The sequence below is a fragment of the Mauremys reevesii genome, unplaced genomic scaffold (genome assembly GCF_016161935.1).
Source record: "Mauremys reevesii isolate NIE-2019 unplaced genomic scaffold, ASM1616193v1 Contig3, whole genome shotgun sequence".
Classification (NCBI taxonomy): Eukaryota; Metazoa; Chordata; order Testudines; family Geoemydidae; genus Mauremys; species Mauremys reevesii.
Genome location: NW_024100840.1, coordinates 1,615,562 through 1,687,650, shown reverse-complemented (window position 1 = coordinate 1,687,650; position 72,089 = coordinate 1,615,562). Strand labels below are relative to the sequence as shown.

General features: G+C 44.6%; 1 protein-coding gene across 1 annotated transcript; it reads right to left on the bottom strand.

Annotated features, from left to right (window-relative positions):
- Nucleotides 1-20,500: 20,500 nt before the first annotated feature.
- Nucleotides 20,501-57,145, bottom strand: LOC120393765 (stonustoxin subunit alpha-like). The gene is made up of 3 exons (XM_039518262.1): nt 57,039-57,145; nt 46,612-46,736; nt 20,501-22,569 (listed from the first exon to the last, which is right to left on the bottom strand). The coding sequence occupies exons 2-3, from the start codon at nt 46,709-46,711 to the stop codon at nt 20,501-20,503; spliced, it is 2,169 nt and encodes a 722-aa protein (XP_039374196.1). The 5' UTR covers nt 46,712-46,736; nt 57,039-57,145.
- Nucleotides 57,146-72,089: the final 14,944 nt, after the last annotated feature.

Genomic DNA, 72,089 nt, shown 5'->3' with positions numbered 1-72,089 from the left:
GACGAGAACCCCCAATAACCACAGAGTCCAGTAAGATGCAAAGTCACGTCGGCTAGGTTTATTGCGACCTTGAACACAATTACAGTTCCCTGTAGGTTTCTTAGCCTAACTCAGGGCATACTACGAGAAAGTGCCTCTTGGCAATGGACTCAGCTCAGTCAGTGACGGGACTTTCCACTGCCCCCTCGGCTGGACAAAGACACCGCCCCCGGTGTACATTCTTATACACAGGTACAAACAAGTTACACATCACTCCTGACGTATTGAGGGGCCACCCCTCTACGCAGCAAGGTACAACCCCTCTACGTATTAAGGTGCCGCCTTCTACCTTGTACATGTTGGTTCGATCAAAACAACTCTATCCATCATTTTACCCTTTTGCCCCTGTCATTGGGATGGGTCGGCCTGTCTTTTTATTATCTATGGAATGTTTCAGTATAGTGTATTCTAGTGCTGTGTTTATACTTCGGTATGCTAGGTGAATATATGTTTATGCGGCATCAGCCCTTTTCTTGCCAGCTTCTGTGACCCAAGCCGGCCTTCAGCTCACAGCCTTACTTTGCTTTTTAGCTAAGTCTTGTCCATTACTTTAGTTCAGGCCTCAGGCCTCATACTGGGCCTTTATCAGGGCCTGCACTTACTACATTCCACCGCTTTTTGTCTTTTTATGGGGAGGATGTTTACCCATCATCCCGGAAAAGCATAATGTATGGACTAAAGATAACCCAGTGGGCTAAACACTGTTATGTGGTTACCTTATTTTGCCATTCATACACTCATGCCCCATCTGTCTTTATAGTCTGCACATTCCCTCGTACGACTTTTAGACAGATTTTATTATCCAATTATTTTAGTCTCTTATATTGGGCCTGGGAATGTTAGGCCCGGGACCATGGATACATGGGGGTCAGAAGCCTCTCTGGTGTTTTATTGAGGGCCTTGTGAGAACATACAAATATAAATGTAAAATGTAACTATAAAATATGGAATATACATATTGTGTATATAAATATGAATATGTATATTATGTAATATAAACTATACATAATATATACTAATCATTACCCCTATATATAGGTATATAGCTTATAGATGATTGTTATTAATTTGTTAATTAGTGTGCTTTAACTTCTTATTCCATTACATGATTGTTTGGGTGTACCACAACAGTGTTGATTGCCATTTCCATTCCCTTGTTCACTCTACCTTGCAACTTGGCTTTCTTTGTTTGACGGAACATATAGCAGCACATGCCTATTAACACCACATCCGTTAGGGCCTGGATCCCTATTAGGAATATGCTTAGAGTGCGAACTACTGGATGTAAAGTTACATCCTCGGGGATTGCCCACCAGAGTGTTTCCACCACTTGTTGAACCTCATCCACTTCACACATTTGCTGCTGGATTAAGTGGGCTATTGGTATGAGGGTTTCCTTAGTCCTTGTTACTAATTCATGTATATCTAAATGTAAGAATTTTACAGGTGGAAACAAATCCACCAATAAATTTTCCAAATGTTCATGAATAATGACCGTTTCAGTGACAGCCTTACCCTTTTTTGTTGGCCAAAAGGCATGGGCTCCTATCTGAATAGTGCCAGTGACAGGTAAACAGAATCCTGCCTCACTTGCAGGGCAGATATTGCCATTTATAGAAAAATTATTATACCCTGTGGCACAGGCCATGTCCTGAATGCGCACTACTTCATTAACCAATTCCTTTTGTACTTGTCGGGCCCAGCCTTTTTTAGTGGCATTAATGTCAATTTTAGCATAACACTCACACAACCACCATCCATTATGTTTTGTACAACATGCTTGATTGATTTCTGAACCAGTCTCCGTTACTAGACGCACAGTGGGATAGTGTTGCACATATGTTTTGTTTATGTGCAACATCCCCACACTATTAGCATAGTATATGTGCAAGGTCCCCACACTATTAGCATAGTATACTTTAACTGGCTCCTGTACCCATCTAGGCACTGCCATCATGAGGTGAATGCATTTGCGTTCCCCTTGATTTTGTTTTGGAATGCTGTCAAACTTAGCAAAATTTAGAAAGATAGGCATCATATGGTCTATGCCCTGTCGTTGTATTTGGTCCATGATAGTGTCATGGTTTAAGATACATGGCCAATTTTGAAGCTGCAACTGCAGTAAACTTTGCTGTACTATCTCTATTACTCTATTGCCATAGGCTGTGCAAGCCACTGCCAATGAAACGTCATTGTTTTGTATACAGTTAATAAGAGACAAAATAGTGGCATTTAGGTGTTGAAACCCTTGTGCAATTACATGCATATTGTCAATAGTGATTGCATGTTGGTCCATCAATAAGCTACTAACACCTCCCCCAGTTTTTACTGCTTTACCTATTCCATCCACCACAGTACTTATTTTCCAATTAAGATTTTCGATGTCTGCCGAATTCCATAGGGACATACCAAGGCTAGAACCTCCCAGAGCTGTTCCTAATATATCTCTTTTGTTTCTATTTTGTTGTGGGATAATTTGAGAGCCCTTCCAGAGTTGTAACTGCATTTGCATCTCCAAATTAAACCAATTCTTATAATGACTGGGACATTGCTGTGGCATGGTTATTCCTGCAAAATCCAGTTTCAATGGCACGTAAAGCCTCCCTACATTTTCTACCATATATTCCGTAGTGGGGTGTAGAAAAATTCCTGATATAGGCCATGGCTGTGTAGTTAGGCCTCCTTCCTTTGGGGCAGTATCCATGTATGGAGGAATAGAAGGAGATGGTGTGGGGAATGTAGTAGGACAGGTATCCTCACAAACCTGCACATGCATCTTAAAAAACAAAACAAAAAACAAAACAAAACCGCATTTGTTATGTTCCACTAAAAGAGAAGCGAGAGTGTGCTTTATATTTTTACAGGTTAAGATGCCAATTTGGATATGGATCGTGGGAAGCTTCTTGGTAGCAGTCCGGAACTCAAGGGGACTGGGCGATGTCATCAAGATCAACCAAACACATTTGGTGACCAGGACCTTCCGGATAGAGACAGCAGACAACCCAGAGGGATGGGAGCAAACAAGTCAGCAGCACCCTACTGAAACTGTGTTAAAGTTGGTGTGTGAAACCGAAGGAAAACAACAAACAGGAAGCATCCTCAGGGGGTCACCCTTTGCAATTCTAATGGCATGGGGATGGACAGTTAAGAACGGTAGCCAAACACAAGGTGTTCCCATCACACAGCTGGAGGAGGTGACAAGACGAATTGAAAAGGAACTGATTTTAAGTAAAGAGACACAGGGGGAGTATGCATGCTGTTGGAAGGTTGATGTTGTTGTTAACTGTAAACCCATTGATATTATTGCCCTTCCTCACACAGATTCCAACAATGGTCCTTCTGGTATTGCACCACAACACCTGGAACCCAATTCAAATAAGGGAAGCAAGCGGGACACTACAGATATGGAGCGTGCTCTAGTGGCACCAAAGCAAATTATGGAAGACTACCTTACAGTCATGGTGGGGGAATATCTCATGCTAACATGCATTATACAACCACATTTACTTCAAACCAATACAGTGTATTTGGATTGGTTTCAAGCACTAAACCCAGTAATCAGTTACGTCAATGAACAAGTAAAAACATATGGGAATTGGTTGGATAGAGTGGAATTTACAAATATTCAAAATAAATGGAGTGCATCAATCCGCATTCGCAACATACAGCTAAAGGATGCAGGTGCATACACAGGAACTTGGTCTATAACTCCAAGTACCAGTAAATGCATTTACCATGTGCAGGTTTGTGAGGATACCTGTCCTACTACAAAAGGTACTGAACATTCACATACTTGCACATTCCACACAGATAACAAGGAACAGGCTGGCCCATCCCAATGACAGGGCCAAAAGGGTAATATGATGGATAGAGTTGTTTTGTTCAAACCAACATGTACAAGGTGAGAGGCGACACCTTGCTACATAGAAAGATTGCACCTCAATACGTCAGGAGTGATGTGTAACTTGTTTGCACCTGTGTATAAGAATGCATCCCTGGGGCGGTGTCTTTGTCCGGCCGAGGGGGCAGTGGAAAGTCCCGCCACTGACTGAGCCGGGTCCATTGCCAAGAGACACTTTCTCATAGTATGCCCTGAGTTAGGCTAAGAATCCTACAGGGAACTGTAATTGTGTCCGAGGTTGCAATAAACCTAGCTGATGTGGCTTTGCATCTTACTGGACTCTGTGGTTATTGGGGGTTCTCGTCGGGTCTGCTGTGTCAGCTATCTGCAGAGCTGGAACAGCACACAGAGGGAACACACGCACGCAACCGAATGATATCAACACTGGAGAAAGCAGAGCACCACACCGGTAGCATTCTAACAACACTTGCCATCAACAAAGGGGTGAGAAGATTTCAGCCTACATACAGAGGCTGGAGAAACTGCTTCAGAGAGCTTTCAAGAGGGCAGCAGTAACTGCTGAGCAGAAGGAGCAGAGCAGACTGGCTCAAATTGTAAGAGGAACTGAATATCAGAACCATAGTCCAGTTAAGAGAATGATGGGAAAGTCCCCTGAGTTACTCCCAGTTGATCAAAGAGGTCAGAGAGGAGGAAGAAAGGCAGGCTGCCAGTGAGTTTTGAGCCATCTGAGCCAGCCAGCACAACACCCTTGCGAACAGCCAGTGCATTGATGGTGAATGCCAGAGAGGAACTTACGCAACAAGTGCTGGTCCTGACAGAATAGATGGCTGAGCTACACAGTACCATTGACCAAGCTAAGACTTCATAGCATAGGAAGCCTCAGGCTGTGGCAATGGAGAAGCCAGGATTTAGAGCCACCATCCCACTAGGCGAAGGAGGAAAGGACAATTCTTCTGCTACTGGTGTGGCCAGGATGGACACAGTGCTGCCAACTGTCATAATGAAGAAAATCCTTCCTTAGTATATGGAAAGCTGAGGACCAGTTATGAGGAGATGAGGAACTGCCAAAGGAGCTTGGGAATGGGGCCACCCAGGTCCACAGGACTTGAAGACTTCCCTGGAAAAGGCTGCCTAGCTGGGATAACAGCAGGACTGTTAGAGCCTTGAGCAGAAGTGAGGATCAAAGGGACAGAATGTAAAGCCGTGCTTGACACTGGATCTCAGGTGACTATTATTATTTCAGTCCTACCAACGGATGCTCAGACACCTGCCCATACAGTCGCTGACAGGACATGGCCTGTGTAGCCTCAGCATATGTGAATACTCCTACCAAGGGTATGTCATAGTGCACCTGAAATTTTCAGATGATGTTGCCAAAGTAAGTCAAGAGGTGGAAACCACTGCATTGATATGCCCCAACCCTAAAGGAGATTCTGATGTGTCTGTGCTGATAGGGATCAACGCCAGTCACTTCAAGGTACTCGCTGAGTACTGCAGCCAGTCAGCAGGGGACCAATACCAAAGCATCCGGAGGATCCATATGCTTTGTGCTTCAGTCTATAGAAAAACCAAGAACCCTAAAAAGGAGAGGTCTGACCTATCAATGGGAGTGTTGAAGTACAGGGCCACAACTCTGTTAGTAGTCTCTGCAGTGATGGAGAGAGAAGTGCTTGCTATGAGTACCTCTCTAAAAGGCAGTAAAGGGACATTAGCAATGGTAGAGCAGCTGGCTGAGGGAGGGCTCCCTGAAGGAGTGGTTCTCAGTGGAGTCATAACCCTACCTGCTGAAGCCCAGGAAAAGGTGATTATACTGGTGGCTAATGAAACAAGCTGTGAAACATGGACTGAAAGTAGCAGACCTCTTTGAGCCTAAAACCATTGTGAGACTCAGTGTGAAGCTGAGGGTCCACCAATAGACCCGACAAAGTTTGACTTTGGAGATTCCCCATTGTCTGAGGAGCGGAAGGATCATGTAAGGAAGGAACTTTGGGAAATAATCCAGGTATTTTCACTGCATGCATAGGATGTGCAAAGGGAGTGGAACACAACATCACTACAAGACTCCACAACCCTTCAGGGAGAGATCTAGGAAGATTGCTCTCTCAGAAATGGAGGATATGTGGCACCATCATCAGGAGCTTACTGTGATGATCAAATGCCTGAAACCCGTATGCCTCCCCCATTGTGGTATCTGTCAGAAGAGTGGGAAAATCCAGATGTGTTTTGACTACTGCACCCTAAATAGGTGTACTGTAGTTGACCAGCACACTATGCCTCAAGCACAAGAGGCCTTGGACTGTTTGCTGGTGAGTCAGTAGTTCCTAGTGTTGAATCTTCTAAGTGAATACTACCAGATCTTGCTGGGAGCAGAAGATAGGGAGAAGACAGCCTTCATCAGCCCATTAGGTTTCCAAGAGTGTGAATGCATGCCCCAATTAATTTCTAGAGTCCCTGACACGTTTCAATATCTTATGGAGAAAGTTGTTGGAGACATGAACTTACTGCAAGTCTTAGTTTATTTGGATGATCTGATTGTGTTTGGAAGAATCTTGGAGGAACATGAAGACAGACTTCATAAATTGCTAGACCAATTGGAAGCCTATGGACTGAAACTTTCAATTGATAAATGCCAGTTCTGCAGGTCAAATATGTGGATCACATTGTGTCCCAAGCGGGTCTGAGTACTGATCCAGATAAAATAGAAGAACTCACTACCTGACCACACCCATATAATTACAGAGAACTCAAGACCTTTCTAGGTTTTAGTGGCTACTATCACTATTTGTGAAGAAGTATGTTACCATTGCAAAGCCTCTGATTGATCTCACCAGGAGATACCTGTCCAGCAAGAGTAAATCTAGGACCAAAGGTAAGGCCCTCCTGAGCAGAGATACTATGGCCCCTTAGCCCTGGTCTACACTATGGGATTAGGTCGAATTTGCCGCATGAGGCCAATTTAAAAATGACTGCGTCCACACAACCAACCCCATTCTGTCGACCTAAAGGACTCTTAAAATCAACTTCTGTACTTCTCCCTGACAAGGGGAGTAGAGCTAAAATCGACCTTGCTGGGTCAAATTTGGGGTAGTCTGGATGCAAATTGACAGTATTGGCCTCCGGGAGATATCCCAGAGTGCTCCATTGTGACTGCTCTGGACAGCACTTTGAACTCCGATGCACTACCCAGGTACTAACCGGGAACTTTTGAATTTCATTTTCTGTTTGGTCAGCGTGGCAAAATCAGCAGCACAGGTGACCATGCAGTCCCCCCAGAATCACAAAAAAGATCCAGCATGGACTGAAAGGGAGACACTGGATCTGGTTGCTCTATGGGGAGAAGCATCGGTGCAGGCCGAACTCTGACCAAAAAGGAGAAATGCAAATATATTTCCCAAAATCTCACAGGGCAATCTGGACAGCGGCAACCACAGGGACACACAGCAGCGCCGCGTGAAAGTTAAGGAGCTCAGGCAAGCCTACTACAAGACAAAGGAGGCAAACAGATGATCTGGGTCTGTCATAGACAGATAGTTAAGGGTTAAGGTCTCTTTTACCTGTAAAGGGTTAACAAGCTCAGTAATCTGATGAACACCTGACCAGAGGACCAATCAAGGGACAAGATAATTTCAAATCTCTGTGGAGGGAAGTCTTTGTCTGTGTTCTTTGTTGGGTCTTTGTTCTCTCTTTTGGATCTAAGAGGGGCCAGACATATCTTCAAGCTCTCCCAGTTTTCCTGAAGTATTTTCTACTATTCAGTATAGTAAGTATTAGAAAGGTGGATTAGTCTTATAATTAATTTCTGCATTTGCAATTGTGTGTTTGCTGGAGAAATATCTTTATTTCTGTTTGCTGTTACTTTGATTATTCTGAGAAAGGAGGGGGGGAAAGTCTCTCCAGTTTTATAAGTTAGACCCTGTAATTTTTTCCATCCTGGTGTTACAGAGATAGAGTAATTTCTTTCTTTCTTTTAATAAAATCCTTTTCTTTTTAGAAACTGATTGATTTCTTCCCTTGTTTGGATTTTCAGGGGAAGGGGAGGGGGGGAAAGTGAATCCCTCTTTGTTTTGATTCAAGGAGTTTGAATCAAGGTAGCTCTCCCAACGACTAGGGGAGGGGGAATAAGGTGGGGGAGATGGTTTATTTCCCTTTGTGTTGAGATTCAAGAAGTTTGGGTCTGTGTTCCCCAGGGAAAGGTTTGGGGGAACAGAGAGTGTGCTAGACACTGGAATTTCTAGCTGGTGGCAGCAAGAACCAGATCTAAACTAGGATTTAAGTTTAGAGGAGTCCATGCAGGTCCCCATCTTGTGGACGCTAAAGTTCAAAGTGGGGAATAAACCTATGACAGGGTCAGAGCCCCATACATGCTGCTGCTATGATCAGCTGCATGGCATTCTAAGGGGGGACCCTACCACTACCCCACCACGGTCCGTGGACACCTGCAAGGTGGGAGTCTCACGAACAGGGAGGAGGATTTTGCGGATGAGGAAGAGGAGGAGGAGGAGAATACAGAGCAGGCAAGCGGTGAATCCGTTCTCCCTGGCAATCAGGACCTTTTCATCACCATGGAGTCAATACGCTCCCAAGGTGGGATTCCTGACCCTGAAGCCGGGGAAGGCACCTCTGGTGAGTGCACATTTGTAACTACAGTAAAGGGTTTAAAAGCAATAGTGTTTAATATTTGATTTGCCCTGAAGAATTGGGATGCATTCACGGCCAGTACAGCTACTGGAACTGCATCTGGGCTATAAAGGGTCAAAGAGCATTCCGTCTATATCTTTCTCTGTTAGCCTCAGGAGAGTGATATCATTCATGGTCACCTGGTTGAAATAGGGGAATTTTTGTAAGGGAACAGTAAAAGGACCCCGTTCATGCAGGGCTGTTTGTATTTGGCTAAAAGAGATCATCCCAGAGAATAGCCACACGGCGGGGAGGAGGGGTGAAGGGATCATCCCGGAGAATAGCCATACAGAGGGGTAGGGGGAGATGTGTGCAGCACATCCACCCGAAAACCACAGCCCCTCCTTTTAAATGTGAAACCCAACTGGCATTGCTTGCTATGGGAAAGGAGGGCGCTGCAGTTCGAAACCATTCCCACATGTTATGAAGGCATAAGAAGCCAACCTCGCATACCAAAAGGCTTACCATGGCTGCCTGAAAACCGAATTCTGTTGCCCAGCCATGTGTGATGTGTCACCATACCGGCAGGCGCTCAATATAAAAGGCAAAATGCGACCTTGTACCTAAAGCACATGTGCTGTCTGCTGTGAATTGCTTAATTCACTGTGAAAGAGTCTCCCTTTTGTTCTCAGAAATGTATCATCTTAAATTTCACTCTCCCTTTTTATCTCCCCGCAGGTGTAAATGTTTCCATGCTCCCCCTATCATCTCCATCTCTGTGTCCATGTCCTCATCAAAATCCTCCTTGTGCTGGCGTCTCTTAGCCCGGTTCTGCATATAGTCCAAGATAATGTGCAAGGTGTTTACAATGCTCGCAACAGCAGCAGTGACGGTGAGCTGAGCAGGCTCCATGCTTGCCATGGTATGGCATCTGCACAGGTAACTCAGGAAAAAAGGCGTGAAAAGATTGTCTGCCGTTGCTTTCACAGAGGGAAGGGTGACTGATGACATGTACCTGAAACCACTCATGAGAATGTTTTTGCCCCATCAGGCATTGGGCACTTACCCCAGAATTCCAATGGGCAGCAGAGACTGCAGGAACTGTGGGATAGCTACCCACAGTGCACCGCTGTGTAAGTCGATGCTAGCCGCGGTAGTGAGGACGCACTCCGCCGACTTAATGCGCTTAGTGGGGACATACACAATCGACTGTACAAAATCGATTTCTAAAAATCGACTTCTATAAAATTGACCTAATTTTGTAGTATAAACGTATCCTTAGAAACGTTTGGACCCTGATTAATTGCCTAGCTCATGCTCCGGTCCTTGTCTTTGCTGACCCAGGCAGCTGATGCCAGTTTGGAGGGCTTGGGAGCAGACTTATACCAGGAAGTTAAAAGTAAACGTAAACCTGTGGTCCTTGGCAGAAGGAGACTCTGTGATAGCAAGACTCACTACCCCATTCACTAGCAGGAGTTCTTGGCCCTGAAACGAGCTGTCACTGAGAAGTTTCGAGAAGTTTGTATGTGCTCAGTTTCAAATGTGGACAGACAACAATTCATAGATTTACATTATAATAAGTGCTAAGCTGGACGCTACAGGGCACCTTCGCTAGCTATGAGTTCAGCATTCAGTACCGATCAGGGAGAGGTAATGTCTGTGGATGCTGGGGCAATGCATCCACATCTACATCAGAAATTGCTGTGAATCCTACAGGTGGAATGAGAGCTATTTGCACACGGTCATCAATAGTCAGAGGTGCATGAGAGTCTCTATGGTTGTGTCTCTCTGGGGCCGCCCCCTGAAAGTATCCATTAGCTACAGTGAATTATGTTGTGTTGGACTAATCTCTATTGCCTAGGCTCAATGTTGTTCACTGGCAAGAAGCCCAACTGTAAATAAGGGTGTTTGTGAAACACTGCTTGCTGAAAATGAGGATCAAACTCAAGCTGCAATTATTCCATCTACCCCTGAGGTTAAATTATCATTGGGAGAATGGAGCAAACTAAAACTGATTCAGGGAGTGCTGCACCAAATCAGAGCAGGGACTTTACAAAATCAATGAACACAACTAGTACTACCAGAAAAGTGCACAATCATGGCGATGAGGGCTCTGTATGAAGACTTTGGACATTTGGGAATGGAGTTACTAGCATCTGTTAGTTAGGGATAACTCAGTGGTTTGAGAATTGGCTAGTTAAACCCAGGGTTGTAAGTTCAATCCTTGAGGGGGCCACTTAGGGATCTGGGGCAAAAATTGGTCCTGCTAATGAAGGCAGAGGGCTGGACTTGATGACTTTTTGAGGTCCCTTCCAGTTCTAGGAGATTGGTATATCTCCAATTATTACCTTTAAAAAATAGTAATACTTTTACTTCTTTTTTCTGTATATGTGATTTTTATATATATTAACTATTCTTTAGAATCTTTATCTTCATCAAGGAATGTCTGAATTCTAAGGCCTAGAACACTGGTCTGTTGACCAATAAGTAACCTTATTTGGGAATGTATTCATTATGCTGTATTTAATAACGGGGATGCCTTCATGTCTTTAAAACTCCAGATATTCTTGGAAAAAATCTCCTTGGGGAAAACCACTTCCCCTCAGTGGTTTTCCCCTTGGATGAAACCCACAGTCTGGATCAACTACTCCTATGTCTGATTAAGAGTAGCGGGGCTAGGGGGGGAACCCGGTCCCACCCTCTACTCCGGGTTCCAGCCCAGGGCCCTGTGAATTGCAGCAGTCTCTATAGTGCTACTTGTAACCGCTGCTTGACCGCTACAGCTCCCTGGGCTACTTCCCCATAGCCTCCTTCAAACACCTTCTTTATCCTCACCACAGGATGCTCCTGGTGTCTGATGCTGCTTGATTGTATGGTGTTTTCCTCAATCCTCCAGTAGTACCCCCTCTTAGTTCTTAGTTCCTTGTGTCTCTTGCTCCTAGCTCCTCATGTGCACTTCTTTCCTCTGGCTCCTCCTCCCTAGACTGGAGTGAGCTCCCCTTTTTATACCAGGTGCCTTGATTAGCCTGTCCTGATTGGCTGCAGGTGCTCCAATCAATGTAGCTCTCTCCGGTGCCTTCTAGAAAGTTCTTAATTGGCCCCAGGTGCCTTGATTAGCCTGTTCTGATTGGCTGCAGGTGCTCCAATCAATGTAGCTCTCTCCGGTGCCTTCTAGAAAGTTCTTAATTGGCCCCAGGTGCCTTGATTAGCCTGGAGCAACTGCCATTTTGGTTCCCATGGTACTAGGGATTTGCTTAGCCTGGAGCTAACATACCTGCTCCTCAGTACTTTCCTGTAGCCATCCAGCCTTGCTCCATCACAATATATAAATGCTGACATAAGCATAAATGCTGACATGGCAATACTGACATAGACTTGGGAAACTAATAAGAGATTATTGTTTACCAGATGTTTTCAGGTGGGGAAATCAACATGAAAGAATGATTGTGGGATAAGAACGAACCTCTGAAAGATATTAATTTGAAGAATTGTTAGTGCTCTCAGCTGTAAATAAACATGTCTTCACACGAGTCAGATAAAATGAGACTGTATAGAAATTACATCACAACATATGTTTCTGAGAGAATATTCTTGGCAATTTTCCTTTGTCTGAAACCCCATATAATGATAATGATATGAAAACGTAGGTTGGGGTAATGAAAATTGCATGTCTCTTCAAGATGCACGAAAGACACATATCCAGCTCTTAGTCTGCTAACAAAGGGTGGTAATGTGTTTATTTCTGTATTCTGTATAGTGATGTACTAATCTCTGATTAATAATCTTAGATTAAATAATTTTAATTGAGTCTGTTATTTCAACAATCTCAAACTGTTAACTCAGACACTGAATGGGGGAGGCAATATAGTGACAAAGGATGTGTAAAAAGCTGAAGTACTCAATGCTTTTTTTGCCTCAGTTTTCACAGTCAAGGGCAGTTCCCAGACTGCTGCACTGGGCAACACAGTATGGGGAGGAGGTGAGCATCCTTCAGTGGTGAAAGAAAGGTTAAGGACTATTTAGAAAAGCTGGACATGCACAAGTCCATGGGTCCAGATCTAATGCATCCAAGGGTGCTGAGGGAGTTGGCTGATGTGATTGCAGAGCCATTGGTCATTATCTTTGAAAATTAGTGGCAATTGGGGGAGGTCTCAGAAGATTGGAAAAAGGCAAATATTGTGCCCATATTTAAAAAAGGGAAGAAAGAGAATCTGGGGAACTACAGACCGGTCAGCCTCACTTCAGTCCCTGGCAAAATCATGGAGCAGGTCCTCAGGGAATACATTTTGAAGCACTTGGAGGAGAGGAAGGTGACCAGGACCAACCTGACTGTCTTCTATGATGAGATAACTGGTCTGTAGATATAGGGAAAGTGGTGAATGTGATATACCTTGACTTTAGCAAAGCTTTTGATACGGTCTCCCACAGTATTCTTGCCAGCAAGTTAAAAAAAGTATGGATTGGATGCATGGGCTATAAGGTGGATAGAAAGCTGGCTAGATCATTGGGCTCAATGGGTAGCGATCAATGGCTTGATATCCAATTGGCAGCCGGTATAAAGCAGCTGGGGCTGGTTTGGTTCAACATCTTTATTAATGATCTGGATGATGGGATGAATTGCACCCTCAGCAAGTTCGCAGATGACACTAAGCTGGGGGGAGAGGTGTATATGCTGGAGGGTAGGGATAGGGTCCAGAGTGACCTAGACAAATTGGAGGATTGGGCCAAAAGAAATCTAATGAGGTTCAACAAAGAGAAATGCAGAGTCCTGCACTTAGGACAGAAGAATCCCATGCACCGCTACAGGCTGGGGACAGACTGACTAAGCAGCAGTTCTGTAGAAAAGGACCTGGGGATTACAGTGGATGAGAAGCTGGATATGAGTCAGCAGTGTGCCCTTGTTGCCAAGAACGCTAACGGTATATTGGGCTGCATTAGTAGGAGCATTGCCAACAGATCGAGGGATGTGATCATTCCCCTCTAATCATCACTGATGAGATCACACCTGGAGTATTGAGTCCAGTTTTGGTCCCCTTGCTACGGAAGGGATGTGGACAAATTGGAGAGAGTCCAGCGGGTTCCAAAGAGGATGCAGCTCGGCTGCTCTCAGTGGTGGCAGATGACAGAACAAGGAGTAATGGTCTCAAGTTGCAGTGGGGGAGGTTTAGGTTGGATATTAGGAAACACAATTTCACTGGGAGGGTGGTGAAGCACTGGAATGGGTTACCTAGGGAGGTAGTGGAATCTCCTTCCTTAGAGGTTTTTAAGGCCCATCTTGACAAAGCCTTGTTTGGGATGATTTAGTTGGGGATTGGTCCTGCTTTGAGCAGGGGGTTGGACTAGATAACCTCCTGAGGTCTCTTCCAACCCTAATCTTCTAGGATTCCAATGAGCTCTCCCCTGTCATAGACACACCCATGGATGCAGTGTTCTTGTAGCCATGTTGGTCCCAGGATATTAGAGACATAAAGTGGATGAGGAAATGTCTTTTACTGGACCAGCTGTGACACACTGAGTACATATCCCAGACCTGAAGAAGGGCTTTGTGTGGCTCAAAATCTAGTCTCTGTCACCAAGAGAAGTTGGTTCAATAAATGATATCACCTCTCGCACCTTGTTTCACTAATCATAGAATCATATAATCTCAGGGTTGGAAGGGACCTCAGGAGGTATCTAATCCAACCCCCTGCTCAAAGCAGGACCAATTCCCAACTAAATCATCCCAGGCAGGGCTTTGTCAAGCCTGACCTTAAAAACCTCTAAGGAAGGAGATTCCACCACCTCCCTAGGTAACCCATTCCAGTGCTTCACCACCCTCCTAGTGAAAAAGCTTTTCCTAATATCCAACCTAGACCTCCCCCTCTGCAACTTGAGACCATTGCTCCTTGTTCTATCATCTGCTACCACTGAGAACAGTCTAGATCCATCCTCTTTGGAACCCCCTTTCAGGTAGCTGAAAGCAACTATTAAATCCCCCCTCGTTCTTCTCTTCTGCAGACGAAATAACCCCAGTTCCCTCAGCCTCGCCTCATAAGTCATGTGCTCCAGCCCCCTAATCATTTTTATTGCCCTCCACTGGACTCTCTCCAATTTTTCCACATCCTTCTTGTAGTGTGGGGCCCAAAACTGGACACAGTACTCCAGATGAGGCCTCACCAATGCCAAATAGAGGGGAATGATCACATCCCTCGATGTGCTGGCAATGCCCCTACTTATACAGCCCAAAATGCCATTAGCCTTCTTACCAACAAGGGCACACTGTTGACTCACTAATAGACACACCTACTCTGCCTCGGTGTTCAGCAGATGCAGTGACTTTGCCAAAGTGATCAATTTTGGCTGGTATTGGGTTACCATTCACTTTAGCATTGTGTTCAGGGGTAATGCATTAACTACTTAACATGCCCTGATTGAAGGGGTCACCTAAACTGAACCTCACTTGCTAAGCAGGGGTTACAGATGCCAAATCCAGTGAAGCTCGGGGTGGGGAGGTGTTCCTACAGGTAGCGTAGCTGGGGGGGAGCAGGGGGAGCGGACGCTCCCCCACTGAGCACAAGTGGTGCCTTTTTAATTTTTCGGCGCCTTTTTAATTTTTACTCTGAACAGCGGGAGCGGACATAAAAAAATGTGCCACCTGCTGCTCCTGCTTGTACTCATTGGGTGGCACTCTGGGTCTTTGGTGGCACTTCAGCAGTGGGTCCGTCACTGATGCTGGGATTTTGGCGGTGGGTCCTTCAGTGCCTCCGAAGACCCGGAGCGAGTAAAGGACCCGCTGCCGAAGTGCCGCCAAAGACCCAAAGTGCCGCCCGGTGAGTACAAACGCCACAGCAGGTGACGCCTTTTTTTATGTCCCCCGTCCCCCAGTTCAGAGTAAAAATTTAAAAGGTGCGAAAAAATTAAAAGGGTGCCACTTGTTCTCAGTGGGGAGAGCGGCCGCTCCCCCTGCTCCCCTTCCCCTGTTCGCTCCACCTGGCTACACCACTGGTTCCTACCTGACAAGGTGAGTTTTTCCTGAAGAGTCCTAAACACCATTTGACCCTCCCCTGTGCAGTGTTTAAAGGCAGAGCTGATTGGATTCACTTGAGAGTGCTTGTTTGTGTTCAGTGGTTACTGGAGCTGAGATCACTGATAAGCAAGTCTAGGAACTAAGCCTTAAGTCTGGTCTGGGGACAGTGTTGCAGTAAAAGACAATGAAGCAGCCCAGTAGCAGAGAGGTTCCCCACTGCCTGCTAAAATCACTAAGAGCCTGGCTAAGAGGGGGAGTCTCAGAACGTGGCATCACAGAAGTGGCTGTGAGCCACAAGCAGCATCAGTGAACAACAACAGAGATGAGTAGTGCCTGAAATAACAGAAGTATCAACAGTGAGCCAGTTGCAGAGGCAGTGGCAGCAGCGGATGCATTGCTCAACTGCCCCCCCCAACCCCTCATTTCAGGGTGGGAAGGTGGACCCAGGCAAATGCACCTCTGATCTCTGCATATGGGCTGACCAAGGCCAACCAGCTTTGAGTGGGGTGCAGCAGAGGGAAAGGAGAGTGGCATGTAAAAGGGAGAGTTATTTGTTGGACTTTCACACTGCAAGGTGGGAAACTGAGGCAAAGGACACTGCCCAACGTACTGGGGGTGAGTATTCGCTTATGGTTTCGTGCTTTTAAATCATGGTTTTGTTGTTTTCCCAAGTGAATGCTGGGTTCCTTTTTAATTAAAAAATTATTTTGCTATACACCGACTCAGTGCTTGCTAGAGGGGAAGTATTGCCTCTCAGAGGCACCCAGATCTTTAGTTTTCCCAGCTTGCTGGGTTGAGGTTATTCTGGTTCTGTTTTTTTGTTGTCAGGGTTTGAGAGGTTGTGATATGCACCAAGCATGCCTGTTCTCAGCTCCGCTCCCATAGGAGCAGGACTTCTTCACATGCCTGTTCATGGGGTGGGGGGGAGGGAGGATCCTGGATCACATGGGGAAAGGGAGAAGGGCTCAGACCCCCTTAAGAGAGATGGTCTTCCCAGATCCCAGTACACGCATACAGGGGCACAGACCCCCTCAAAGGGACAGACACCCATATTCTGGCACACATGTGGGGAGCAGGGAGAAGGGCTCAGACCCTCACAGAGATTCAAGGTCCCTCCACATTCTGGCTCCTACCTGAAGGGGTGACAGGGTGAAGGGTGCAGATACCCCCGAAAGGGAAGCCCACTCCAGATCCAAGCTTATATCAGGGGAGCAGGAGGAGTCAGAGCCTCAGACGAGTACAGGCTCCCCAGATCTCAACACACAGATGAGGGCAGGGAAATGGGCCCAGACACCACCAGAGGGGCAAGGCCCCTAGATCCAAACTTCCCTGGGGAGGGAAAAGGAGGTCAGAATTTTTGACCACAGCTAGTACTTTTCACAATGACACATTGGATTAGATCAATTCATGGTGCTGCTGGAGAAACACCGGAAGGAGAAGGTGCAAGGACCCAGCTTTCCTGCCTCCTCGACATTTGGGTGATCCCAGGCCACATCTCACAGAACTGTCCATCTCTGAAGAAGGAATGGATTCTATGAGCCCTATTGCCCTTGTGAAGTAGAGCCAGAGTGAGGGGGACCACTGGTCGCAGAAGGAAAATGCTTTGCTGGATCATGGCCTAGTTCCTTCAATAATGGATTCTGTATGTTTAATCTGTCACTATTAAAGGTTTTTTTCACTCCTCCCCTCACTTCTCTCTTGTTCTCCATCCCCACAGGCAATTCTCCCCCTGTCACTCTCCACTCATCCACCATCTCGGTCTCCGTTTCATCACCTTCCTACCCCGCCTCCCCCACAGTGCTGCTATTGCTGTCTCATAAAACATCTCCTGCTCTCTCAGGAGCATTGTTTCAACCTCACTTCAACTCATGCCCTTTCCGAGTGGCTATCTCTGCACAGCTTGTTGCCTTAGATTCGGTTTAGTTGCTTTGGCACCAGTGACAATGGGTGGGATAGAACTGGTTCAGCCAAAGCATTCTTGGAACAGGGCTTGGTTTTGTGTTCTAAACATTTCCTGGAAACATAGAGTTGTGCCAACAAATATCCTGTGCACTTCCCCCATCCCTACTCCACACTCCTGGGACTGCCATCTGACTCAGATCTGAAGCTGAACAATCATCAGTGGGGAAGCTGTGAGGAGAGCATGGGGAGGTGAAAGAAAAATATACGGGAGCCATGGTTGTTAGTGCTCCTCCAGAAACTTTTTGAATTCCACAAGAAGAAATTTGAAACCCATATGCAAAAAATATGAAAACTAACAGCCAAAAAATAATTTTAAGTACATCAGAAGAAGGAAGCCTACCAAACAACCAGTGGGGCCACTGGATGATCGAGGTGCTAAAGGAGCACTCAAGGATGATAAGGCCATTGTGGAGAAACTAAATGAATTCTTTGCATCGGTCTTCACAACTTAGGATGTGAGGGAGATTCCCACACCTGAGCCTTTCTTTTTAGGTGACAGATCTGAGGAACTGTCCCAGATTGAGGTGTCAACAGAGGAAGATTTTGCAGGAGGGGGGAGATAAATTTAATAGTAATAAGTCACCAGGACCAGATAGTATTCATCCACAAGTTCTGAAGGAACTCAAATATGAAATTGCAGAACTGTGGTATGTAACCTTAAATCAGCCTCTGTACAAGATGACTGGCACATAGGTAATATAATGGCAATTTTTAAAACAGTTCCAGAGGTGATCCTGGCAATTGTAGGCCAGTAAGCCTAACTTCAGTGTTAGGCAAATTGATTGAAACTATAGTAAAGAACAGAATTATCAGACACATAAACTAATACAATTTGTTGAGGAAGAGTCAACATGACTTTTGTAAAGGGAAATCATGCCTCGCCAATCTATTAGAATTTTTAGAGGGTCAACAAACATGTGGACAAGGGTGATCCAGTGAATATAGTGTATTTGGACTTTCAGAAAGCCTTTGACAAGGTCCCTCACTAAAGGCTCAAAAACAAAGTACTCAATCATGAGATAAGAGGGAAGGTCCTCTCATGGATCAGTAACTGGTTAAAAGACAGAAAACAAAAGTTAGGAATAAATGGTCAGTTTTCACAATGGAAAGAGGTAAATAGCAGGGTATACCAGGGATCTATACTGGGTCCAGTGCTGTTCAACATATTCACAAATGATGTGGAAAAAGGGGTAAATAGTGAGGAGGCAAATGCTGCACGATACAAAATTACTTGAGATAGTTACATCTAAAGCAGACTGTGAAGAGTTACAAAAAGGATTTTACAAAACTGGGTGACTGGGCAACAAAATGGCAGATGAAATTCAGTGTTGATAAATGCAAAGTAATGCACATTGGAAAACAATCCCAAATATACATATAAAATGCTGTGGTGTAAATCAGTGGTGCTTAATCAGGGATATGTTTACCTCGGGGAGTACACAGAGGTCTTCCAGGTGGTACATAAACTCATCTTTATATTTGCCTAGTTTTCCAACAGGCTACATAAAATGCAGTAATGAAGTCAGTACAAACTAAAATTTAATACAATGACTTGTTCATACTGCTCTATATACTTTACACTGAAATGTAAGTACAATGTTTATATTCCAATTGATTTATTTTATAATTATATGGTAAAAATGAGAATGTAAGCAATTTTAAAGTAACACTGTGCTGTGACACTTTTGTATTTTTATTTCTGATTTTGTAAGCAAATAGTTTTTAACTGAGGGGAAACTTGGGGGTAGGCAAGACAAATCAGGCACCTGAAATGGGTTTAGTAATCTGGAAAGGTTGATAGCCACTGGTCTAAAGTAGCTGTTACTCAAGAAAGAGACTTTATAGTCATTGTAGATAGTTCTCTAAAAACATCTACTCAATGTGCATTGGTAGTCAAAAAACTAACAATGTTAGGAACCACTAGGAAAGGGATAGATAATAAAACAGTAAATATCATAAAGACACTATATAAATCCATTGCACGCCCACATCTTGAATACTGCATACAGTTCTGGTCACCCATTTCAAAAAAGATATACTGGAACTGGAAAAAGTACAGAAAATGGCAACAAAATATTTATGGGTATGGAACAGCTTCTATATGAGGAGAGATTAAAAAGACTGAGACTTTGCAGCTTGGAAAAGAGACAACTAAGGGGGTATAGGATAGAGGTCTATAAAAACATTAATGATGTGAAGAAAGTGAATAAGGAAGTAAGTGTTATTTACTTCTTCACATAACACAAGAACCAGGGATCATCTGATGAAATAATAGGCAACAAGTTTAAAACAAACAAAAGGAAGTACTTCTTCACAGAATGAACAGTTAACCTGTGGAAATTGTTGCCAAAACTATAACTGGGTTCCAAATACAATTAGATAAGTTCATGGAGGATAGGTCCATCAATGGCTATTAGACAAAATGATCAAAGATACAATCCCATGCTCTTAGTGTCCCTAACCTCTGTTTGCCAGAAGCTAGGAGTGGATGACAGGGGATGGATCACTTGATGATTCCCTGTTCTGTTCATTCCCTGTGGGGCACCTGGCATTAGCCACTGCTGGAAGACAGGATACTGGGCTAGATGGACTATTGATCTGACCCAGTATGGCCATTCTTATGTTGATCTACTCTGTGATCTGGGTCTGGGGTATCGGTCACCTAAGCCAGTATTTCTCAATCTTTTTGATGCCAGGGACTGGCTTGATGCCTTCCTAAAATGTGTCAAGGAAATCTCAGGGACCAGCAAGGAGGCTGCCACAGACTCGCACCGGTCCATGGACCGGTCATTGAGAAACATTGACCTAACCCATCTAGTCCGGGCATAGGAACCAGCTTGGGTGTTCAAGTGGATGCTAAGATTTATTTGTAATTTTATTCCTTATTTGAACGGATGCTGATTCTGCATTATACACCCAGGATATTTTAGATTCATTCCCATGATAAAGATTCTCTTACCTGATCCAGTAGCTCCAGGCACAGAGGACTTTAATTGAGGAAAAAATATGCAGATTTATTCATGTTTACCTTTCTCTGGTGTTGAGATCCAACTGTCCTCACTTGGGTCTCTCACAGCCCGATCCGCGCACACAGCCGACGCTTGAAATCTATAGGTCGTCTCCAGCTTCAGTCCATCAGTGTTATAAGATCCAGTTCTCTCTTCTGTCCTTTGTCCCAGCCATTTGTCTTTCTCCTCATAGCTTTCACCTTCAACCTCTTCTTTATATTCTACCTTACACTCCCTTATACTGACTCCATCTCCAGTGACACTTGGACTCTCCCAGGTGAGGGCAATGGAAGATGATTCTACAGTAGCTTTTTCTGGCTTCCCAGGGGGGCTGGTTGGGGGAAGAGTCTTCACAGGATCACTCACGTCGCTGCTCTCACTGAGCCCTGGTTTGCTCACTGCAGCGTATCGGAACTGGTACTCGGTGTTTGCATGTAGCCCTGTTACTGTGAATGTTTCTTGTGTGTTATTTACAGTCACAGACGTCCAGATCTCCTGCCCTAAAATTCTGTACTCTACTAGATAGCCGGATATCGCAGCCCTTCCAAAGTCTGATGGATTAAACGTGAGCTGCACACAATTGTGTCTGATTCCATCAATCAGAGGAGGGAGAGGTTTTGATGGGGGCTCAAAGTTGGTGCTGTCCAGCTCTCCATCCTCATACAGGTAAATTGTAGCTCCTGGATGGTCCTCATCTGGAACAGAGGCCACAATGAACTGGGTGTTTCCATGAGATTTATTGACATTAGTAAAGTCTAAGAAGGACTTTGCGAATTTTCGTGCTTTTCTTCTTATCTTTTCATTCTCAAACCACTGTTTGGAATGTGATTTCTCATAGGGAGAACTGGCTGATGCTGAATCATGAATTTTCTCCAGAAACTGTCTTCGAAGCCAAAAGGTCAAATCTGATAAATATGGTTCTTTGTTGTGTAATGAAGTAAGTGTGAAACACACAACAGAATCATGCTTAGGGCAGAGTACTATTTTATCTAGTTCACTCTTGGAGGATATGACTTCCACATTCTGTAGCCTAGCAAGGTAGGAATCCACTAAATTCATCTCCTGCTCCTTTGTATCCAGAAATTCATAAAGTCTCTGTGTATTGAATGGTGATTGTTCTTTGCTTTTTAAAATGTCCACCAGGGCCCTTTCTTCTGCTTCACCTCCACGGATAGCAGGTAAGATTCTTGCTAGTTGTTGCTGGAAAGTCTGTCTGTGTTGCTGACACAGATCTTTGAATTGCTGGATTTTCTTTTTGATTTCAGGGAAGGTTGTGGCAATTGGATTTTTCATCATGTCATTGCCTCGCATGTCCAGTTCGGTCAGTTGCTCCAAGGCTGTTTGAGCATCAAAAATCAGTACTCTGCTGATCTCACGCACCAGCTGAGCAGCTCTGGAGTCCAGCTTGGTCAGCGGGTACAGCCAAACTCTCACTGGTACGGCCTTCTCCCCGCTGTCACCCAACAGCTTTGGGAGGGTGGAACAAATTTCCATGGCATCTAGATAAGTAACTGGATTGTTCTCAAGAGCAAAATCACCATAGAATGTGCAACTGACATTTTCAGCCTCTGATGCTTTCTTGTATTCCATTTTCACAGGCCCCTCTCCTCCTCCTGATATTTTTGGTAATTTTTCTATCATAAGTTTCATCTTTCCCTGTATCTCTTCTACACTCTCAGTTGAAGAAACTTCTCGATCAAACACAAAGAAAGCCTGAGCCCCGTACAGTATAGCTGTGACCACATGGGTTGCTTTATTTTGGTCACATACAGCAGGATAAGAGATATTCTGGTGCTCTGAATGGCTTATAGCCAGCTGCTCAAACTTGGTTGTTGTTGAATATTGTAATGTAACTCGGGCTTGATTTTTGGATTTCTTGGTATCATTTAAAAATGCTGCAGATCCATTCACTTCTACCAGGCCCCCCAGGAAACTTGCCTTCAGGGATCCTGAGAGACTGAGAGCAGAGGCCTTATCTTCCATGGTGTCAGATGCAATGATTTGAACTTCAGCCTTGTGCTGCATTGTTGTCCCCACTTGTTTGCTAAGGGTATCGGTGTTCCATAAAGTGATACCTGAGAAATTCCACACAGACACTCAGTTAGTGACAGATAAATGTGGTATGAAATCCTTCTCATTCAATGTAATTGTCTCATATTAAAGTAACATGCTACCAGTGAGAGGTCTAGAATGAGGGTGCTCTGTTGGAAGGTCTGTCTGTCTGTCTTAGGCTTTTATTTGGCATCTATTTTGTGTCTAAGGGCCAATAACACCTATCAATACCATATTAGGGTTGTTATGAGTTTGGGGTGCTGAGCATAACAGTAGTTAGCACATGAAGAATTCAAACACCATCTGAGGCAATTTAGAAGGAGAGATTTTATTTCACATAGGTTTGGTCTACACTGGTAGGGGGCGGGGGCTCAATCTAAGTTACACAACTTCATCTACATGAATAAAGTAGCTAAAGTTGACATACTTAGATCTACTTACCACAGTGTCTTCACTGGTGTAAGTCGACAGCTGACACTCTCTCATTGAATCTGCCTGCACCTCTCGCCCTGGTGGACGACCAGAGTCAACAGAAGAGTGCTCAGTGGTCGATTTATCGTGTCTAGACTAGACACGATAAATTGACCCCCGCTGGATCGCTGTATCGATTGCTGCCTGTAGATCCAGCGGGTAATGTACACATGCCCATAGTCTATAGTACATAGCATGAAAGTATTGTAATGTTTTATATTTACTGTATCATCCTTTAAAAACAACAGAGCTCTATGATTTCAATGTCAAACCACTACTTCAGCAACTGAAAAAAGAATTGGAGTTGTGGGGCAAGTATGCTAATGTTGTTTCATTTCTGATATTTTCATGGCAAGGATTTCTAACCTTGTTAAAACTTCCTGAATAAATAGTGTAAAAAGTAAAATTTTAGCCTACCAAAAGAAACAAAAGTAGACAACCCTCACCACCCCAAATGAATTTTTACAAAAATGTAAAACAAAACTTTTTTTTCTCAAGTAGGGCTTGAAGTTCCTATTTCACAAGATAAAACAACTGATGTGCCACACCAAGCTATTGCTCCTACTAAAGAGAAAGAACTGTACCAAGATACCTACACTGTATTTTAGCATTGAGTTACTAGGATTATAGATCAATTGAAAAGCGAGCTATAGAAAACCACACTGATTCACCTGGTAAAATCCCACTATAGATTAATTTTATTCCATGCACAAAAACTATATTAAAATCAAAAAGTCACTAAAGGATGTGCATGCAGATACAATGCTGAGATAATGACATAATTAACTCAGCATTATATGTATTACATTATATATGTAAGCAGAGTCAGGATGAGCTCTACCCTGACATCTGGTGGTGAATTGTGGCGAGTGTGGAAAAGAACTTCAGGGGCTGATCTTGTTTGCATAGGCACACCCACCCCGCCTAGCATGACCCCACAGCAGCCCAAATGGTCACTTTGGTTGCTGTGGGATCCCCAGTTTCTTTGTTATTGGGGCAGGAGGAATAAAGTGTTGTTACCCTGATTATGTGAATCAAGGACAATGAAACTGTTTTATGACAGAGGGTCTCGCCATCAACTAAGTAGCACTCACTAGACAAAGGACATGGGTTCCAAAACTCAGTGAATTGAGAGTGGCTGGGGGTAGGTATTTGTATGTGGTGCTGTGGGGTCTCTTTGTAAGCCTGAAACACCAATTGTATCACCACTGTTGAATGTCAGAGCTAATTTTGATTCCATTAGGAATCTAGTTACAGGCTGCTGAGCTGAATTCACTTTGGGCCAATAGCGCATTAGTACTAGGTCTCTCCTACTTCAAGCTGAAATCCCTAAAGAGCTAACATTACTAAGAGCTGAGATCACTGAGTGCTGTGTTAACTAGTGGGGAAGCCTGACACTATATTGCTAAGTGGCTGGTGGAACAGAGCGGTTTGTGGGATGGCTGGTGGAGTGGAGCAGCTGGTGGAGCGGAGCAGTTTTCTGGGACAGTTGGAGCGGCCCATGAAACAGTGAGCAGAGCAGAGGGGAGCTGAGCAGAGCAGTTTGTGGGGATGGCTGGTGGAGTGGAGCAGTTCATGGGACAGCTGGAGCAGCTCACGGGATAGCTGGTGGAGTGGAACGTCTCATGGTGAAGGCTGCAGCAGAACCCCACAGAGAGGCGGAGCAGTCAGTCTTGAACGTACAGAGCCCCTTAACACACTATGTACCCCTCTATTCCCCCCACCTTTCCACCCAGGCTTGGGGGGTAAAACTCTGCAGATAAACTTCTGAACTCTGGGGCTGCACTGACCATGGACAGAGACTCTTGGGTTGTTAGATTTTTGGGACTTTGGGTGATTCTTGGGTTGCTGGACTCAAGAGACTTTTGGGGTGTTGGACTTTGGGTGATTTTTGGGTTGCTGGACTCAAGAACCAAAGGGAAAGGACACGGCCCAATTTGCTGGGGTGGGTCGTTGCTCACGGTTTGGTCTATGAACTCTAGTTGTGGTGTTTTCCCAATTTAATGCTGAGTTGTTTACCTCACGTTATTAAATATTTTCTGCTACACTGAGACTCTGTGCTTGTGAGAGGGGCAGTATTGCCTCTTTGAGGCGCCCAGGAGTGTGTGTAAGATTTTCCCAGGTCACTGGGTGGGGGCTCGAGCTGGTTTTGCTTTACGTTGTTGGGAGGGGATCCCTATGTACTGAACCCGGCCCTTGCTGCTATCAGCTCGGCCTGGCAGAAGGGTTACACATATAAACCTTTAAGCAAAATGATAAGCTATAATGAAATTTTAAGCAGAAGTACTAGCTGCTCCATATCATACTTACGACTTTATTATGGAAGTGGGATAGAATCTTATTTTAGCACAACTGCCAATTTGGCTTGGGAAATTAGATTGGCCAGAAAATTGACACATTTACAGTAAAGGAGAATTTTTCTGAGGAAAATCTGTCAAACTACTTTTGATCTAGAGGCCATAAAAAGATTACCTTGTTAGAAAACTGGGTAATGAATTGTGTTAGTTAAATATATATAGTAAATAATATTAGAGAAATGAATACACTAGACACTTGTTAGTAGAACATATTGGTGCCGTTTTGCTGTGTTGCTCCTAAGTAACTTTTGCTGTTATGGGAAGTGTCATCTAACCAAAGGCAGCCTGCTTTTAAAACAGCTACAGTACATGCAAACAATCTAGAATTGTAATAATAAGATGCATGTTTACTATTATTGCTACAGTTTTACATTAGTATACATACTCTACATTTTAAACATCTGCTCTTTTCTGCATTTGATGCCTACTACCACATTGTATCAGGAACACGGTATTAATTGAGTTAACATTAAAAAAGTATGAAGTTTTATTTTTATGTTTTAAGAACAAACTTCAACTATGACAACAAATGCAACCTCTTGCCTCTTGCTCTTACTTGTAAACATGTTTTGTACTCACAATTAACTATAATACTTTGTGCACACTGTAAGTTACCCTAGCAAAGGGTAAGCAAATAAATAATAACACTGTAATAACCTAAATTAAAATATTATTCCACATCAAAGTGTATTCTAATTATACAGTGAGTATCAACTTGTAAGTTAATGAAGACTGGATAAACTCACTCGTATCAGGTGAAAGAACTCAGTTAATCCACTCTGCCTTTTCTCAGTAGCAATTTTGTTTTGAAGGTAGGATTCAATGGCCTAAAGAGACATGTAGTCCCTATCACCAAGTCCTCTAGCTGTGAAAAGTGCCAAAGTGTGTTCGAAGTCTTCAACAGCTTTGAGTTTCTCAGAGGTGGAACTTCATCAAAATCATTCTCATTCTTTTGAAACATATCATAATCAAGAGGATAATAATCAACACAAGCTCATTTCTCTGGCCTTACAACAGCTGCAGCATTCAGTAATTCCTCATTGGTTAGCTCTCCAAATATGAGCAAATTCTCATGCACAGCCACAGCAGCTACTAAGTCCTCTTCTTCCATGTTGACTGGAAGTGCAACATCATTCAGGGGGTTGTCAAATTCTTCAATATCCTCATCTTGCACGCACTTCACTAGCACAACAAATTTGCTTTCCCGAAAGAGTTGGAAATTGTTGCCAGATTTACATCTTGCCATACCTCAGCAACAAAATGAACTCAATCTAGCAAATTTACAGTTTTCAGGACTTCCTGATCATCTGCATTGGGATCTGCATCAAGAACAGCAATAATCTGGTTTCTGATTTTTAATCGGTAATGTCCTTTCCTCTTAATCAGACCTTGACCCATAGGTTGCATCAAAGATGTAGTGTTAGGGGATAAGAATTTGAGCTGAATGTTAGTGAGAACCACTCCTTGAGGGAATGGGGGTGGAGCACTTATCCAGTAAGAGCCATATCTTATGGCTCTGCAAGCGAAGCTGACAGTCCCACTTTTTAAGCCAGTTGATGAAAATTTCACCTGTCATGCAGACATTCACTGAACTGACATAATTGAGGGGAAGTTTACTGAAATATTTTGGAAAGCATCTGGGTCATTATGACTTCCTGATCATGAACAGCTGGCATTTGTCATTCCCATCCATGGGTGGTGGGTATAAGAGGCAGATGAAAGCAAGGCCTTTCCAAACTGCCAGGGTGTCCCAGCCCACATCCCACCTCCAGGTTCCTTCCCTCAGTGGCAAGCATGGCTTCCAACAGTCTCCTGGGACAGTCTGGGCTTCAGCCACACTGAGGCCAGGGAGGCTGAGGCCGGGTGCCACCCACCCTCCCTGCGTTCCTGGGCCAGGGATGCAGGCTGGGGCCACACACCACTCACGGAGTGGGAGAAGGGTTTGCCCCTATGGTGGGGGGGCTTGGGTGGGGCCCCAGGCGGAAGAGGGAGAGCTGGCGATTTGCATCCCCCAGCTCTAGGTTTACCCACCACCAATGCTCCCATACATGTTGGCACAGACAAGCACGGTTACCCTGTCCTTTGAAGCTGTCCTTTCTTCTAGCTTTTCATTTTTTATACAGATCGTCTGTCACAGAGCCCTTTCAGATAAAGTACTGTTTCATCAGCATTGTAGATGTTAGCTGGGAAAAACTTTTCAAGCTACTGGTTTGTCTGCTGTTTTTTGCCATGCTTTTTTGTAAGTGACATTAAAGCATGTCTTCCATGTAGTAAACTAACCATCATTTGCATTAAAATCATTTAATCCAAGTGAAGCAGCAAGCTGAAGGGCTTTTTCCTTGATTGCGGGTCCGTCAAGCAGTGCTCCCTGCATACTCCTCTTCTTGAACCATATAAAGAGAGCCTGGTTGACATCCTTCAGGCCCATGCTTATGGCACCTATTGAACCAAAAACTTATCCTTCTGCTTCCACATTCTTCATACAACTGACCTGTGGAACTCCCAGTTGACTGCAGCTTCGTTTTGAGTAGCCCCCGGAGTTTGATAGTCTCAGATACTCTGAACTGTTTTCTTTCAGTGCAAGACTTCTTGGCGTTTTGTTGGTTTTTGCCACAAAAATGATGCAAGTAAATGGATGATGTGATGTCACAGTGTCACAAATGTTGCTTTTATGTGGTGGTTATGTTGCTGTTACTGAATGGACAATTCAAAGTAGGGAAACTGTTCGCAGCAAAAATGTTGCTTGTAAGCAGCAGTTGCTCTTGAAAGGTATTGCTGCAAACAAGCGTCTACTGCACTGTATACATATTATAAGACAATATGAAGGAATTGTTCCTTTTGTATGTCTTTGCTGATGCAGCATTCCAGAACAAGCTTCAGGATTGTGTAAACAGTAAAACCTTGGTCTGTGTAACTAGCAGGGTGAAACAGAATGTCATAAGGGAATTGCTAACTTCAGGTGCACTCAAGATGAGCTAACAGGTAAAAACCCAAGGCCTCAAAAACAGACCAGTGAGATACGAGCAACTGGATGGAGCCAGCAAGGATTAACAGCAGGAAATAGATGACAAATAAAAGAAAGTTTTTATAGGATAAGCAATGTGTTACTTTAGGTTAATTATTGGGATTTATGCAAAAAAAATAGTCAGGGGTTTAGAATAGGTAGGTACATAGCTGAGTAATTGAAGGTATGTCTACACTACGAAATTAGGTCAAATTTATAGAAGTCGATTTTTTAGAAATCAATTTTATACAGTTGATTGTGTGTGTCCCCACTTAAGACCATTAAGTCTTAGACCTAGGCAAATTAGAGGATTGGGCCAAAAGAAATCTAATGAGGTTCAACAAGGACAAGTGCAGAGTCCTGCACTTAGGACGGAAGAATCCCATTCACTGTTACAGACTAGGGACCGAATAGCTAGGAAGCAGTTTTGCAGAAAATCACTAGGGGTTACAGTGGATGAGAAGCTGGATATGAGTCCACAGTGTGTCCTTGTTGCCAAGAAGGCTAACGGTATTTTGGGCTGTATAAATAGGAGCACTCCCAGCAGATCGAGGGACGTGATCATTCCCTTCTATTTGGCATTGGTAAAGCCTCATTTGGAGTACTGTGTCCAGTTTTGGGCCCCACACTACAAGAAGGATGTGGAAAAATTGGAAAGAGTCCAGTGGAGGGCAACAAAAATGATTAGGGGGCTGGAGCACATGACTTATGAGGAGAGGCTGAGGGAACTGGGATTGTTTAGCCTGCAGAAGAGAAGAATGAGGGGGGATTTGATAGCTGCTTTCAACTACCTGAAGGGGGGTTCCAAAGAGGACGGATCTAGACTGCTCTCAGTGGTGGCAGATGACAGAAGGAGCAATGTTCTCAAGTTGCAGTGGTGGAGTGTAGCGGGGTGAACACCCGGTCCAGCCCTGAAGGGGTTGGAAAAGCCCTGCAGAGGGGCTGGGGCTGGGGAAAGGAGCAAAACCCCGGTTGATTGGGAGAAGTGGCTGCAGCTGGAGCCACGCCACAAACAGATTAACCAGGCCTTATAAGGCAGCCAGGGCAGCCAGCAGTCTCTCCTCTAGCTGTGGAGGGAGACAGGCCTGGCTGCTGGGGAAGGTTGAGAGGTACCTGGGAGTGAGGCAGAGCTGGGGAAAGCCAGAAGACCAGGGGAGCTCCAGGCTGGTGACTTCCCAGGCTGTAGGGCCTGGTTCTAGGCCCATAAAGGTACTGAGGGTGGAAGAAGGCAGCAGGCCACCCCCCCCTTGCCAGTGATGAATGGCATACACTGCAGTCTGCCCCAGGGAACGGGGGCTAGTTGGTGACTGGCAGTAGCCTTATACAGAGGCAAGGTGGGGATAGGGGGTGGGGAGTCCTCTGGGTGAGGAAACCCTGAGGCTGAGGGGTTACTGCCTGAGGGGCAGCATCCCAGAGAAAGGGACACCAGGGTCCGGGAAGGACACGGGGCCAGAGGGAAGGTGGATCACTGGTCTGCAGAGGGTGCTCCTGGATCAATGAGCTAATTCCCAGAAGAGACCAGCAGGAGGTGCCACAGTGGTGAGTCCACATACCCTTACAGGGAGGTTTAGGTTGGATATTAGGAAAAACTTTTTCACTAGGAGGGTGGTGAAGCACTGGAATGGGTTCCCTAGGGAGCTGGTGGAATCTCCTTCCTTAGAGGTTTTTAAGGCCCGGCTTGACAAAGCCCTGGCTGGGATGATTTAGTTGGGAATTGGTCCTGCTTTGAGCAGGGGGTTGGACTAGATACCTCCTGAGGTCCCTTCCAACCCTGAGATTCTATGATTCTATGATTAAGTTGGCGGAATGCGTCCACAGTACCGAGGCTAGCGTCGACTTTCGGAGCATTGCACTGTGGGTTGCTATCCCACAGTTCCCACAGTCTCCGCCACCCATTGGAAATCTAGGTTGAGCTCCCAATGCCTGATGGGGCAAAAACATTGTCGCGGGTGGTTCTGGGTAAATGTCATCAGGCCCTCCCTCTCTCTTCCTCCCTCCATGAAAGCAATGGCAAAATATCTTTTCTCGCCTTTTTTCCTGGGTTATCCATGCAAACGACATACCACAGCAAACATGGAGCCCACTCAGCTCACCATCACCATACGTCTCCTGGGTGCTGCCAGACACGGTACTGCATTGCTACACAGCAGCAGCTCATTGCCTTTTGGCAGCAGATGGTGCATTATGATTGGTAGCCATCATCATTGTGTCCTGGGAGCTCTTTTAGCTGACCTTGATGAGGTCGGTTGGGGGCGCCTGGACATAAATGGGAGATTATGATGGCCAGCAGTCATACTGCACTATCTGCTGCCGGCCTAAGATGTATAAGAGAGATGCAGTGGATCAAAACAATAAAGACCAGATTTGTTTTGTATTCATTTGCTTCCCCCCTGCATTCCTTCCCTCCCTCTATGGATAATATGGGGAGGGATAGCTCAGTAGTTTGAGCACTGGCCTGCTAAACCCTGGGTTTTGAGTTCAGTCTTTGAGGGGGCCATTCTGTGTTACAACTCTGAAAGCCATGTTGTCAGTCACTCCTCCCTCCATCCAAGCAACAGCAGACAATCATTTCATGCCTTTTTTCGGCGCAGACGCCATAGCGTGGCAAGCATGGAGCCCGCTCGGATCACCGCTGCAATTATGAGCACTGTAAACACCACGTGCATTATCCTGCAGTATATGCAGAACCAGAACCTGCAAAAGCAAACCAGGCGAGGAGGCGACGGCAGCATGGTGACGAGAGTGATGAGGACATGGACACAGACTTCTCTCAAAGTACGGGCCCTGGCAATGTGGATCTCATGGTGTTAATGTGGCAGGTTCATTTCTGGGCCCAGGAAACAAGCACAGACTGATGGGACAACATAGTGTTGCATGTCTGGGACGATTTCCAATGGCTGCGAAACTTTCGCATGCGTAAGAGCACTTTCATGGAACTTTGTGACTTGCTTTCCCCTGCCCTGAAGCACAAGAATACCAAGATGAGAGCAGCCCTCACAGTTCACAAGCAAGTGGCGATAGCCCTGTGGAAGCTTGCAACACCAGACAGCTACCGGTCACTCGGGCATCAATTTGGAATGGACAAATCTACTATGTGGGCTGCTGTGATCCAAGTAGCCAAGGCAATCAAAGAGCTGCTGATATCAAGAGTAGTGACTCTGGGAAATGTGCAGGTCATAGCGGATGGCTTTGCTGCAATGGCATTCCCTAACTGTGGTGGGGTGATAGATGGAACCCATATCCCTATCTTGGCACTGGAGCATCAAGCCAGCCAGTACATAAACCGAAAGGGGTACTTTTCAATGGTGCTGGCAAGCACTGGTGGATCACAAGGGATGTTTCACCAACATCATAGTGGGATAGCCGGGAAAGGTACATGATGCTTGCTTCTTCAGGAACTCTGGTCTGTTTCAAAAGCTGCAGCAAGGGACTTTCTTCCCAGACCAGAAAATAACAGTTGGGGATGTTGAAATGCCTATAGTTATCCTTGGGCACCCAGCCCCCTTAATGCCATGGCTCATGAAGCCGTACACAGGCAGCCTGGACAGTAGTCAGGAGCTGTTCAACTATAGGCTGAGCAAGTGCAGAATAGTGGTAGAATGTGCATTTGGACTTTTAAAAGTGAGCTGGCGCAGTTTACTGACTCGCTCAGACCTCAGCGCAACCAATATTTCCATTGTTATTACCGCTTGCTGTGCATTCCACAATCTCTGTGTGAGTAAGGGGGAGACATTTATGGTGGGGTGGGAGGTTGAGGCAAATTGCCTGGCCGCTGATTACGTGCAGCCAGACACCAGGGTGGTTAGCAGAGTACAGGAGGGCGTGGTGTGCATCAGAGAAACTTTGAAAACCAATTTAATGACTGGCCAGGCTACAGTGTGAACAGAACGTTCTGTTTGTTTCTCCTTGATGAGCCTCCCTTCCCACCCTTGGTTTACTTTACTTCCCTGTAAGCTAACCACCCTCCCCTGCCCCCTTCGATCACCGCTTGCAGAGGCAATGAAGTCATTGTTGCTTCACATTCGTGCATTCTTTATTAATTCATCACACAAATAGGAGATAACTGCCAAGGTAGCCCAGGAGGGCTGGGGGAGGAGGAAAGCACTGGGTCGGGTGGGGGAGGAGGGAAGGACAAGGCCACACTGCACTTTAAACTGCACTTTAAAATGCCAGATTTCTGTTACTTGGGCAGTCCTCTGGGGTGGAGTGGTTGGGTGCCCGGAGGCCCCCCCACCACGTTCTTGGGCATCTGGGTGAGGAAGCTATGGAACTTGGGGAGGAGGGCAGGTGGTTACACAGGGGCTGTAGCAGCAGTCTATGCTCAAGCTGCCTTTCCTGAACCTCAACCATATGCTGGAGCATATCAGTTTGTTCCTCCAGTAGCCTCAGCATTGCCTCTTGTCTTCTGTCAGGAAGCTGACACTATCTATCATCTTCAGCCCTCCACTTGTCCTAGCGTTCATATTGTGCTTTCCTGGACTCTGAGATTGTCTGCCTCCATGCATTCTGCTGGGCTCTTTCAGTGTGGGAGGACTGCATGAGCTCAGAGAACATTTCATCGCAAGTGGGTTTTTTTCACCTTTTAATCTTCGCTAGCCTCTGGGAAGGAGAAGATAGTGTGAGCGTTGAAACATTTGCAGTTGGTGGAGGGAGAGTGGTAGTTAAAAAGACACATTTTAGAGAACAATGGGTAGACTTTCACGTTAAACCTTGCTGTTAACATTACATAGCACATGTGCTTTCGATACAAGGTCGCATTTTTCCTCTTATTGAGGGTATTCCGGTTTGGTGTGAGAGATCTTTCACGCAGGGCTGGGCAACAGAATTTGGCTTGCAGGCAGCCATAGTAAGACACAGTCTTTTGACTTCTTTAACCTTCATAATGTGGTAATGGTTTCAAACAGCAGCGCCCTCATTTCCCATACCAAGCAGCCGTTGGGTTGGCCATTTAAAATCAATTGGCCATTTAAAAGGAGGAGGGGCTGCAGTTTTTGTGTTAACGTGCAGCGCAAACCCAGCTATCCTCCCCCCCCCTACACCCAATTCTCTGGAATTATCACTTCACCCCTCCCCCCACCGCATGGCTAACAGCAGGGAACATTTCTGTTCAGCCACAGGCAAACACCCCATCAGGAACGGGCACCTCTGAATGTCCCCTTAATAAAATCACCCTATTTAAACCAGGTTACCATGAACGATATCACTCTCCTGAGGATAACTCAGAGAGATAAAGAACGGATGTTGCTTGAATGCCAGCAAACACCGGGACCATACGCTGCCATGTTTGTTATGCAATGATTCCAGACTATGTGCTACTGGCCTGGCGTGGTAAAGTGTCCTACCATGGAGGACAGAATAAGGCTGCCCTCCCCAAAAATCTTTTGCAAAGGCTTTGGGAGTACATCCAGGAGAGCTTTATGGAGATGTCCCTGGAGGATTTCCGCTCCATCCCCAGACACGTTAGCAGACTTTTCCAGTAGCTGTACTGGCCGCGAATGTCAGGGCAAATTAATCATTAAACATGCTTGATTTTAAACCATGTATAATATTTACAGAGGTACACTCACCAGAGGTCCCTTCTCCGCCTGGCAGTTCCGAGAGGCAGCCTTAGGTGGGTTCAGGGGCTACTGACTCCAGGTCCAGGGTGAGAAACAGTTCCTGGCTGTCGGGGAAAACGGTTTCTCTGCTTCCTTGCTGTGAGCTATCTTCCTCATCCCGAAAACCCGCATCCCTGTTGCGTGCTTCTCCATTGATGGAGTCAAAGCACAGGGATGGGGTAGTGGTGGCTGCACCCCTTTGCATGGCATGCAGCTCATCACAGAAGCAGCATGTCTGGGGCTCTGACCTGGAGCGGCTGTTTGCCTCTCTGATTTTTTGGTAGGCTTGCCTCAACTTGCCTCCTTAAGTTTCACATGGCACTGCTGCGGGTCACTGTTATAGCTTCTGTCCTTCATGCCCTTTGAGATTTTTTCAAATGTTTGGGCATTTCGTCTTTTTGAACAGAGTTCTGATAGCACGGATTCGTCTCCTCATACAGAGATCAGATCCCATACCTCCCGTTTGGTCCATGCTGGGGCTCTTTTGTGATTCTGGGACTCCATCATGGTCACCTCTGCTGATGAGATCTGTACTCACCTGCAGATCGCCATGCTGGCCAAACAGGAAATGAGATTCAAAAGTTCGTGGGCCTTTTCTTGTCTACCTGGCCAGTGCATCTGAGTTGAGAGAGCTGTCCAGAGCGGTCACAATGGAGCACTCTGGGATAGCTCCCAGAGGCCAATACCATCAAATTGTGTCCACACTACCCCAAATTTGACCTGGCAAGGTCGATATCAGCGCTAATGCCCTCTTCGGGGGAGGAGTACCAAAATCGATTTTAACAGCCCTTTAACTCGAAAATAACAGCTTCATCGTGTGGACGGGTGCAGGGTTGAATTGATCTAATGCTGCTAAATTCGACCTAAACTCGTAGTGTAGACCAGGGCTTAGTTTGTGTAAAATCAGTTCTTGATTTAGTCCTAAGTGGAGCACAGGATCTGGTCCTAAAGGTGAATATAGCTGAAGCTTTTGGTAATAGTGACCATAACATAATAAAATGTAACATCCTTGGGGGGGGGGGAGGGAACACCACAGCAGCCCACCACCATACCATTTAATTTCAGAAAGGGGAACAATACAAACATGAGGATTTTAAGTTAAACGGTAATTAAAAGTGAAGAGCCGGAATCCAAGTGCTGTTATATAACAATCTGATATATAGACTTGTTAGCTTTTTTTACAGGCCCAAAGTTCAGAGTTTGGTCAAGAGGCCAGATACCTAGCAAATAGTGAACAATATTAGCTAAGAAAAGCTGAACAAACAAAAGATAATTTTGCTTTTTACTAAGATAAGCTTAGTCAGCAGAATGCCAGGTGTAAAGTAATAATTGGTGTGTCTAATTTGAAGTAGCAAAACAGTCCAAAAGACTGAAAGGAGCCTATTATCCCTGTATTCATTCTTTTAGGAGATTTAAAAAAAATAAAATAATTAATGGAGATATACCTATCTCCTAGAGCTGGAAAGGACCTTGAAAGGTCATTGAGTCCAGCCCCCTGCCTTCACTAGTAGGACCAAGTACTGATTTTGCCCTAGATCCCTAAGTGGCCCCCTCAAGGATTGAGAACTCACAACCCTGGGTTTAGCAGGCCAATGCTCAAACCACTGAGCTATCCCTCATAAAACTTGAGTTTATGGAAAGGGTTCAAACATGTCAGTGTGAGATATGGCATCCTCCCTACTGCTTCCCACAGATACCAATGCCTGCCTTAGAAACACGAAATGAGCGACTGAAATACATCCTTTATTGCCATGTACTTTTCAAGTGTCTTTTTGTTTTAACCCCCAGGTATGTACCCATTGAACAATCAGAAGGGCTACTGCATTCCTATGGACTCCAAATCAGAATTCAACATATATATGTTTTATACTAATATATATTTGTACATTGTTTGCAGTACTAATTGTATGTTACTTATTAATTTAAAACCATGGGCTAAGACATTATGTAACCTTTGACCATTGGTTAATGTGCTATCTTGTCTTGCTGCTAGACCTATCCAGGGGTTTGGGACGACCTAACCCATCACTTTCCCCCGTCCATGGAAAATCCATATAGTCTACTGTAATCAATTGATTGACAGTGTCTCTGAGCCTAATAAGCAAGGTGACACTCCACCAGCACTGTGCGTAATGAACCCATTTGCTTGATTCTACACAGAGTCCATTTTGTGTTCCTTCAAAAAGATACAGCACCAAAAGTGAAATCCCTGCAAGCTGAATGGAAACTTTTTAAAGACACCATAATAGGGCCTCAAATTAAATGTATACCCCAAATTAAAAAACACAATAAGAGAACCAAAAATGAGCCACTGTGGTAAAACAAGAAAGTAAAAGAAGCAGTGAGAGGCAAGGAGGCATCCTTTAAAAAGTGGAAATTAAATCCTATTGAGGAAAATAGAAAGGAGCATAAACTGGGACAAGTGAAGTGTAAAAAATATAGTTAGGAAGGCCAAAAAAAGAATTTGAAGAACAGTTAGCCAAAGACTCAAAAAGTAACAACATTTTTTTTAAGTATATCAGAAGCAGGAAGCCTGCTAAACAACCAGTGAGGCCACTGGAGGATTGAGGTGTTAAAGGAGCACTCGAGGACAATAAGGTCATTGAGGAGAAACTAAATGAATTCTTTGCATTGGTCTTCATGGCTGAGAATGTGAGGGAGATTCCCAAACCTGAGTCATTCTTGTTCGGTGACAAATCTGGGAAACTGTCCCAGATTCAGGTGTCATTGGAGGAAGTTTTGTAACAAATTCATTAATCAGGAATAAGTCACCAGGTTCAGCTAGTATTCACCAAAGAATTCTGAAGGAACTCAAATGTGAAACTGTAGAACTACTAACTGTGGTTTGTAACCTATCATTTAAATCAGCTTCTGAACCAGATGACTAGAAGATAGCTAATGTGATGCCAATGTTTAAAAAAGGCTCCAGTGGTGATCCCGGCAATTACAGGCCAATAAGCCTGACTTCAGTAACAGGCAAATTGTTTGAAACTATATTAAAGAACAGAATTATCAGATACATAGATTTGTTAGGGAAGAGTCAACATATTTTTTGTAAGGGAAATCACGCCTCACCAATCTACTAGAATTCTTTGAGGGGGTCAACAAAGTATGTGAATAAGGGTGATCCAGAGAACAAGGTCCCTCGCCAAAGGCTCTAAAGCAAAGTAAGCTGTCATGGGATAAGAAGGAAGGTCCTCGCATGGATCAGTAACTGGTTAAAAGATAGAAAACAAAAGTTAGGAATAAATGGTCAATTTTGAGAATGGAGAGAGGTAAATAGTGGTGTCCTGATGGGGTCTGTACTGGGACCAGGGCTGTTCAACATATTCATAAATGATCTGGAGAATGGGTAAACGGTGAGGTGGCAAAATTTGCAGATGGTAAAAAACTACTGAAGATAGCTAGTGAATGAGACATCGGGTGCAGGCTCAGGAGTTAGTGTGGTGATAGCAATGAGCCAGGGGCTTAATAGGGGGAGGGGCTCCAGGGCCACATGGGGATGGGAGTAGGGGGATGCTGGCTCATGTAGGAATGGAGGAGGTGGGCTTCAGGACCTCATGGGAATTGGGAGTGCAGGGACACTTGGGGATAGAGGCAGATGTACCTGACTGAATGTGAGACTCTCTGGGTTAGCAAGGGTCTGCATGGGGGAGACTCCCTAACTTCCTCACAATCACTCTCCCCCACCCCCAAAAAAATGCTGTTCCACACTTAGAATCATAGAATATCAGGGTTGGAAGGGACCTCAGGAGGTATCTAGTCCAACCCCCTGCTCAAAGCAGGACCAATCCCCAACTAAATCATCCCAGCCAGGGCTTTGTCAAGCCGGGCCTTAAAAACCTCTAAGGAAGGAGATTCCATCACCTCCCTAGGCGACCCATTCCTTTATCCTTCTTCCCAGAGCCACGTATTCTCCCCCCCACATCCAGCAACCCTCCATGTTCACTCACATGCTCCTTCCCTCTCCCTCAGCTCCCCCATTCCCCTGACTCCCCCAAGGCTTTGCTCTGCTTCTCAGGGGTGTGGGAAATACATGTCTGTATTGTATCTTAAATGAATTACTCAAAGTTCTGTAGTAATATGTCCAGTAAGGAATCTATTTGTAAATAAACCAAAACCTGTTGCTGATTTTTTTTGTTACAGACATACTTGCTGATAAGTATTTTGAAATAAATTACTAAATTAATTGAAAATGGCATGGTTATATTATGTTATTTTGACAAATAAAATATGCAGAATTTTAAAATATTGTGTGCAGAATTTTTAATTTTTGGTGCAGATGTGCTTCAGGAGTAATTTAATAATTTTAATTACTATTTTAGCCAACATTTATATTAAAATTAAGTTACAATTAATATTGATTAATCTCTTTTTGATTATATTAAGGGAGTATTAGCTTACTAAGTTTAATGCTGGTTTCCTTTTTTGAAACAACTTCTACTTTGGAGAGTACTCTCAAATCAGGACACTTTGATTTAAAAACTACCAAGTGTTATACATATATCAGTTGAAAAATGACCTATGAATCAAGTTTGGAGGCACAAGATGTTTCATAGAATTTATGGCCAGAAAGGACAGTTAAATCATCCAGTCTGACCACCTCCAGCATAGTTCTTGGCATAATTTCAGAGTTTGTATTAAGGCTAAATATTTCTATAGCAATAACAGTTAATTACCACATTTATTTATACTCTTCAGTTATAAAGTATCTCTAGTCATTTTAATACTCCAACCACACAACACAGTAACTCTAAAAGGAAAATAGGTTACACATTGTCTTAACATGGCAAGGAATCATCATAATTTTTCCTTATATTCTCAAACTGGACATTAAGAACATTAATTGATTTGGAGGATGTGAGCTGGAGGATCTAGAATTAAGCTTCTTGCTTTATGCAGATGGCATTTTACAACTGACAGGCACATTTGAAGTAATAATGATACTTTTGGACTAACAATAAATCCCAAGATAACAAAGTGATTGCATCGGGGAAAAGAGATGATACAAATTTTGAAATCTAGCAGCGATTAATTTGTAGAATGAGTATATAAGAATGGCCCTACTTGGTCAAACCAAGGGTCCATCTAGCCCTGTATCCCGTCTTCTGACTTGCCCAGTGCCAGGTGCCCCAGAGGGAATGAACAGAACAGGGAATCATCAAGTGATCCATCCCCTGTCACCCAGTTCCAGCTTCTGGCAAACAGAGGCCAGGGACACCTTCCCTGACCAGCCTGGCTAATAGCCATGGATGGATCCATCCTCCATGAATTTATCTAGTTCTTTTTTTAACCTTGTGTGTTCCTAGGAAGTTTGATCAGTGCTAATGGTTCCATCAAGGATGGGGTTAAAAAGAGATGTGTTTTAGCTACAAGTACTGCACAGAAGTTGATGAAATTATGGACTGGTAAACATTATGTTTGCTACCAAAGGGAAAATTTATCAAACCAGTGTAGAGTAACTCCTCACTTAACGTTGTAGTTCTGTTCCTGAAAAATGCGACTTTAAGTGAAATGATGTTAAGCGAATCCAATGTCCCCATAAGAATTAATGTAAATGGGGGGGGATTAGGTTCCAGGGAATTTTTTTTTGCCAGACAAAAGGCATTAGATACATTTTAAACAAGCAATTTAATACAGGTACTGTACTACAGTTGGGAGGTGCCCCTGCCTTACCCCACATGGGCACAGCCCACTGGCACTGGAGACGAGGCAGGCAAGGAGGCTGAAGGTGCTGTAGGCTAGGAGAAGCACGTTGCGCAGCAGCAGCAGTGTCCCCTACTCTGCAAGCACCAGGGGTGGGGAGATGAGGGCTCAACCCTCAGCCCACCCACTTCCCCCCTTCCCCGAAGCCCCCATCCTTGACCTGCCTCTTCTTCCCACCACCTCCTCCCTCTTTACTTTCCAAGCTGGGTGCTCACTCCTTCCCCCTCTCCCTTCTAAACGTGACAAGCCAGCTGATTGCCCCGGGCAGGAGGCAGGGGAGGGAGGGGGAGCCTGAACGCTGAGTCCTCGCTCCTCCCCCCCCCCCGCCTGGGGCAATCAGTTGGCTTGCAGCATTTAGGGGGCAGGAGGGAGTGGGGAGGAGCAAGGACTCGGTGTGCAGGCTCCACCTCCCTCCCCTCCAGTCCAGGACAATCAGCTGTCTTGCGGTGTTCGGGAGACAGGGGAGGGAGGGGGAGCCTGTGCACCGAGTCCTCGCTCCTCCCCTCTCCCTCCTGCCCCCAAAATGCCGCAAGACAGCTGATTGCCCCAGGCAGGAGGCGGGGGGTCTGCCGGTGTGCGGGATGCGCTGTGGGGATGGGGGGAGCATAGGGAGGCTGCCAGCTGTGGAGAAAGCAGGCAGACAAACAACATAAGATTGGAGCATTGCACAAACTTTAAATGAGCATGTTCCCTAATTGATCAGCGACGTAACAACGAAACAACGTTAACCAGGACAACTTAAAGTGAGGAGTTACTGTACTAACAGTGTGACGCTATGGTCTAGAAGCAGCTGCATTAAATGAAACAATCATCACAAGGCTGGAGGCAGTAGGGATGAGATGGCAGATAAAAAAGTGGAATGATTTTAAGAGAAATTAAGAAGTTAGAAGGAGAGAAGGGTGTGAAATCAAGATGTGGGACTGGCTACAATCAAAATGATTATGGTGGTAGAGATTGTCTGCTGCACTAACAGAGGATAGGATGCCAGAGAAAGTAATGCAAACAGAATCAACATCAGTCTGACCTAGAGGCTGATAAACCGACTAAATTGTAGAACATCTTATGTAGCAATGTGACCATGCTGGACTTAATGGAGGAACAAGCCAGGGACAGTAAGGGATGGTGATGCTGTATAGCTCCCTATGTGGAGGTGGAGGTTCCTAGTCCTTATGACTGTGGTCATAACATGGAAAACATGAACCAAGCATAAGCCATCATTGCATGGATGCCTTCCCAAGTCTCCAGACAGCCTGAAACAGCTCTAAGAGGTGTGAACAGCTCTATTCATCTCTGTCATTCAGTGTCTAAAGAATCTGGCATTTTTCTTTGATATCAAATTAGATAGATAGATAGATAGATACACAAACCAAGCACGCACCATATTTATTATCAGCTATACTGATACTTCAATGGAGATGTTGTAAAAGTTGGCAAAGGATTCTGTGTTATGCACTCAGGCATTAAAAGGAGGAGTAATAAGTCACTTAGAAACCAACCATCCAATATTATGAGAGGTCAGTATATTCATGTCATGAAGGTGTTTATCCTAAAGCCAACCATCAATCTGGTCAATTGTCCTTGTAGTTGAAATGGCCAACAGTGTCTCTTCCACAGAGGCAAAAGTAACTAATGAAACCTTGCAAATTCCATTATCCTGCATGTTCATGGCAAATTTAAAATTGGTGCCTGGAATGTTTAAATGTTGTCTGAAACAGGTAAAGCAGTCTCCCTCACCAAGCAACTGAGAAGCTGGAACACTTTATCTGAAGAGTCACCAGGAAGTGGCGAAAAGAACATTGATAACTGTACACTTTTGGAAATATACCAATCAATCAATCTCCTAGAACTGGAAGGGACCTTAAAAGATCATCAAGTCCAGCCCCCTGCTTTCACTAGCAAGACCAATTTTTGGCCCAGATCTCTAAGTGGCCCCCTCAAGGATTGAGCTCATAACCCTGGGTTTAGCAGGCCAATGCTCAAACCACTGAGCTATCCCTCCCCCCTCTGAGGCCACCCAATAGGCTGTTCCAGCAACGGGTTGCTGCTGTACTTTCACTCAATCCCTGACAAGCCTTGAGTCAACTTATCAGTGTTTGAGTCCATACCAGCTGTGGATATCTTGCCACCATCACACTGTATGGACCCACCAACATGAAGGCCAATGATGCAGCTGTAGATCATTGTTACCAGCAACTGCAGACAATCCTTAAGAAACCCCAAGAAGGGATGTCATTGTGATCCAGGGTGACTTTAATGCACAGGTAGGAAAGGATAATGACACCTGGGCAAGTACACTCAGGAATTTTAGCATCAGGTGGAGGAACAGGAACAGGCAGTGACTGCTAGAATACGTGGCTGCCAGTGACCTGGTGACTCGCTGTTCTATCACTAAAGATCCACAGGCAGACCAAGAGCAGCCCAGATGGTTTCACTGTGAATGTTATCAATCATGTCCTAGTTAAGAGTTTGTGGTGGTCAGTGGTCCTGGATGTACGAGTTCATAGAAGTGCTAAACTTGACACTGATCATCAGCTTCTGCTGACAAAAATGTCCCTTTGATTTCAAAAACAGCCAGTTAATGGGACAAAATTAGTCTGATTGAACCAAAAGCTGGTATTACAACCATGCCATCAAACATCTTTCTCTTCTGAACTGCTAAAGGCCATTGAAGAATTACAGACCAGGTCTCATTCTCTCTGTCATCTGATGAGGAATGGCATTGCATCAAGCCATTGGTGCTGACCGCCACCAGCTCCGTTCTTCGGACTCAACCCCTCAAACATCATCCACTGGTCTATAAGGAAATGTTTGCAGCAGTTGGAGCTAAGATAAAAAGCAAGACTACAATTCAAGTCTTCAAATACATAGTTTGTTGAGAACAAAAGCAAAGGCTGAATGGGTTCGACTTTGGAACTGTGTAAGAAAGATAAAGAATTCTGGTGGTCAACTCAGGCAGCCAGTTTAGAACAGGCTGCCTTCAGTTTCAGTTTCCTCCCTCCTTTACTAATCTTTGCAGTGTTTGTAGGGGAAGGTGGCAGCAGCTTGTCTAGTAAAGGAATCAGGATGGCAGCAACAGCCAAAGTCAGCATAATCTGTTGTATCACTTGGAATGTCATTTCAAGATACTCCTTAATTGTCCACCATATGCAATCCCTCTTCCAGTTGAAGAGGGACAAGAAGTTCTGGAAAAACCACCTTCCCTCAACAGAGAAGAGATCTGGATCTCACTCCATGAGCCAAAGTCTGCAGAAAACATCAGGGGGTTTGTAACTTTAGCACCAAGTTCCTGAAGGTAGAGGAGAATATTTTTGTACAATAGCTGCACAGACAGTTCAGACAACCTGGGGCACTAGGTTCATAGATTCCAAGAGCAGAAGGAACTGTTGTGATGATGTAGGTGATACTCCTCTATAGCAGGGGCAACAGAACTTCCTCAATATAATTATTTTTGAACTAGAGCATGTCTTTAAAATAAACATAAAATCTTAAGAACTTAATATAAGAACATAAGAATGGTCCTACTAGGTCAGACCAAAGGTCCATCCAGCCCAGTACCCTGTCTGTCAACAGTGGCCAATGCCAGATGCCCCAGAGGGAACGAACAGAACAGGCAATCATCAAGTGATCCATCCCCTGTCGCTCATTCCCAGCTTCTGGCAAAGAGAGGCTAGGGACACCATCCCTGCCCAGCCTGGCTAATAGCCATTGATGGATCTATCCTCCATGAATTTATCTAATTCTTTTTTGAACCCTATTATGGTCTTGGCCTTCACAGCATTCTCTGGCAAGGAGTTCCACAGGTTGACTGTGCATAGTGTGAAGAAATACTTCATTTTGTTTGTTTTAAACCTGCTGCCTATTAATTTCATTTGGTGACCCCCTAGTTCTTGTGTTATGAGAAGTAGTAAACAACATTTCCTGATCTACTTTGTCTACACCAGTCATGATTTTATAGACCTCAATCGTATCTCCTCTTAGCCGTCTCTTTTCCAAGCTGAAAAATCCCAGTTTTATTAATCTCTTCTCATAAGGAAACTGTTCCATACCCCTAATCATTTTTGTTGCCCTTTTCTGATCCTTTTCCAAGTCCAGTATATCTTTTTTGAGATGGGGCAACCACATCTGCACACAGTATTCAAGATGTGGGCAAACCATGGATTTATATAGAGGCAATATGATATTTTCTGTCCTATTATCTATCCCTTTCTTAATTATTCCCATCATTCTGTTTGCTTATAAGAACATAAGAACATAAGAAAGGCCGTACCGGGTCAGACCAAAGGTCCATCTAGACCAGTATCTGTCTACCGACAGTGGCCAATGCCAGGTGCCCCTGAGGGAGTGAACCTAACAGGCAATGATCAAGTGATCTCTCTCCTGCCATCCATCTCCATCCTCTGACGAACAGAGGCTAGGGACACCATTCTTACCCATCCTGGCTAATAGCCATTTATGGACTTAGCCACCATGAATTTATCCAGTCCCCTTTTAAACATTGTTATAGTCCTAGCCTTCACAACCTCCTCAGGTAAGGAGTTCCACAAGTTGACTGTGTGCTGCGTGAAGAAGAACTTCCTTTTATTTGTTTTAAACCTGCTGCCTATTAATTTCATTTGGTGACCCCTAGTTCTTGTATTATGGGAATAAGTAAATAACTTTTCCTTATCCACTTTCTCAACATCACTCATGATTTTATATACCTCTATCATGTCCCCCCTTAGTCTTCTCTTTTCCAAACTGAAGAGTCCTAGCCTCTTTAATCTTTCCTCATATGGGACCCTCTCTAAACCCCTAACCATTTTAGTTGCTCTTTTCTGAACCTTTTCTAGCGCTAGAATATCTTTTTTGAGGTGAGGAGACCACATCTGTACACAGTATTTGAGATGTGGGCGTACCATGGATTTATATAAGGGCAATAATATATTCTCAGTCTTATTCTCTATCCCCTTTTTAATGATTCCTAACATCCTGTTTGCTTTTTTGTCCGCCTCTGCACACTGCGTGGACATCTTCAGAGAACTATCCACGATAACTCCAAGATCTTTTTCCTGACTCGTTGTAGCTAAATTAGCCCCCATCATGTTGTATGTATAGTTGGGGTTATTTTTTCCAATGTGCATTACTTTACATTTATCCACATTAAATTTCATTTGCCATTTTGCTTTTGCTTTTTTGACTGACGCTGCACATTGACTGGATGTTTTCAGAGAACTATCCAGAGTGACTCCAAGATCTCCTTCTTGAAGTGGTAACAGTTAATTTAGACTCCATCATTATATATATAGTTGGGATTATGCTTTCCAATGTGAATTACTTTCCATTTATCAACATTAAATTTCATCTGCCATTTTGTTGCCCAGTCACCCAGTTTTAAGAGATTCTTTTGTAGCTCTTCACAGTCTGCCTGGGTCTTAACTATCTTTAGCAATTGTGTATCATCTGCAAATTTTGCCACCTCCCTGTTTTACTCCTTTTTCCAGATCATTTATGAACATAAGAACATATGTTGTCATGTGAGCATGTGAACATATGTCTGAATATGTTCAATAGGTCTGGTCCTAGAACAGACCCCTGGGGGAACACCACTATTTACTCTCACCATTCTGAAAACTGACTAGTTATTTCTACCCTTTGTTTCCTATCTTTTAACCAGTTACTGATCCATGAGAGAACCTGCCCTCTTATCCCATGACTACTTACTTTGCTTAAGAACCTTTGGTGAAGGAACTTGTCAAAGGCTTTCTGAAACTCTAAATACGCTATATCCACTGGATCACCTTGGTCCACATGCTTGTTGACCCCCTCAAAAAATTCTAGCAGATTCGTGAGGCATGATTTCCCTTTACAAAAACCATGTTGACTATTTCCCAACAAGTTATGTTCATCTATGTGTCTGACAATTTTGTTCTTTATGATAGTTTCAACCAATTTGCCCAATACTGAAGTGAGGCTTACTGGCCTGTAGTTGCCAGTGTCACCTCTGCAGCCCTTTTTAAAAAATTGTTGTCACATTAGCTATCCTCCAGTCATCTGGTACAGAAGCTGATTTAAATGATAGGTTACAGACTAGTTAGTAGTTCTGCAGTTTCACATTTGAGTTCTTCAGAACTCTTGGGTGATACCATCTGGCCCTGGTGACTTATTGCTGTTTAGTTTATCATTTTGTTCCAAAACCTCCTCTAATGACTCCTCAATTTGGGACAGCTCCTCAGATCTGTCACCTAAAAAGGATGCCTCAGGTTTGGGAATCTCCCTCACACTCTCAGCCATGAAGACCGATGCAAAGAATTCATCCTTATTTTAAAATAACCAGTGACGGAGAATACAGCATGATACTTGGTAAACTCTTTCAATAGTTAATCACTCTCACTTAAAAAGGTACACCTTAATATAAAATAAATAATAATAATAATGTGGACAAAACAAACAGATGGAAGGAGATCAAAGTAATAATATAAGTATGTGAAGAAATTGCTGGGTGGGACAGAGCTGGTCCATGGGACAGTGATGAACTGAGGCAGGGAATTGGGAGCTACTTCAGGATGGATGCATGAGCTGAGCTGGTCTGGACCCTGAAGGAGCAGAGCTGAAAATGGGGGTGGGGGAGATCAGAGTTGGGCCAGGCCAGAGATAGGTATAAGAACTAGGATTGGGGGATCTGAGCTGGTTGGGGATGCACAGAGAAATAGGGATGTGCTAGGGAGGCAGCAGAGAGCCATGCACCTCAGCCCCTATTGTCTTGCCTACTTGCTTCCTTCTTTTCTAACACAAGAGATGGATGTTAATGGGAACACATTTGAATTTACTTGGAGTTGCACTAACAAGTGACCTGGGATCTTCTGTTATAAAGATCCTGCAGTGTGGGTAAGCTGGCAAGATAGATGGATGGGAGCTACAAAAAAGTGGTGTTTGGTGCAGATCTAACCGTACCTGGTATGAGCATGTCGCTGCGGCAGTCGTACAGCATCCCCAGCCGGAGAGGGCGGCCCAGGGCTGGCATCTCAATTCCTGCAGTTTCAGAACAAGCCATGGTGGTAACAGAAGTTCATGCAACCCTAAAACACAACATTAACACTATTATACTGAGGATGTGAACTGTCCTTATTCACGTTGTCCCGGTTTGACTTTTATCCCTTGTTAATTTTCTACTTCCTACATATTGATACAGAAACTCCCTGGGTTATGGAAGACCCGACTTACGGAAATCCGCACTTACGGAAAAGCTCCATAAGCTAAAAATAGGCTTTTAAAAACAATTTTTTTTGCATCATAGTCAGAGATAGGTGTCCGACTTACGGAAAATTCGACTTATGCAAGGCATTCCGGAACAGAAGGCTTGTGTAAGTCGGGGAGTGTCTGTAATAGAAACAAAACAAAAACCAACCAAACAAAAAAGGTTCCATTCTCTAACTGAATGAGGAAATTTTGGCAAATCAGTAAAATGCCTAAAACCACTATTGCTTATTCATAGAATCATAGAATATAGGGGTTGGAAGGGACCTCAGTAGGTCATCTAGTCCAACCCACTGCTCAAAGCAGGACCAATTCCCAACTAAATCGCCCCAGCCAGTAATGTCAAGCCTGACCTTAAAAACCTCAAAGGAAGGAGATTCCACCACCTCCCTAGGTAATCCATTCCAGTGCTTCATCACCCTTCTAGTGAAACAGTGTTTCCTAATATCCAATGTAGATCTCCCCCACTGCAACTTGAGACCAATATTCCTCGTTCTGTCATCTGCTACCACTGAGAACAGTCTAGATCCATCCTTTTAAGAACAACCTTTCAGGTAGTTGAAAGCAGCTAGCAAATCCCCCCTCATTCTTCTCTTCTGCAGACTAAATAACACCAGTTCCCTCAACTTCTCCTCATAAGTCATGTGCTCCAGCCCCCTAATTATTTTTGTTTCCCTCCGCTGGACTCTTTCCAATTTTTCCACATCCTTCTTATAGTGTGGGGCTCAAAACTGGACACAATACTCCAGCTGAGGCCTCATCGAGGTTGAATAGAGATGAATTATCCCGTCCCTTGATCTGCTGGCAATGCCTCTACTTATACAGCCGAAAATGCTGTTAGCCTTCTTGGCAACCAGGGCATACTGTTGACTCATATCCAGCTTCTCGTCCTCTGTAACCCCTAGGTCCTTTTCTGCAGAACTGCTGCCCAGCCATTCGGTGCCTAGTCTGTAGCAGTGCATGGGATTCTTCCGTCCTAAGTGCAGGACTCTGCACTTGTCCTTGTTGAACCTCATCATATTTCTTTTGGCCCAGTCCTCTAATTTGTCTAGGTCCCTCTTTATCCTATCCCTACCCTCCAGCGTATCTACCTCTTCCCCCAGCTTAGTGTCATACTGTGGGAGACCGTATCAAAAGCTTTGTTAAAGTCAAGGAATAACACGTTCACTGCTTTCCACTCATCTACAGAGCCAGTTATTTCATCATAGAAGGCAAATTAGGTTAGTCAGGCATGACTTGCCTTGGACCTCCCCCGCTCGCCATGAGTTTTCAAAGATAATGGACAATGGCTCTGCAATCACATCCGCCAACTCCTTTAGCACCCTCAGATGCAGCGCATCCGGCCCCATGGACTTGTGCTCGTCCACTTTTTCTAAATAGTCCGAACCACTTCTTTCTCAACAGAGGTCTGGTCACCACCTCCCCATACTATGCTGCCCAGTGCAGTAGTCTGGGAGCTGGTCTTATTCGTGAAGACAGAGGCAAAAAAAGCATTGAGTACATTAGCTTTTTCCACACCCTCTGTCACTAGGTTGCCTCCCTCATTCAGTAAGGGGCCCACACTTTCCCTGACCTTCTTCTTGTTGCTAACATAGCTGAAGAAACCCTTCTTGTTACTTTTAATATCCTTTGCTAGCTGCAACTTCAGTTGTCATTTGGCCTTCCTGATTTCACTCCTGCATGCCTGAGCAATATTTTTATACTTCTCCCTGGTCATTTGTCCAATATTCCACTTCTTGTAAGCTTCGTTTTTGTGTTTAAGATCAGCAAGGATTTCACTGTTAAGCTAAGCTGATTGCCTGCCATATTTACTATTCTTTCTACACACTGGGATGTTTTGTTCCTGCAGCCTCAATAAGGATTCTTTAAAATACAGCCAAATCTCCAGGATTCCTTTCCCCCTCATGTTATTCTCCCAGGGGATCCTGCCCATCAGTTCCCTGAAGGAATCAAAACCAGCTTTTCTTATTGCTAATAATAGGTAAGTTAGCAGGCCATATTAAACCACTCTTGCTTATTGCTAAAAGTTGCCAAGTCAGCACTTGTAAATTGGTTGTGCAGCAACCTCAACATAACCAAGGCAGAAGAAGAGGGAGTTTGAGGTGCCACAGACAGGGCAGCTTGACCCCGCGTCCTTCCTGCTAAGAATGTTAAAATTGCTGATCTATGTATTTTAGAAAAACATGAATTCTGTCTATATGTGCCCCCGGAAATGTTTGTCAGGGCCCCAAGGCATAAACACTCTGGAAAAAAAACAAACATATCTGGTAAATTAATGACTATACAAAAATCTCTTGCTTAATCTTTAAAAATTGCTTGCTTAGCAAGTTTTCTTTAAGGAATGTGTTATATTGTTACTAATGTATAAATAAGGGGGAAAAGTTTGAGGTAATTGGACTTCTCAAAAGGGGCTCTTCAGGAACACTCCCTCTGGTTGCGCCTTGGTGTCCCCACCGGCAGATGGAAGTTTCGCCAGCGGAAGCCTGTCATGATGCCACTCAAATGGCACACTCAGCTTCGATAATTATCAAGGGTTGGGGGCGTTTTGATAACACTGTTATTGGGGCAGGAAGAATAAAGTGTTGTTACCCTGATTATGTGAATCAAGGACAGTGGAACTGTTTTATGACAGAGGGACTCACCATCAACTAAGTAGCACTCGCTAGACAAGGGACATGGGTTCCAAAACCCAGTGAATCAAAAGAGCTGGGCACAGGTATTGTACCTGGTGGTGTGGGGCTGAAACACCAACTGCTCCTCCTCTCTCCACTGTGGAATATCAGAGCTCCCAGGCTGGGAGGTAAAACTCTGCAGAAAAACTTTTGAATTCTGGGGCTGCACTGACCAGGGACAGAGAGCTTGTTTAGTCTGCAGAAGAGAAGAATGAGGGGGGGATTTGATAGCTGCTTTCAACTACCTGAAAGGGGGTTCCAAAGAGGATGGATCTAGACTGTTCTCAGTGGTAGAAGATGACAGAACAAGGAGCAATGGTCTCAAGTTGCAGAGTGGGAGGTTTAGGTTGGAGATTAGGAAAAACTTTTTCACTAGTAGGGTGGTGAAGCACTGGAATGGGTTACCTAGGCTGGGATGATTTAGTTGGGTTGGTCCTGCTTTGAGCAGGGGGTTGGACTAGATGACCTCCTGAGGTCCCTTCCAACCCTGAGATTCTATGATTCTATGATAATTTTGATTCTATTAAGAGAATCTAGTTATAGGCTGCTGAACTGAGTTCACTTTGGGCTAATAGTACACCAGCAGAGGTTCCCTTACTACAAGCTGAAATCACTGAGTGCTGTGTTAAGTAGTGGGGGAGCCTGAAGATATATTGTGGAGTGGCTGGTAGAGAAGAGCAGTTTGTGGCTCACAGGCTGGCTAGTGGAGCGGAGCAGCTGGCAGAATGGCTAGTGGTGAAGGCTGCAGCAGAACACCAAGGAGAGGCGGTGCAGTTGGCCTTGGAGCATGTAAGGTGCCCCTTAATACTCCTGCATGATTTCCACCCAGGCTGGGAGGTAAAACTCTGCAGATAAACTTTTGAACTCTGGGGCTGCACTGACCAGGGACAAAGACTTTTGGTTTGTTGGACTTTTGGGACTTTGGGGGATTTTGGGGTTGCTGGACTTAAGACCCTGAGGGGAAAAGGACAATGCCAAACTTACTTAGGGGTGGGTCTTTTGCTCATGGTTTGTGTTATGAATCCTGTTTGCGGTGTTTCCCCAACATAATGCTGCATTGTTTCCCTCCTTTTTTAAAAGGCTTTTGCTACACTTGGACTTGGTGCTTGTGAGAGGGGAAGTTTTGTCTCCTAGAGGCACCCAGGGCGGTGGTGTGTAATTGTCCCAGGTCACTGGGTGGGGGCTCGAGCCAGTTTTGCATTGTGTTATTGAAACGTAACCCCTAGAAAATGAACCCGGCCCTTGCTTCTGGCAACTCTGATGGGCAGAAGGGTTACACTGAAAACAACTCACTCCCCAGTGAAGTATGTACTCACTGGTAAAATCAACAGCGGCCACGTATCTAGCCCTTGATTGGCAAAATGGACCCTTGCTTTGTTAAGCAAAAATTTAGTAATGGAAAAAAAACCCAGCACTATCCCCCATACCCTATGGGCTCCTGATAGAGGGGGAAGAGCACTAATGCCCATTACCTGATCCACTGCCTCGGGAGCCATCGCGCTTCGAGGGAGGGGCCGTGCTGAGTGAGATGCTGGGAATAGCAGATATTGTTTGGTTTGTGGATGGCTCATGTTTCTATGAAAACGGCCATCCGCATGTGGGCTTCACTGCTGTAAAAGTGCCTACGGGTGATGTGCTGAGGGGACATCATGCACCATATTCTGCGGAAGCAGCTGAAATTGTGACTATAGCAGTAGCACTGGAAAATACCCCCACCACTCAGGAGGTCGCCATTTTCCCAGACTCTGACTGGGTCCTTCGGTCCCTAGTGGATTGGGTTCTGGAATGGAAAAAAGAGAGGGATGAGGTCTGCAGAGGGGAAACCCATAGCCCATGTCGACAAACTGACATACGTGTGGGCATTGGCGGAGGCCTGGGACACTGTGGTACACATGGGAAAAGTCAAAGGCTGACTGAGGAGTCAAAATGGAATAATCCGGCAGATGAGGGAACAAGGAGGGGGGCCAGTGAAGGGAAATTATGGCAGCCAGGAAATGGGGGAGGTTTAGCTCCTATAGCAGCAGCCAGAACAAGAGACTCAGTTCAAATAAACTTAATAACCCTCCAAAGCCAGGACCCCAGCCTGGCAGAGTTAGTGACAAAGGGAAAGCACCAGGAGCAGAAAGTGTGGCAGAATGAATCAAAATTAATTCTAGCAACTAAGGAAGGGGAACCAGAAGCAGCCTGGGTGGTTTCTGCTGCCTTAAGAACAGAACTGATTTCCCAAGCTCACGATGGGGGACACTTAGGAGTAGAGAAAAACTTAACCCGACTGCAGGCTGCTGGTTGATGGCCACACATGAGCAGCAACATGGAGCAGTTTGTAAATAACTGTCTACCATGTGCAGCCAATAATGTGATCCCCAAATAATCAAAGGACCCCTGAGACATCAGAGAACAGAGGTGTCATGGGCCAGACTGCAAAGCACATAACCTCAGTCCCATCTGGGCAGGACCTGTTAGAATCTGGAACAAGATCAGTCCCACTGTCCATCAGCTGGAAATTCGTTCAGGAAAGAAAAACATACTGAAGTGGTTTCACTCCTCACAGCTAAAATGATGGAAGGGAAACCATCCCAGTCAGTCTTAGATGAGACGGATGCCTATTTTTGGTTCCTGGAAGAGGAGAAAGTAATTACTCCTGGGAAATGGGAATTGAAAGTAAAACAGATAGTGACCTGACAACGAATTCCTCTGAGTCAGAAGAGGAGGAGGAGTTAAGTTCAAAGCTGGAGGTAATAGAGGAAGCTCAAGTGGTCCCAAATGAAAATAGAAATGTAACCCAAATAACTGCTGAAATTAAAACAGCAGAAAGTAAAATAAATGCAATAAACTACCCTGGTAGCCATGGGCCAACACTCGGGCCCCGGTGTCAGGCCCAGATAATCCCAGTTTGAGAGAAATATGATTCAGACATCAGTGAGGCTGAATAAATGTCAGCTTTCAAACACTTTACCACTCCCTCCCTCTTGAAGGGGGGGAAAACTACAGTCTATTTTTGTTTTGTGTTGCATAGTTCTCTGTCAGCAGATGTCCAACAGCCCTGCTTGAAAAACACGACCCAGATAAATGTGGCTGTCGTTGGGTAGGAACAAACAGGCTGCTGCATAATTGTAACCAACCTAGTTGTGCACAGCTGTGGACTGATCTGCCTGAGTAAACAGCCCCTGAAGAAAAAACAATCTGATTTAAATTAGAATATGCCGCCCACTTCACTGGGAAACAGACAAATTGGGAGAAAACAGAATTGCAAATAGTCACACCAGGAGGGGAATGGAAGATCCGCCTGTCCTGTTCCAACAGGAACCAGTTGCCGCTCAAAGAGGAGCTCCTGTCTCCGCGATGTGGAGAGCAGCATCAGTTACTCTGGTGTGCTAGTGAGGAAATCATCAACATGCAGGTTAGCATGACAGGAAAATGGCTTCTGCGAGGGCCTCATGGTGTAAAAAGTTGCAATGTTTGGGTTCTGGACCCCCCAGTCACCAATTTAATCGGTCCCTATGTTGTCCGAACCAATGTCAAAAAGCAATTGGTAATTAACCCTACTCACTCCCTCAAAAAAGTCGTTCAAGAGTAGACCTAAGCTTGACAAAGGTCTTGGCGATGGAGCCTTGGTGTAAGCAATTTGTTCCGCCCTTATATGAAGGTTGGAAAAATTGGATGGAAACACACAATGTTCCCAAACCAGACAGTTCTAGCAGGGAATGAAGGAGGGTAAAAAGAGACTTATGGGGAGCAATTGGAACGGGAGGAGCAGTCCTTAACAGCATTAATGAAGAGGTGCTTTCAAACGAGATGAATGCAATGGGAGCTCACATAAAAGATTGGCTACATCTAGGTATCATTTGAGCAATTAAGCTCTCTGCAATCCCAAGTAGCAAATATCTTAGAGGAATGGGGAAAAACCCAAGAGGAAGACCATCACTGCCTCTTGCAGGCTGTTGGCACTCTGCAAGCTAACACTTCTTTAGCTATGGCATGTATGCAAATGCAAGTATGGATTATTGATGTAGTAAAAGATATGATTCACGATGGTATGAACGGAGTGCTCCCAGTGGAAATCAGAAGCATCATTTGGAAATATTCCACCCAAACTGAATAAGAGTTACAGGCCTGGTGGAAAATGGTAAATTTCACTTATATTCAAGAGTCAGAGAAAATCAGTCTTTGTTTTGCTAATGTCCCAAGCAGAAATAAAATGGGTTTCTTCCATTGTGGCTTTAGGCCTCAATATTAATCAGACCATAATGGAACCCATCGATCACAGAGTGTGGGTGGTAAAAAATTATCAAAAATGAAAAACAATAGAATTGGAAGTCTGTTTAAAGGAACCTGAAATTGGATATAAATGTAACAAAAATACCCTCCAACCTCAGAATGTGTGGTTAAACATAACTGAAGGAAAATGCCATTATGCTATTAACCCATTTGTAAGTAATAATTCTGTGTTTGCGTATCTAGATCATTTTGTATGTCTTAGAAGTTGGTGTCCTATGCTTCTTCTTAATTTTATGCATAAAATAAATTGTAATCCTTATGAGAATAAATGTTTTTTGTCATATTGTAGCAATTAGTAGATGTGATTTTGAATTTCATATATCTAAATTTAAATATAGTCAGTTAAAAGTATCTTATATTTTGTATTATATTGTAAAACCTAGGCTCCTTGAAATGAATTTAACACACATTGCTTGTACACCCTAATTTACAGAACCAGTTATCTACTGCAAAACAGGAAGGGTACAGAGTCCTGGTTGCCATTCATTATAACTCCAATTACATTAAACGGCTATTTGAAAGAATTGACCAGGACTTGTCGCACCACTGGTGGGAAGTGTTATTGGGATGGTCCCCCACTGACACAGGCATCCTGAATTTGGCCCTACACCCCATCATAGTAATCTTGGGGTGCCAAATAGTAGTGGTTTTTGTTATCAGCCTAATGACATGCCAGACCTGGCGCAAAATCCGACGATTGCAAATCCCCTGACAGATGAGTCCGGGGTTACTGCCACCAGCACTCATACCCCTGGGAAGGGAACATATCAAACTTGTCATCTCTCCTTCATATGAAAGAGTAGGCTAAAACAACCACTTGTTAGTTGTTATGCTTTTGTGCTAAGTATGGGATGCCAACAAGAAAATCATTTGCTTGGTCTCGGCTGAGCGCCTTGAGCTTGCACTGAATCTCAACTCAGGTGCATCCAGGAAAGGTATAACCTCTCTTGCTTATTGCTAAAAGCAGCCAAGTCAGCACTCGTAAATTGTTTGTGCAGCAACCTCAACATAACCAAGGCAGAAGAAGAGGGAGTTTGAGGTGCCACAGACAGGGCAGCTTGACCCCGTGTCCTTCCTGCTAAGAATGTTAAAATTGCTGATCTATGTATTTTAGAAAAACATGAATTCTGTCTATATGTGCCCCCGGAAATGTTTGTCAGGGCCCCAAGGCATAAACACTCTGGAAAAAAACCAAACATATCTGGTAAATTAATGACTATACAAAAATCTCTTGCTTAATCTTTAAAAACTGCTTGCTTAGCAAGTTTTCTTTAAGGAATGTGTTATATTGTTACTAATGTATAAATAAGGGGGGAACGTTTGAGGTAACCGGACTTCTCAAAACGGGCTCTTCAGGAACATTCCCTCTGGACGCGCCTTGGGGTCCCCACCAGCAGACGGAAGTCTGGCCAGCGGAAGTCTGTTACAGTGCCCCTCAAAGGCCACACTCATCTTCGGTAATTATCGAGGGTTGGGGGTGTTTTACTAACTTGTTGCAGACGTGTGTAAGTGCTTGAGACTAAGTAAAGTTTCACTTTAAGTGAAAGCACTCTTGTGTTGTCCTGTTGTGCCAGCCAGCTATCAGTCAGACGGCCGTGTCTCTCCTGATTTATTTCTGACACCTCCTCGCACAGAGTAAAAGTTACCAAGAGCTTTGGGTTGAAAGAACCCCAGGTAACAATCAGCAAATGACTGTACTGATACTGAAGCAGCTACACAATATACTACTTGTGGCAATGTGATTTATTTATTTTAAGCATATTTTAAAAATGCAATTTTAGACAAATTACAGAACAAACGTACCGAACAACATCTAACTGAGTAGGGCTGGCCAGAAAACAACAACTGTGTTCTATGAAAATGTTGAGGGTTTGAAAGGAAGCTGGAGCTACAGCTGTTGCAGAACAGTGCTTTTTGCTCCTCGCTCCCTTCCACAATGAAGAGAGGAAGCAGAGCTGGGGAACTGTAATGAGAGCTCTTCAGTTGTTAGCGCTGCTCCCTGGGCAAGTGACTTCAAGTTTTCCCCACAGATTCTGCTGGGCCCAGAACTGGCACAGCAGTTTTTAAAACCTATGTCTGTTGACTGAAGGGAGGAGTGACAATTTCAACTGTAACCATGTTATAACCTTAAATATGGTGTGGATATTCACCACCCCATAAAACTGTATGGTTGGTCTGTAATGGGCTAAGTAATCTATGGCTGACTCTATGCTGACCCCTTATATACTGTACACAACTGGAAATAATGTAATTTGTATGGAACCAGGAGATGGTGCAATAAAATCCTGCTAAGATACAGAAGTGGGGGTAGAGTGAAATTGCTGACAATGCTGCATTAAATAACCCCATATGAACTATCAACCATTTACTAAAGCTGTATCTAGAGGGCCAGTTATTTTAATAGCTACACAAAGGGATTTCTGACCAAATACACGGCGGAGACAGAGGACTCATCATGTACAAAAAGAAACCAGCCAGGGAAAAACTAAACAAACTCAACACTTAATTGAAGACATAGCAAAGCAAATGAGCTGGAGTAAACAATATTCCTATGGCAGAGGAGCAGACACAGACACATGACTTGCTTATTGAATCCGGAGACAGTCAAAGTAATACAATGGGCTTGGCAGGGTGCATGTCTCTCGAGAGTGCCCCTTGGTGTGCTTGGGGGGGGTATAAACCCATTCTGGGACTGGCCTCTCTAGTGGGGAAAATCACTAGCACTCCAAGGGGGACAGAGTCTCATACCTCCCGCCCTCTGGGTGCTCACCCTGTCCAGATTCCCAGGACATATACAAGTTAGCAGCAGGAAAATGAACAAAGGAAAAGGTAATATCCAGACACTCCCAGCTGGGCCATACTTTCAGGCCAGGGCATAGGCTAAACACACACCCTCCAGCTCAGTTCAATAATATCATTTTTACAACTGAGAGAAAAAGCACTTTGGCAGCACCTGTCACTTACCCTGTAGATTTCTATTCAAAATTCAAACCCCAGTTGCTTGTTCTCTAACCCTTGAGACTACATTTAACAGCCCAGCTCCAAGGCTGACAGGCTCAGACGCAGCCCTGGAGACAAAAGTGTCACCAGGAAAAGAACAAAGAAAGAATTCTAAAGTTTGTACAGGCCAATATCGTTCCATTCTGACAGAGAGAGATTTGTTTAAATCCTTACCTGGAGGATGGATTCCCTGGCTCTAATAATACAAATGAAACAGGAGAGTTCAGGAAATGTCACCACTTTATCCAACAGCGTCACACAGAAGCTCCTCAGAGAACGAGCTGAAACCTGAAAGTGAAATCAGCTCTGATTGCTGCATTCCTTAAATGCACTCAGCAATAGACCACTCCCATCCCAGAGACCAGGGGCCCATCTACACTAAACCAGGACTTTTGCAGGGACCCAGACTCTAGTGAGATAAAAGCAAATCTAGAGACAAAAATCCTGTTTGAAGAAGGCCACACTGTAGAATGTGTCTAGATAAAAACCCCAAATCACCATCTTACATTTAAACAAGTAGGGTTGAACATCCAGCTTCCCAGCAGAAAGAGGAGATTCACTGAACAATGTTGGCAGAGACAATCTTCTACCTGAACACTGACTGACACTGGAGTGTGGGAAGAGGTTCAGTACAAAGTTGTGCCTGGTGTCAAGGGGCAGAGAGAGAAGCAATTATTTAATTGCTTGTATAGCACAGGTAAGATCCTGGGTAGTAAACGAGGCTTTGTGAAGGCATAAGGGTTGGCCGCAGCTAGCTGGCTGATTGATTAGCCCTGCCCACTGCACCTGAGAAAGAGCTGGAATTTAATTAGCTCACTAGGGGTTATGCTCTCAATGAACTACTGCCAGGTCACAACACATCGGAATTTCTCCAGAAACCAAGCGGCAATAAGGTGTGTGTGTAACTTCCTTTATTGTTAAGACTCTAAGGGCTAGTCCACACTTACCGTCCGGGTCGACGCGGTGAGTTCGACTTCTCGGAGTTCGAACTATCGCATCTGATCTAGACGCGATAGTTCGAACTCCGGAAGTGCCGCGGTCGACTCCGGTACTCCACCACGGCAAACGGCGGTGGTGGAGTCGACGGGGGAGCCGCGGAGTTCGACCCCACCGCGTCTGGACGGGTGAGTAGTTCGAATTAGGGTACTTCGAATTCAGCTACGCTATTCCCGTAGCTGAATTTGCGTACCCTAATTCGAACCCCCTTTTTAGTGTAGACCAGGCCTGAGATAAAAGCCAGGGAACTTTGGTTACTGCAGTTACTGGTGTGAGGAAAGACTTGGGAAAGGGACTGCTGGGCTTGCACAGACCGGGAGGGCAGAGTCCACAAGGTTTTTGATTTGTTTGTTAAGAATCCTTAAAATAAAATGTCATGTTGATGTAGCTATGTCACTCAGAGGAGTAGGTTGTTTTACGCCTCTGACTAATGTAGCTATGCCAATGTAACCTTCAAATTTAGATCAAGTCTAACAGACGTATTGTCTCTGAAATCTAAAATGGTCGAACTCAAGGCCCATGTATGCTTTGTTAACCTGGGCAGCATGTGGCTCTGGCATTTGGGGAGGCTCTGCTCTGAGGCCCATGCCTGCTTGGCCTCCTCCCTCTAGGCCTTGCTCCCTCTTGGTCCTCTCCGTTCTTGGCCCCCACCACTCACCCTGGCCACCACTGCTTGCTCCTCTCCTCTGCCATGGAGGGGAGAAGTGAGTGGCAAGTGGTGGGGGCTTCAGGGAAGAGGAGGAGCTGGGATAGCAAGGTGCAGAGCAAGGGTAGGCCTCCAGGAGAAGACACAGAGCAGGGGAAGAGAAGCAGCATGGACGTGACCACAGAGGAAAAGTGGGAGCAGGGCCCTCAGGGCAGAGCACAGGCATTTCCATGCTCTCAAAGGTTGGTGGCTGTTTCGGGAGGCTTAGACTCCCCTGTTCTATTCTATTCTACATGGTGCCCGTGTTTGTTACTGAAGAAGAGCTCCATCAGTCAATAGTTTTTTGAAACTGTGGAAAGGGGATTTATTGCAGCCCTTAGAAGAATCCCGGTGTCAGAACATATTACAGAATATTAAAATTCAAAATTAATTGGACTTTACTGAGGTTGTACAAGGTAAAAGCCTCATCCTCTGATATTTGTTGGCACTGTAACAAAGAAAAAGTAATCCTGATGTGTATCCTATGGGACAGCTGAACAGTCAACCATTGGTGGAAAAAAGTGGACATGAGTAAAAACATAGAAACATAAACAATAGAATCTCCAAGGCTAGAAATGCCATGCTTGAATAATATACTAGCGGTAGGAATATACTACCGACCACCTGACTAGGATGGTGAAGGTGACTGCGAAATGCTCAGGGAGATTAGAGAGGCTATTAAAATAAAAAAAACAATAATAATGGGGGATTTCAGTTATCCCCATATTGACTGGGTACATGCCACCTCAGGACGGGTTGCAGACATAAAGTTTCTAGGCACCATAAATGACTGCTTCTAGGAGCAGCTGGTCCTGGAACCCCCAAGAGGAGATGCAATTCTTGATTTAGTCCTAAGTGGATCACAGGACCTGGTCCAAGAGGTGAATACAGCTGAACTGCTTTGTAATAGTGACCATGTAATTAATTTTTTTAATATTTAACATATTTTTGGGGGGAGGAAATAGCAAAGAAGCCTAAGTAGCATTTAACTTCAGAAAGGGGAACTGAACAAAAATGAGGAAACTAGTTAAACAGAAATTAAAAAGTATAATCCCAAAAGTGAAATGCCTGCAAGTTGCATGGAAACTTTTTTTAAAACACCACAATAGAGGCTCACATTCAATGTATACCCCAAATTTAAAAACAACGAAGACAAAAAAAGTGCCACAATGGCTAAACAACAAGGTAAAAAGTAGTTAGTGACAAAATGGCATCCTTTAAAAATTGGAAGTCATATCTTGCTGAGGAAAATAGAAGCATAAACTCTGGAAAGTCATGTGTAAAAGTATAATTAGGCAGGCCAAAAAAGAATTTGAAGAGCAACTAGCACAAGACAAATTAACAACAAAATTTGTTTTTAGGTATATCAGAAGTAGGAATCAATCACTGGGACCACTGGATGATCGAGATGCTAAGTGAAGAAGCTAAATGAATTCTTTGCATTGGTCTTCACAGTGGAAGATGTGAGGGACACTCCCAAATTTGAGCCATTTTTTAGAGAGATCTGAGGAACTCTCCCAGATTGAGGTGTCAATAGAGGATGTTTTGGAACAAATTGATAAATTAAACAATAATAAGTCACCGGACCAGATGGGATTCACTCTAGAATTTTGAAGGAACTCAAATGTGAAATTCCAGAATTATTAACAGTGGTATGTAGCCTATCATTTAAATGTGCCTCCGTACCAGTTGACTGGAAGATAGCTAATGTGACATCTTTTTTTTTGTTTGTTTGTTTTGTTTTGTTTTGTTTTGTTTTGTTTTTTTAAAAGGCTCCAGAGGTGATCCTGGCAATTACAGGCTAGGAAGCCTAACGGAAGTACTGGGGAAATTGGTTGAAACTATAGCAAAGAATAGAATTATCCGACACATTGTAGCCCAAGGTCCAGTGTGCTTCAACAGCAGCAGTGGAAACTACAAGTTGTAGATTACAAACTATGGCATACTGGCAGAACTTCATGGTTCCTGCAGGGAAGTACCCTCTGCCTCCCAGCCGGAAGTCTCAGCACTGACTCATGGTAGGATCCCAGTGCAAGAAAACAGAGAGGAGGCTGCTGGACTGAAATCCTGTTCTATGTTTCTTTACAGAATAAAACTTTATTCCTGGTAGTTTGTCTGTCTGAGTGGGTCTGACCTGAGGTGACACACACTTACCCACAATGCAGAGCACACAGAGGAGCCTCAGGTCAGTTTCCAAAGTGTTGTAAAAATCCACCAGGCAGATTTACCCTATCTTAAACAACCTCATAGTGGGCTAGTGAACAGGAGGTGGGCTGCACATAGTTGAACACCATTTCTTGGGGGAGAGAGTCAACATGGATTTTGTAAAGGGAAATTCCTTGAGGGGGATCAACAAACATGTGGACAAGGAAGATCCCATGGATATAGTGTACTTGGACTTTCAGAAAGCCTGTCAGGGTTCCCTCCCCACTCTGAACTCTGGGGTACAGATGTGGGGACCCGCATGAAAGACCCCCTAAGCTTATTTCTACCACCTTAGGTTAAAAGCTTCCCCAATGCACACATTCCTTCCCTTGTCCTTGGACGGTATATTGCTGCCACCACCAAGTGATTTAGACAACAATTCAGGAAAAGGACCACTTGGAATTCCTATTTCCCAAAAAATATCCTGCCAAGTCCCTTCACCCCCTTTCCTGGGGAGGCTTGAGAATAATATACCAACCAATTGTCTTTAATAAAAGTATAGACCAGACCCTTTATGTTTAGGAAACTAAAATCAATCAGGTTCTTTAAAGAAGAACTTTATTATAAAGAAAAGAATAAAAGAAGCATCTCTGCAAAATCAGGATGGAAGGTAATAAAAAGATTTAAAACACAGAGGACTCCCCTCTAGGCTCAACTTCAAAGTTACAAAAACAGGAATAAATCTCCCTCGTAGCATAGGGAAAATTCACAAGCTAAAACAAAAGATAATCTAATGCATTTCCTTGCTATTACTTACAATTTCTGTAATTTCAGATGTATCATTTCAGTAGGAGCTGGATTACCTACTTGGTCTCTCTCTTTGTCCCGAGAGGGAACAAAACCAAAAAGCCCAAACAAAACCTTCCCCCCACCACACACACAGATTTGAAAGTATCTTCTTTCCCCATTGGTTCTTCTGGTCAGGTGCCAACTAGGTTAATTGAACTGATTAACCCCTTACAGGTAAAGGAGGGATTTTATGCTACCCTTAGCTGTATGTTTATGATAAAGCCTTTGACAAGGTCCCTCACCAAAGGCTCTTAAGGTCCCTCACCAAAGTAAGTACTCATGGGATGAGAGGGAAGGATCTCTCATAGATCAGTAACTGGTTAAAAGGCAGGAGACAAATGTTAGGACTATATGGTCAGTTTTCAGAATGGAGAGAGGTAAATAGCAGTGTTCCCCAGGGATATATACAGGGACCAGTGGTGTTCAACATAGAATCATAGGACTAGAAGAAACCTCGAGAGGTCATCAAGTCCAGTGCTCTGAATTTATAGCAGGACTAATCAAAATCACTAAAGAAATATAAGGGGTTTCCATTGAAAATTGACTGCCTCTCATTGTACAAAACGGGAATGTAATCTGGGTGGTTGTGTAAAAAAATAATAAAATAAATTTTAGTCAAAGAATTGTGTGTGTGCGTAATTATGTAAAGTTTTAAGGACCTAAAGCAACACCTATGGTTTGTAAAATCCTGTTTGTAACTTTAAAATGCCACTAAAATTCCATTTGAATCTCTCATTCAAAGTTGCAACACTGACAGACCCTTGTACCTGACACAGGCAGCTAGTGTGATGTGGCTTTGGTATTTAACATTTAACCCTTTGGGTACTTCCATATTTTTATAAAGTATAATTGTGATGGTACCTCCCATAAGGCTTAATAGAAATATGCTTATAAATGTGTTTTATGCTACATATGCCATGTAATATATCTCTGTAAAGGTTATGCTCTACTGAATGTATTAATCCTATCTGCATGCATGTATCATTTTTTTACTCAAAGTTATGAATATTGGCTGTGTACTGGCTTGATTTCTAAATAACCTTAGTAGAGCATTTGGTCAGTTCCTGGAGAAAGGAATGTTGAAATACCTAAACAAGAAACACTTAAAGGACAATGACAAGGAAGGCTCCAATCCACATAAGAAGTCTACTTGAGGATGTTCAAGGTAGCATGTGACCCATGACTGCCACCTGGTAAGCAACTGTGAGTCATGCATGGACATGTGACTTGCCCAGGTGACTCCAGATCTCCATCTTGGAGCTGGACTTTGCATAGGAATGAGGAGGGGTCTCCACCCACAAGAGAAAGTCTATTTAAACCTATGGGAGACCACTCCATTTTGTCTTCAGCTGGCTAAAGAGAGAGCCTCTCCACCCCCAAAGAGACCTGAAAGAAACTGTAAGGGGTGTGAGTGATTGCTGGACCCAGGCTAAAAGGAGATTAGCCTGTAAAAGGGAGCATCCTGGAACTGGTGAGGATCTTATCTGTATTCAGTTTGATTAGACATAGATTTGCGTGTTTTATTTTATTTTAATTGGTGACTTACTTTGTTCTGTGGCACCTTATAGACTAACAGACGTTTTGCAGCTTGAGCTTTCGTGGGTGAATACCCACTTCGTCGGATGCAAGTAGTGGAAATTTCCAGGGGCAGGTATATATAAGCAAGCAAGAAGCAAGCTAAAGATAACGAGGTTAGATCAATCAGGGAGGATGAGGCCCTGTTCCAGCAGTTGAGGTGTGAAAACCAAGGGAGGAGAAATTGGTTCTGTAGTTGGCAAGCCATTCACAGTCTTTGTTTTATCCTAACATGGCTACCCCTCTGATACTTTACTTTGTTCTGTCTGTTACTACTTGGAACAATTTAAATCCTACTTTCTGTATTTAATAAAATCACTTTTTACTTATTAATTAATTCAGAGTATGTATTTGTAAGCGGAGGAATGGTCCCGCTATTGTGGGGAACTTTCCTGGCTTCTGCACTACCCCGGTGAAGTGGGCTAGCGAAAGGATCTGAGTCCTCGCTCCCACTTCCTTTACCCAGAGGCCTCCCTGCCCTTGAGGACTCCCCTTCCACTCTCCAGTCTGGCAGAGTCCTCATAACCCCAACAAAGGTGGGCCCCAGGATTCCTGGGGGGGCTCCACCCCCAACCCTGCTGTGGTCACCCAGGACAGGGATTAGGGTGTCCCCACTCCGGGGTACCCTCTCTGCACTGGGCACCTCCCTGACCCACTGATCACATCATACAATTTAAAGCAAATACAAGTTATTTAATTAACACTTAATTTAAAAAAAGAATAAGGAAAAATGGGAAAGGTTACAGGAAAACACATCACCCTGCTCTGTGGCAGGGAACATCACAAACAGTGTCTCTGGACATCAGGGCACTTCACAGTCCATTCCTTGTAGGTCCCAGGCCTCCTTCTCAGGCCCTGGCTGTGCTGCAGGGATGCTGCAGGTTGGACACTTGATCTGGTGGCCACACACCTCCGGGCTTTGGGTGGTGGGACCCTTCTTCCCAGTGTCAGCCCCCCCATTGGGTTAAGATCCCCCTCCCAGTCTGGCCTGCAAGGATCCTTGGCTGGTGGTGTCTTTCTGCTCTGGGCCCTTTGCCCAGGGTCCCCACCTTGGCTGGTCCCAGTTGCTCATCACACCCGGGACTGGGGCTGCAGCCCTGCTCCCAGCACTGGATCTGCTCTCCCTGGGCCATGTTTCTGGCTCTGTGGTTGCAGCCCTGCTCCCCAGCTCAGCTTGGGCCCCTGCTTTCTCCTTAGCTCAGCCCCATTCTGTCTGACCCAGGCAAATCCAGCTCACACGAAGGACAGGACCCCCCTGGCCTCCTACTTCCTGATTAGCCTGCCCGCCCTGTCAATCAGGCTCAGAGGCTGAGACTGACCTGGAGCATTGACCTCTCCCCTTTGTTTTAGTGCTGGGAGCTAGCCAACCAAAACACCCCCTCTGAATGTTAGTAAGGGGTAACAAGGCCCCTTACATATTAATACCTGGGAGAGCAAACACCTGTGCATCTCTCTCTATCAGTGTTATAGAGGGTGAACAATTTATGAGCTTACCCTGTATAAGCTTTATACAGAGTAAAACAGATTTATTTGGGTTTAGACCCCATTGGGAGTTGGGCATCTGAGTGTTAAAGACAGGAACACTTCTGTGAGCTGCTTTCAGTGAAGTCTGCAGCTTTGGAGCAAGTAATTCAGACCCTGAGTCTGTGTTGGAGCAGGCGGGAGTGTCTGGCTCAGCAAGACAGGGTGATGGAGTCCTGAGCTGGCAGGGAAAGCAGGGGCAGAAGTGATCTGGGCACATCAGGTGGCAGCTCCCCAGGGGGTTTCTGTGATCCAACCCGTCACAATAATGTCTTTTTAAATATGAATTAAAAAATGTGGCCCTGGCTGAGGCACAGAACTGGGAGAATGGAAAAAGATCCTGGATCCTTTTTTGGTAATAAATAGCAGCTAAAAACTGCCGGAGGGGGACAAAAAGTTAAAAGACAGTGAACCTCTAATAAAAAGGCAGGAGAAAGTACAAAGGAGCAATATCAAAAACACTGAGCCCTGAGGTGGCTTTGACTAATCTGACTATCACAACGTTAAACCTTGGAACAAATGCTAGTGAGTTATCTTGTAACAATGTTTAATGTGTAGGATTTTGGGGGAAAATTTTAAGCATGCTTAAAATGGTATTTAAAAGCAAATTTTATGTCAAAGGTCTCATGGTAATACTGCCTCTCAGCTATTACTTGAGAATAAATTTAAAGCTTGGTACAGCAGAGAAACTATTGCAAACCGTGTCTGTTGTACAAAAGGGGACACTGAGGTACACAACCTCACGAATTTCATAAATGAACAGTGGGATAATTCATCCTTTCCCTTTAAGGGTAAAACTCTAGCCTGCCTATATAACAAAATGAGGAAAGTATGGAGGTAATTCTTGTGGTTTTCCTGCAGTGAGCAAAAAAATCTGTAAAAGGAAAGGGAATTTTTAAGCAAGAATCTGTCCCCACCAAGGAGGTGGGAAATGTTAATTTTGTTTTTCAGATACTCTATGAGCAAGCTGGCTCCAGTGGAAATACAACCCAAAACACCATAGGTCTACTGTTGCAACAAAAATGGTGTTGTTGTTTGTCTTGTTATTACTGTTATTTTGGTGGATGTTGTACAAGGAGGGTGCAGTGGGGTAGCTCCCCCACTCCTGGGTAAATGGGTTAAAAGCAGCCCTGGAGAGGGCTGTGGCTAGGAAAGGCTGAGTGGGGAAGCAGCCACAGCTGGGACCATGCCACAATCAGGCCACAGCTGGCCCTATAAGAGGGCTGTGGGCTAGAAGCTGGAGGAGTTTCCCTCCAGCTTTAGAGGGAGGACCTAGCTGCCTGGGAGCTTAGGGTGCAGGCAACAGGGCAGGGCTGGGGGAAGACAAGAGGAGCTGGCAAACCCCCAGGCTGCAGGCCTTGGGAAAGGCCTACAAAAAGGTACTGGGGCTACAGAGGTGCAGCCTGAGGATAGGCAAAGGCAGCAGGTCCTACCCCTTGCCAATGATGAGTGGCCATTACAGGCTGCAGGCTGCCCCAGGGAGTGGGGGCTAGATGATGACTGGCAGTAGCCACTGAGGCAAGGTGGGGTTAGAGGGTTGGGGGTTCCCCTGGGAGGGGAGACCCAGAGTGAGGGTCCACTGGTCCCGCGGCCTGCGGATGCTCCACCGGAGCTGCGGGACCAGCGGAACCTCTGCAGGCATGTCTGCAAGAGGTCCCCCGGAGCCACGGGACCGGCAGCGCCCCCCCTACGGCATGCCCCCGTGCTTGTGGCGGCCAAATTCCTAGAGCCGCTCCTGCTGGGATGATTTAGTTGGGGATTGGCCCTGCTTTGAGCAAGGGGTTGGACTAGATACCTCCTGAGGTCCCTTCCAACCCTGATATTCTATGATTGGGAGCTGACAGGCCACCAGTAGAGGGACTTGATCCTTATATGCTCATGGTGACCTAGAGCAGAAATGGTGGGTGACACATTCTGTACCAGTGGGCGCATGTGGACAGCAATCCAGCCTGCAGGGGACAGATGCATGGATCACTGTAGCCAGTCTATAGCTGAGAGGAAGGGATAAAGTTTCCTAGTGAGCAGGAGAGGAAAGAAGGCATTTTGAGATACTGATACCTGCTGTCCAAACATCCTCCTCCCCACTGCCCACCATCCTGTGCCACACAGGAATGAATATATCTCTATCTAGGGCCAGATTCACCAGTATGTTCTGGGGGCTCTGCACAGTTCTGACAATGCAAAGTGGATGTAAACTTAGGTTACCTGGCAAGTTGAGCTAATGTTTTGGTTGTTTTGTGGCATCACTAGAAGGGTGCAGAGCAGCCAGAACACACTGCAAACACTGGACCAGACTGTCTGTACAACAACCACATGTGAAACAATAAAAGAATAAGAGATTCTTGGACAATAACTGGAGAGAGACAGGGTGCTTGTTGCATCATTATCATTGTATGCTAGGCTCTGCCACTGAGATGCTGGCCCTCTGCAACAGATCCTCGACTCTTTGTCCTGTGGGTGGAGTGCTGCTGACTTTGTATTTCTCCACTAAGGGGTGTGTAGCCATTCGAGGGTGCTCCCCACATGGCTGGGGGGAGCACTGCAGGCACCCTGCCTCAGTTTCCCTCTGTGTCCCAAAATAATTCACATACATCCAGAGTGTTTAACACAATATCCTCCCCCATGAGAGGGGGGTAGTTTATTCAGAATACTGAGATCCCATTTTCATTTCAAGGGTTGCACAGCCCCTGCTCCCACCCCTACTTGGGGCATGTCTGTTCTCCCTTCAGGCTCAGGTGTTTCATAGCCCTTCTTGCTGGGGCTGTGTTCTGCATTCAGTCCTGGCCTCCCCAGCCTGTCGCTCACCTGTAGCCAATGATTTTAGTTTATCCATTTATTATGTGATATGATTAATTAACATATCATATTATATATAAATTATTGTATATTAACTAGAGTTAAGTTGTAGGATTATAGAAGTATAAGACTGATCAGTATGTAGAGGGAATAATCATCTATTAGATATTTAAGTAAGCACAGCTGAAACACAAGGCCTGGAGGCTGAAGCCTGCAAGATTTTTAGCTTGGTTATTTTAGGGCTTGAAGATAAGAAATATTGACATAAGTAAGTGACCGAAGAATAATCTGATGCCCTAAGATTGTGGGAAAAGAGGTACCATGTGCTAGTATTGTGAAAAATTAGCCAAAAAATTAATTTTAAATCAGCAAAATGCTGTAGAGGCAGGTTCATCTCCAACATGTGTCTGAACCACAGGAGGCAGGTGGTGCATCAATGCTAATGAGAATAAAGGGAACCTACACAACTCATAGATATTGGGTGCCTTATGTTACTAGGGGACATCAGATTAATAAGGGACAAGAGGGTTGACATTTTCATGTACATGCGCACAAAGTAGGTATAGACAGAATCATGCTATAGAAAGGGGGTGCCCCAGAGTGGGAAAATTGAGCTTCCTATGGGAGAACTCCAGCAGGAACAATCCCTCTACGAGAGACTCATCAGACCCTAATGCTGTCTAGAAGGATGTGAGTATGTCTGTGGTGTTATCTGGCACACTGATGTATGTAGGAATTGTACATGCTGTGGCTGTATAAACGTGGATGCAACCAAAGAAGGCTGTACTGAGTATGCAAACTCTTTACCTTTACCAACCAATCCTGTAGTCTCATCAAAGAATTAAATCAGATTTATTTGACAAGACCTATTTTCAATAAAACTATGTTGACTGACATTAATGATATTCCTATTCTTCAACAATTGAATCCTGTGTCAATTGTTTCCATTATTTTGCCCAGGATTGAGGCCAGGCTAAGTAGCCTATAGTTAACCAGGTCATAATCCTTTCACTTTTGAATATTGGAAAACCATTAACATTAGTACTCTTCCAGTCTTGTGGGATTTCCTTTGTTTTTTCCCAAAAAAATTATTAAAATTTAACGTTGGTAGGCTAGAGAGTGCATCAGCCAATTCTTTTAGGACTCTGAGTCCTAGTTATCCAGGACTGCTTATGGGCTAAAGAGAATCTAATTGTTGTGTATTCGGTTGTCATGGTTTTTGTTGCTATGGCAACTGAGTTAGATTATTATGGGTTAGCTCAACCGGTTTCAACCGGCTGAGTGAGCTCTCTGTATATCTGTAAATAAAATGGAGGTTTTGGTTAGCTGCCTGCTCTCTGGCCTCAAGTGATTGCTTCCTACACCGGCTGCCCCAAGGATACTACACTGGCGACGAGAGTGGGATCCTGGTGTTGCTCCAGTAACAGAAGGAAGTAGAAGTCAAGGTAAAGAACAAACAAACAAAAAAAGGTGCTTGTTTGCACTGACTGTGAAAGTGAAACTAAAAATCATGGCTACTCTGACCAGGCCCCTGGAGCCTTTTGATGAGAATACAGAGCAGCGGCATGTGTATACTGAGCGTTTTGAGCTTTTTGGTATTGCAAATGACATTACAGAAGCGAAGAAGGTGCCAATATTCTTAACTGTTGTAGGGGCTAAAACCTACTCTCTGCTACGCAGCTTACTGCACCCTGTTAAGCCTGAGACTAAATCTTACAGTGACATGGTGGAAATCCTGGGGTCTCATTTCTCCCCAAAACCACTGGTAATTGCTGAAAGATATAGGTTCCACAAAAGAGACCAAAAGGAAGATGAAACAGTTGTACAATTTGTAGCCATTTTAAAAAAGCTAGCAGAACACTGTGAATTTAAAGAGATGTTAAATGATGCCCTGCGTGACAGGTTAGTGTGTGGCCTCTGCAGTGAAGCTATACGGAAGAGCCTACTGACAGAGGCTCAGCTTACATTACAGAAGGCTGTTGATATTGCTGTCTCCATTGAACTGGCTACAAGGGAGGCACAATACTTCGGTGCATCCCCTAGGGTGCAAAAAGTGTCACAAGAACTGACCCACAAAACGGTGCAGAGTCAAGAATGTTACCGCTGTGGTAAGCTGGGTCACCAGGCATCAGAATGCTGGTGTAAGGACCTGGTGTGTCGACACTGTGGCAAAAAGGGACACATTGAGTATGCCTGTAAACAAAAGAAAAAGAGGCCTGTGGTCTGGCCGACAAAAAGAGGAACCTTGCATACCCTAGAGCAGACCCAGGATGATCAAGGTGACACCTCCTCACAAGAGGAAGTGCCACTGCATGTTTTGTCTTTGGCAGCGGGCTCACATGAATACTGGGTAACCCCTTTATTGGAGGGCAAACCTATACGCATGGAACTAGACACCGGTGCAACTGTCTCGCTGGTGCCTGAGACTGTGTATAAGGAAAAGCTACAGCATCTTCCGCTTAAGGCAACAAAAACTGTTCTGAAGACGTATACAGGTGAAGCTGTGCCCATGCTGGGCACTATTGATGTTAAGGTGGAGCTCAATGGACAGGCAGCTAAATTGCCACTGTTTGTGGTGAGAGGTGACTACCCAGCCTTAATGGGTAGGTCTTGGCTTGGGAAGATTCAACTGAACTGGGCAGAAGTGCACCGGATGACTAAAGAAGAAACCAGTCTAACCCCTATTCTAAGGAAACATGCTGCTGTTTTTGGAGATGATTTGGGAAGTATGAAGGGAATCACTGTGACATTGAACATTAAACCTGACAGTCCACCAAAATATCTGAAAGCCCGAACTGTGCCATATGCCATCAGGCCAAAAGTTGAAGCAGACCTGGAGCGCCTGGTCACCAATGGAGTCCTAATACCAGTTACCCATAGCTCATGGGCCACTCCTATCGTTCCAATCGTGAAGAAAGATGGCTCTCTCCGGATTTGCAGTGATTTTAAAGTCACTGTCAACCCAGTGTTGAGTGCAGAGCAATACCCGCTTCCCCGCATCGATGACCTCTTTGCAGGCCTGGCTGGGGGACAAAAGTTCAGTAAGATTGATCTGAGTCAAGCATATTTACAGATGCACGTCGATGAAAAGTCCCAAGAGCTGTTGACTATTGTGACTCATAAGGGGCTTTATCGATACTGTCGCCTACCCTTCGGAATAACATCTGCTCCCGCCCTTTTCCAGAGGGCTATGGACCAGATCTTGTGTGGCTTGTCAGGAGTTCAGTGCTATCTGGATGATATCTTGGTCACTGGAAGAAATGAAGAGGATCACTTAAAGAATTTAGAGGCTACCCTACAAAGACTAGAAGAGTATGGCCTACGAGTTCGCAAAGACAAGTGTGAATTCTTCAAGCCCTCTGTTGAATATTTGGGACACATCATTGATTCTGCAGGTCTTCTTAAGGCCCCTGCAAAAGTTAAAGCTATTGTGGAGGCTCCCCCACCTCGAAATGTAAGCCAGCTGCGCTCGTTTCTAGGACTCCTGAACTATTATGGAAAGTTCATCTCACAGTTAGCCACACTGCTAAAACCACTTCATGAGCTCCTTGGGCAGAACAAGGCCTGGAAGTGGACTGAAGCCTGTGATGTTGCGTTTAACAAAGCTAAGGATGCATTGCTAAATTCTGAAGTTCTAACGCACTTTGATCCATCCTTACCACTTCAATTGGCCTGCGATGCCTCCCCTTATGGAGTGGGAGCAGTCGTGTCACATATTATGCCTTCAGGAGAAGAGAGACCTATTGCTTTTGCTTCACGCACTCTAAGCAAAGCAGAAACTAACTACGCCCAAATCGAACGTGAGGCATTAGGAATTGTTTTTGGAATTCGGAAGTTTCATTAGTACCTGTTTGGGCGAAAATTTACTCTTCTCACAGACCATCGACCTCTGACATCAATTTTTGGACCCTACACAGGCATTCCCCCATTAGCTGCTAGTCGTATGCAACGTTGGGCATTGTTACTTTCAGCACACACATATGAAATCAAATATCGGAAATCCACTCTGCACGGCAATGCAGATGGCCTCTCAAGGAAACACCAAGATAGTGCCCAAAAGGAAATCTTCTACTTTGAACAGGTAGAGAATACACCCATCACTGCTACTCAGATAAAGAAGGCAACTCGCGTTGACCCAGTATTGTCCCACGTTATGGACCTGGTGATGCATGGAAAATCTCGACAAACCTCTCCGGTCTCATCCGACCTTGTTCCCTACATGTCCAAGCGGACGGAGTTGTCGGTCCAATCTGGTTGTTTGTTGTGGGGGAGACGTGTCATTATTCCACCACCACTGAGATCACAGATGTTAGAACAGTTACATTCCGGTTACTGTGGAATAGTGCGCATGAAGGAAATTGCACGAAGCTATTTTTGGTGGCCTGGACTGGACAGCGCTATTGAAGAGAAGGCAAAAGCTTGTATGTCATGTCAGGGTGTGAGGAATGCACCCCAGTGGGCACCCCTACACCCATGGGACTGGCCTGAAAACCCGTGGCAACGTATTCACGTTGACTTTGCTGGCCCCCTTGAACGAAGCATGTTCTTGGTGGCAATAGATGCCCATTCTAAATGGCCAGAAGTCTCTATAATGCAGTCCACTTCTGCAGAGAGTACTATCCAAAAACTACGAGGACTCTTTAGTCGTTTTGGTCTGC

Bases quoted from the DNA above. Each gene is read 5' to 3' on its own strand.
- LOC120393765 (XM_039518262.1), bottom strand. From the start codon at position 46,711: ATGGCTTGTTCTGAAACTGCAGGAATTGAGATGCCAGCCCTGGGCCGC. The intron at 22,570-46,611 runs GTACGGTTAGAT...GGAATTTCTCAG, and splicing joins CAGCGACATGCTCATACCAG to GTATCACTTTATGGAACACC.